The following is a 72,089-nucleotide window of genomic DNA, read 5'->3' on the forward strand; positions in this document are numbered from 1 at the left end:
AAAATTCGTAAATCATAATAATTTAATTTTAACTTGAAGAAAAATAGTTTTTTCTCTTTCTCTCCTTTCATTGTACTTTTTGTAAAATTTGGATTATATTATATGTATTTTTAATTAGATCCCTAGTTCTAGACACGGCCCTGTAATAGATTAAGTTTCACAATCGCGATTTTTGTCGATTTGTTTTTGATGAAATAGTCCACATGCGGCCTTCGATCGTCATGACAAAATATCTCGATTGTAAATGATAAACGGACATGGCCATAAATTTTTAGCAAAACTCTTGATACTGAATTTGAATTGCAGTTAATTCCGCACGTCAGTTCTTGATGACATAAAGCATATGACGCACTCATGACGAAAAAGACGTCATAATGCAGTGAATACGATGCGCCCACCATTAATTGCGTCACGATGACGTCATTATTCCGACCGCGAGACGAGGTAAGCGAATCGATACGAGCTCGAAAAACGACGTTCATTTCAAAGCTAAATGTCGGACCTGCTGACTCGTGGCGGTTATCACAAAATGAGCATGAGTCACCTTTCATTGATATAAAACAGAAAAAAATTAGTTTTCATATCAATTTCATTTATTATTTGTTACAATCTTGATTAATACTTTAATACCAATTCCTTATTTTTAATATTTTTTTATTTAATTTAACAAATTAGTTTTTTTTACTTATATATTTTAATATATAATTTTAATATTCGTGTAAAATTAACATATGTTTTAATATTTGTAACTATTTTTAATAATTTTTCTAATAATGAAATGTAGTTTCAATTCAATAATTACAAAACTCTGATGATTATTTGCTTTTTAATTTAAGAAACCTACAAATAATTTAAAAATAATATATGCAGATCTATAAAGTAACTTTTACCAGCTGGCACCTCAGCAGTTGGTCGATTGGTCAATGAGGTCATTTACTTTTGTGTATTCACGCATAAGTATACATATAAGTATAATTATACCTTTAAGAGGAGCTACGAGCAAAAATGTCGCCTTTGGCAAAATAACATCCGTTAACTTCGGCATTAGCGAGGCATTTATTTTTCTCTTCCTGTCTAGAAAGTGTCTTTCAATAGGAATTACTCCAAGTTGAAAGTTGAAAGAATTTTAAAACTCCAAGTCGGACGATTAACATATGTTTACAAATGGCCGCCGAAATTACTTTGCTTGATGACTAGGATACTACTATTGTCATATTTTACACTCTTAAAATGTAAAAAGTTAGTAAATTGTTTTGTTTTTAAAAAGTAAAGAATTGAAAAAAAGATTTTATAGCAATTCATTGCCCATATTAAAATTATAACTAAAAAATGAAAGTTATTTGAATATAACATTATTTTGATAACATATAATTTTAGTAATTCTAGTAGTCTTTTTATATATTTAATCAAAATAAATCAAATTTTTGAAAGATTCTCTGACTTTAAAGAAAAAGTTATTATAACTGCCATTTGAAATTACTACATAAATATTAGTAATTGAATCTAAAATTAATTCTCTTAAACAATACATGTAGATTCTGAGAATGCTCAAAAGATATCGCAAATACAGTTTATGTACATTTTCTTCATATATTTGAAACATGTTATGACATACAAAAAATATATTAGAAATGTTCGTATGTTCGTATTGAAGCTTTCTATTATCTGAAGAAATATGTTTATATTCAGTAAGTGTATGTAAAGTGTAATTGAAGATGTACATGATTCACTGATAACTTGATAATCTAAAATTGCTTGCAAATTGTTTATTACATGGAAAAATGTTTTGACATCAATCCATTTCATCAGTTTATGTATAAAAATATTATCAAAAATAAATACTTTACAAGTTTGTATTTTTTGTTAAAATATGAACAAAAATAAAGAACAAAATTATCTCGTAGACTTAAATTTTTTTATATTTATTTTTTCATTTTAATATTTTTATATTCAAAATAAATAGAAGAATTATATTATGTAAAAAAATTATTTTTATTTGATTATTTTTATTATATTAAAAAATTTTATTAAATTATTTTTATTTGATTTTTATAAATTAGTTTTATTTGAAAAAAATGATACTTATAAAAAAATATCAGTGCCACTGTCTGCGAATAAATCAATATTCATTTAATTCTCTAGAAAGCCTACATTTATTCTAAACATTTTTCTGTATAACAAATAATTTAAGAATTATCAGATGATCAGGTTAGGGATACCATCCTGTATATATTTTTCAGATATTATTTATTATTACATATTAAAATACATTCCTAATGCTTGCTAAGGAAACGAAAAACCTAGACTCAGTAGATTTTTTGCATAATATACTAAATTTCGAGTATGAGTAATAATAATAATAAAGTATATATATCTAATAAGCGTAGAATAACTAGAGCGTAAATAAAAGCGTGGTAGGAAATATTTCGGTGCAAAAAAACAAAAATCACTCATTCGGATTTAAAACATTAGATTCCGGAAACTCATCGTGTGTATATGCAGGTGTGTATACGCGATATTGTTATGTACGACATATTGTTATGTACGAGTGTATATCACTTAAATAGAGGTGGAGGAATTTTCTCCACTTTCACGCGGTAACGAGCGTCGTGAGCACGTGCTTTGCCAGCGGTGATCAACCTTTATATATTGTTATTATCGTGCTAATTCAGTTATACAGCTTTCATTGATAACAAAGATAAGAACTCGAGTATCAAAATCAATTTAATACAGCGAACATTAATGAGTATTAATATATTCCATGCCGTAGATCATCGGTGACCGGATTTTCCATTCAGGCCGTTTGATATATTATAAAAAAAAAAAAAAAAACAGAATTATGAATTCCTAATATCATTTCAACACTTACTTGTGAGGCATATTATAATTTTAATATCGTGAGTCATCGATGATTTTTCCCTTTATAATAATTTTTGGTGGTTAAAGAAGTATAGTAACATTTAAAAAAAAAATCAATTTTTCACATTTTTCAAAAAATTGATATTTTACTAATAATGCGCGCGCGCGCGCATATTTATATTTTCATCTACAAAAATTCTTAAAGTCTCAAAGTCTACTCGATAATACTAATTAATATTTTTTACAAGACATGATTATTAAAAAAAAAAAAAAAGATCCTACATATTTCATACATATTGGTCCAAAAGGAAAGGGGGTTTTTAGACCTTTATTGTAGCGTATCTTCTTAAATCATTATTATGCAACACAATTTATTTAAGAAATATAACGAACATATTGCATGGGTTAATGCGATTAAGCGACGTGGGTGACACAAATCACAAAATTGGCGCGGCAGAGAACGTGTTAAAGACCAAGGAGACCATGTGTGTGGCATACGAGCGAGTGACGAATGGTTATAATGCATGACTAGAATCTGTATCGGCTGTTACGGGACGGTCAAGATACTTTACGCTTATGCACGCTGATAAAATCCGTTCACAAATAAATCACTGTGTATAATTAAGCGCGTCCGCTCGAATGATTCGCCTGATTGGAGTCTGATTCGCGTCTAATTTCTCCCATTCGTCCCATTCAATTGGGAGCCGGCAGAAAAATCGCTTGATTAGCGAAAGCATAGAAACTCGCGAGAGAACGCGATTTTTCCCAGCGTTTTACTTTCGTCCGCGCCGCGCACAATGCGAGACGCACGCGCGAGACGATCGCCGCGATAATTGCAAATCCCGCGGGCGCAATTAAGCATCATCCAGCCGCGCGGCCGATCGCGGATGATGCTCACAATGTGATCGCGCGATTTACATAAGAAACCTACGTAGCCTCCGTTTTAGAAACGCGCGAGATTGCTGTCGCCGCGATCATTTTCAATGAGGGACCTTGAAGAGTTTTAGCATTTCGTGGGAGAGCGGTGACTCAGGATCACGCGTGTCCCACGCGTGCACATATTAGTCCAAAATTGCTTCTTTTCTTTTCATATGAAAACAAGACATATATGTTTTACATTCTTCGCAACTTACATTAAATAAAATTTATTCCATTTATTACCGCGTGAATTTTGTGTGTGTGTGTGTGTGTGTGTGTGTGTGTGTGTGTGTGTGTGTGTGTGTGTGTATTAAACAATTCATCTTACACTTTCCTCGAAGATAATTACGCGAATTACACAGATTGTGACATAATTAAATGTTTAATTTATTTATATATTTTTACCAGTTATGATTTGTTACATTCTTTGCAACATATCGAATTTGTCAGAAATGAAATATGGCCCGAGAATGAAGTACGCGCGAAGGTGAGAGAATAAAAAAAATCGAAATTAATAGCTAGGGGTTAAAGAGGCGTGTGGTTAGACGAAATGATGCCATCACTGGCAGGCTGTTTTTCACGAGTACCGCTGACGGAAGCGATATATTGAAGTCAAGGTTAAACTCGTCGAAAACAGTTAGTGATTTCAAGTCGGTCAAGTCTCGACGCCGCCTCTTAGGAGCTAAAGTTCAATCCGGATAAAGTCGGACGTGCCGCTAATCGACAGAAATCACGGTAGAAAAATCATCATTCTTTATGCAGAGAACTTCTATTTCATAACTGTTGTATGTGCCCACGATATGCATTCGTGATACATACAGATGATGCAAATGATCGATTACTGCAAGCTGTTTTGTTTACAATCTTGTAACTAACATTACTGCCATTTGCAACATTATTGCCATTTGCAATTCTTTAATTCTTCAAGCGTTAACTTAAGAAGACTGTATTATATTTTTATTCTTGAAATAAAGAAAAATATATTTTGCAGAAATTAATCAAGTTTCTTTCCAGATGTTTAAATAAAAACAAATATAAAAAAGAAATCACAGAATTATAATAATTAAATGTGGTAATTAAAAGTTTTAAACTTACATAAAGTAAGAATACTTAGAAGAATTGCTTACTTAAATACAATTAACTTTTATGTAGTTAGTTCTTTTTATAATTTTTTCTTTTATCGAGGATAAATATTTAAATAATTAGGATAGAAGTCTACTAAGTTTCCTTAAGTGCAATTAAAAAGTTCTATCTGTATCGTAAAAAAAAAAAAATAAAATTATCTTTTAAGTCTCTTTAATATGACTTATCTATATAAAAATTAATTATTTTTCAACGTCTTGCGCCTCGAAATTACTTTTCGTAGGACAATTTGATCAATTCTCTTTATTACACTTTGAAAATATTGCGTTCGAGATATATCTCGTTTCCATTCGTAGGTTGTAACTTCAAACAGAAGTACGTGTGTTGCATTGAAATAAGCGATCGGCAATATTGGCGGAATGTTGGCGAGAGCTGGCGACGATCAAACATTTGTATAAACGATCGATTCGTGTGTATTTAATAGTGATTCCAATTGACAAAAAAATCAATCACACTTCACAATGAAGTTCTTTGATTAGTTGCTCAAACGTTTAGCACATTGAATTAAGCCACTATGTACGACGTTTTTCGCAAATTTAAAAAAGAAATATCATTTTTATTGTAGAAATAAAATTAAATTTATTTCTTAAATTTTGCATGGTACATAATAAAATATATATTCTAAATATTTATATACGTATATATTTTCTGTACTCTACTTTAAATCATGACGCTGAATATCAATTTCCTAACATATAATCACCTACGTATAATTAACCGTGTAAAATTTATTTATTAAATTTACATGGCACATAATAATTATATATGTAATATATATTATATATATATACAATATATATTTTCTCTACTCTAATTTAAATCATGATGCTTAATATCAATTTCCTAGATATAATTGTTGCATATAAAAATTTCTTTTAAACAAATATAATAATTTGCAGTTTTATATTGCGGAACTGAAACGTCTGTTAAATTTTATATATATATATATATATATATATATATATAGAGAGAGAGCACAAATTTTTGTGAAACAAGCGGATATAAATATATATGATAAGAATATCGATGAAATAATCAGTTTAAATGGAGTAGCCTCCGACCGATCGGACAGATACAGTCGTGCGAATTTCAACGAGAGGCTTGAGTCATCGAATAATTGTCACGATCGAGGATCTCCTGGCCTTCTTCGAACGTGAAAAACGTGCTAATCGCTTTAAGTGGACCTAATACCCGGATCGAGGCTAAATTTTCTACCTCGGGAAACAGTCGTAAAGGCTATTCTCCTTTTAGCCCGTCCGGCCTGATCTCGCCGCGACAATTTCAGTTACCACAGTAACAACGCCGTGTCGGCGAGAAATTGAATTGTGCTTGAAATATAGATAGATCTACATGGGATAATATGATCGCTCCAATTTAAGATTACGATACGAAAGAGGCGTGCTGGAATTACGCGCACGTTCCAGTTACACTCGCTCGCACCGAGCTCTTCTCACGTCTCTCGCCGTGAGAAAGGCGGATTCTGAATTCTGAATTCACGATACGGAACGAGAGGAATCTCTTTTCCTTTCCGCGCAACTCGCACTCCCGCCAACTCGATTTTCGCACGTTGGAATTGCGAAAGTCCGCCGATATCGTGGCACGCGCGACCATCGCGCGGTTTCTCTCTGAAACTGTAACGCGCGCGATAGACAACCAAGTTCCATCCTGTTTCTAGAATGCTTTCGCCGTGCGAAATATTGAAATTTTTTTTTAATTACACAATTTTCGAGAGTAATTATTTACGCATATTGATGTCACAAAGATATTATATTTGTGACGACTCGTAATACGTAAATCGATATAGTTCACATTGGTAATTAAAATTTAGAGTTAAAGTTTAGATTAGAAATATATCTGACGTATGAGATTTCTAAAACTTGCGGTATTACAGATAAAGAGATAAAATCATGAGATTTTGACATAGTTTGATTACATTTAAGGCTCGATTTCAAAATTAATTAATGTCGTTATGTAACTAGAAAGTATGGCGTTCTTAATTAAGGTAATCAAGAATAATGATGTCGTATCTTCCTGTTGTTGTGTAAATATTTCTTCGGTGCAAGTTGAACGAGAGAAATTTGTCTCTCGATGGAGATCTTACACGACGGAAGACGATCGTTCGAAGAGGGACGATCAGATTCACAGGAAGAGCATTGAGCTCCTTCGAGTCGTCCATTTCGATCCGGCCTTAATTTTTCCCGCATTTCAGCGCGTTTTCCTTCGCCTCCGTCCGTACATTCCGCGACGCGCTTCGTTAGACTTGACACGTATTACTTTGCATTCCCCATAAAGCGTCTTATGCCTTTCGCGAGGCGCGAAACGCGGCTCGCCGAAGCGGATAAACCGGCTCGCGGATATTCCCAACTTGGGGAATTAACCGTGCTTTTCCAACCCGCCACCGCGAAGCCTTTCCAGGGAAAGCGTGGAAAGCGGCTTGTCCGCAGGCATACGAGGGTGATAATCCCCCCCCCCCCACAATAATCGCATTTCGACTACCGTGGAATACAAAGTTTGAGAGAATTTAGAATCTAGCTGAAATTCATTCAACATTAGAAATTCATTTAACATTCAGCAAAACTGTTTTTTCTCTACTGAAATACATTGTAAAACGTTATCTCTTCCATTCTCTACTTATTGTTGTATTTCCTTTCACATGGCCAGGTTAAATTCTTTAAATTTCAAGACCTGTAATCAAATTTTAAATATTAGGTCGCATTATCAGAGTGTTCTTAGACCTGATGAAATGAACTGTAATGTTCACAAAACTTTGGCATTTAACAATGTATGATAATACACAGATAATATTCGTAAATATATTGATCTTTTTGAAAAAAGTAAATGAAAGCCTTAACAATATTATTAAATCTTAAATACGTTTTGATTAAAAATATCCGATATAAAATCTGTTTTGTGTTTAAGCAAATTCCATTTTTAGAAAAAAGTTTATCTAGAAACATTAAAAGTGATATAAACTCGAATTATGAAAATAAATAGAAGAGTAAAAATATAATTTGACAGATTCTATAATTCAGATAAATCGTTCTAACTTATATAGTGTTGTAGTAAGCGCGCGTTGTTTGAAGTGATAAAATTCAGTTTTGATAGATTTTTCCGATTCAAGTTCCTCGTAAAGATTTCTCCATATCTAATCTCCAACATTTCTACATTTTTCTTTAGGTTAAAAAAAAAAACGCTCTATCTCCACAAGAAGTTGTGACGATAGTGCTTGAAGTGTCACATCCGACGACGAGAACAAACGATCGCGTTGATCCAGGAAGATCTATGGCGAACGGCGTTTCACGGACGTGCCGAAGACACTCCCTTCGTGATAATCGCCGATAACGTTCGTGGAACGGCGCGACGCGACGCCCGTGACGATTGTGACGGGCACGATATATCGACGCCATAATTTTCTGTCCACTAACGTGTCGAGCGTCGTTACGGAAGCAGACCGAAGGGGAAGTCAGCGCGTGCGACGGGCACTTCGCACGCGCGAGATCCTTGACATTTCCGCGGCGACGCGACTGCAACTTACGGGGACCGGGGGAGGGGGGAAGGGCAAGGGGGGCGAGGGGAGGAAGAGTGCGGCGCAGCGGTAATTTCAACTTCGAATTGCGCGAAAGTTTCTGAAACGTCGGGAATAGAGAAGTTCGCCAGGCACCAAGGACGGGTGCGCTCTGCCGCTTTACGCAAGCAGATGCAATAAAGACACAAGTCCGATCGGTGAAACGGTACTGTGTGGGTGTGTGTGTGTGTGTGTGTGTGTGTGTGTGTGTATGTGTGTGTATGTGTGTGTGTGTGCGCGCAAAAGCGACGACGGAAGTGAAGGTAGAAATCGATCGACAGAACGGCCGACTGTCAAGTTCTCGGTTCGATTAGGATTTAATCACAGCTGCGAAGAAATATCTATGGACTCTATTAGACTCACCGTACATTTTTCCATTGATTTCGCTTTTTCTGAGAAAATTATGCAAGGAATCTTTCATTCATTTTGCGTGGATTATTAATTTGGAGATCCCATTTTAGTATTTCATTCGATGACGATCCGACTGACGATACGTTAAAAATGTCCTATAGTATTTCTTGTTTTGCTCTAAGAATATTTCTAAAAGACGATTGAAGTGATAGAAATTCTAGGATGTCTTTTTTACATCTCGAGAACATTAGTTTTAAAACAACAGACTGTTGTTTTTCTCTTTATACAAAAAATTTTGAAATTTTAGACGATAATTTTAGACTTTCGATATTTTCAGATTTTTAGGAAAGCTACAAAGAACTCGGAATTATTATATGGTTATTTAAAGTTATTTACATTGTAATCAAATTCCTTATCGAAATAGTAATTATCAGTGGCACAAATGCGCCGAAATAAAAGAACAATGAAACAAATTTCGCCAAAGCTATGGTCTCTATCGATCGCGTCTTCAAGCGTCGTATCTCCGGACGCGAAAATGTACGATTCGTGACCGCGTTACGTCAGGAATGAGCTTTCAAATACACATTACAATACCATAATCCTTCCGCCCGATGGCGGAAAGAGAAAAAGAGAAGAAAGGAATGAGTGGCATGAGTTTGGAATACATTTTCTTATTTTTGTCAGCCACGTCCAGAAAATTGGATATACTGACATATATCTACAAATTGATTAAATCAGAAAAATTCTGGCCATGTATGACGTGAAAGGAAATACAACAATAAGTAGAGAATGGAATAGATAACGTTTTACAATGTGTTTCAGTACAGAAAAAACAGTTTTGCTGAAATCTAAAAATTTGACTAGATACAAATAAAAAAATGATATTATTACGCTATTAAAATAATTATATAATATGTTTAAGCAGCTAAATATTTTGGCAATATAAAGCATCACGTTTAAATGTCTTATACAATTATTTTGATGACCAAAAAAATTATTTTCAGATCTGTTTCCGATTAAATTTTTTTCAGTATTTCAGCAAAATCGTTCTTTCATATAAATTTTACAATTCATACGCGATAATCCTCAATGATGTTAAAAAAAAATGGGACCATGCTTCCAAGTTAATTATATCAGGAGAGGATGTAACACCAGAAAAAAACACCGCACCAAAGAAGAAGAGGAAGAGACCAAACGCCATCGTTCCTTTTAAATTATCCTTATGTAAATCTTCAAGCGGCACAGTGCGAAAGTGTAACTTGACACATAATTTGACGTACAAACTACGGGGCGGATGGAAAAATCGTTCGGCGCGTGTTCCTGCTAGAGAGAAGGCGGAAAACGCAGAAAGGAGGCGGCAAAAAAAAAAAGAGAAAGGCATGGTAATTACCAAGGATTCGTCCCCATTGTCAGCGCTCATAGCCCCCTGCTGACGCTAGAGGAACCCGAACTCGTCGTCGCTCGTCGTCGTCGTCTTCGTCGCCGGGCTGTTCGTCGCTCCTCTTCGCGGTTTCGCTTTCGACAACAGCAGCAACACGAGCCGACGACGCTCGTCATTCTGCGCCAAGGCCTACTCCCGAAATGGGACCGTTCCCGAGGGACTCTTCTTGCGACAGTCGTTCTGGGTCTAATCTGTCATCCAGCATCGCGCCGCACGACGCCGAAGGGCACGTTCTTCCCTTTTTTTTTAATTATCCACCTTTTCTGGGACAAAACGTCACTTTTCAGGGGAAAATATGAATTGACAAAGGCGAAAAGAGGAAGAAAAAAATTATAGGAAAAACCGTTATAACAATTGCAGTTGACTTAGGAATTTCTCAAAGAGAGAAAGAAAGAGAGAGAGAAAGAGAGAAAAAAAGAATATCAGGCGCGCGCAGAGAGGAATATGAGGATATATTTATATCGAGTGTTTACGTAATATATGATATAATCGTAATATTGTTACGACATAAGGATGACGAAGGAAGAAAAGGATAAAATGAAGAGAAGAAAAAAGATAACGAGAAGAGATAGATAAATAGAAGTATTTTGTCGTTTTAGAATTCTGCTCTATATGTACATAAGACTATTTAAATTTTTATATATATAAAATATGTACATCCCTTATAAAAATCCAATTTAATACTAGCCAATTTAATAATAAAAATTACTTATTTTGTGTATTAAAAGTACCGAATAACATTTTAATATTTAAAATAAATAACTAATCATTATCTTCCATTATTATTAATTCATTATTAAATTTCTATAAGGAATAAAAATATTTAAATTGATATATACTGATATATACTGATTGATATATACTTGATAAATTGAGATATATTAATAATGTGATTTGAGAAATAATACAAATATATGTATTCTTATTATAACCTTAATAAAAATGCAATATTTAGATAGGAGAATTTAGGAAAATTGTTTACACACTAATTTTTGTGACGAGAAATTTAATAATGATCTTAATATGATTTAATAATGGATCTTAATAACGGTTTAATAAGACAGATCCAAAGTATTAAAAATAATATAAAAAATACAATTAATATGATAAGTTAAGTTACCATTTATTTTATTCATTTTATTTAATTTCGACTTCATATCCTAAACTCTTAACTATGAGGGATGGTTATTAAAAGGATGATAATTGATTAGAGATTCAATCGTTTATAGTAATTCGATAGAGTTTTCGATAGTATAGGTCACATTTAAGGAAAAAGGATGTACTTTAAGAATGTTTTTTACAATATATATGAGATTATTGGATTATATTTGTCAAGATATTCATTAATTCTTAAAAAAGAGAAGAGAATAATTATATGAATAGAGCGCGGTACAATCTATAGGGATCTCTAGGGACATAGGATTATAGTGACCGGATAGGGATATCCTGTGCGTCACGTCAAGAAAGAGAAGGATAACAGCGGGGATCTGAATAACATAGTATCAATCACAGTTATTGGACTTGAGGAACAGAATATAAACTATATCTCTATTCGCGATATAGTCACTTTATATGCGTTTCGGAAGTACTTCAGATTCCCCTCAGGTCGCTCCCATCGCACGCACTCTCACGAAGGCCAGAACGAGGGAGAGAGAGAGAGAGAGAGAGAGAGAGAGACAGAGAGAGAGATGAAGAGCAATGCGGCAAGTGCGGGCGCGAGAGAGTCAGAGAGAGGACACTGACACACCAAACGTCAACGACACCTCCGAGCACATTGTCGCTCCTCTCTCTCCCTCTTTCTCTCGCAATCGAATCTTCCCTCGAAACTTCACTCACTTTCACAATTCGTCGTGTGATCCTGGAACTCCGGAATTGGCACTCCCGAGAGCTTCGAATGTCGCTATACCGAGACGAATCGCTCGTAAACGAACGAGCGGACGGATAGACGGGCGGCGACTTCTCTCTCTTTCGAGCGAGCGAGTGCCGCGAACGATACGATATGATACGGTACGGTACGGTACGGTACGGTACGGTACGGTACGGTACGGTACGGTACGGTACGGTACGGTACAGGGGAACCGAGAGATTACCGCACGGGGTCCCCGCTCTTCAGATTGCGAAAGGAAAAACCGAGGCGGGAAGACGGGGTACCGCGTGCGTGTGCGTGTGCGAGCCGCGACGCGGCTAGGAAAATTGCCAGCCGTTTGGCGTCCGAGCTTCCCTCGCGAGTCGGACCTCGGTGTGCGACTGTGTGGCAACCACTCCGTCACGCCGGAGATGTGTGCCGGTGTGCGACGGACTTTTTCCCACCATGACGAGATATACGGAGTGGGGAGCAGGTACTTACGGACGCGCGGTACCGCCATTTGTTGTAACGGAGGCGCTCTCCTCCGGCTTTGTTGAGAAGAGAGGGCACTCAGGGACGGATCGATGCACCTCAAAACTCAGGAGGAGTCAAAATGGCGCTTAGTTTTGAAGAGGTACTTAAAAGTAAACCTTTAATTAGGAGAAAAAAAATCCAAGTTTTTACGATGTGCAGACAGATATATTATATGCAGTTTGACGGATTTTTAATATCGAATTTTCATTATCGATATTTAAGATTTGCGTTTGTAAATTTAAGATTTAATTAGATAATTATAGTGGCAAGAATAATTAAAATCCTCTATAAAATACATAAAAAAAAGAAAGATTTAGAATTCTTCAAATTAGAAGAAAGTGAACTTACAAAACATGTCTGAGCTATCTGAATTTAATTTAATTTATCGTCAATATTAAACAATAATTACAATCTACTTTCGAATTTTTTATTTACTTTCTTAAATACGCAAACGAAATGACGATATTTGTAAAATTTTATAAATAGATTAGAATGAACCAAATTCTTAAACTTCACGAATTCAATTAAAAATAAAAATAAAAATTATATATAAAGTGAGCTTCTCCATTTTTATTCTAAAAAATTTTGTATATTTTTGCATTTTTGCATTTGTTATTGTAGCGTGATAGCAAAATCTTACCATTTCAAAATGTCTTATTCAAGGTTCTGCTTTCTTCAAAATCCCACGTTTTTATTCCATGTTCGACGTCCATGAAAAGAGATAGTTTTCACATGCCATGTTTAGAATCGCTATATCATTTTGCCATTTTTTTTGTTGCCTTCTGAAGAGAGTAGAATGACGACAGCCTCTCTTGGATCCGTTCATTGAAAAGTTAGTGATTTAAATGTGTTAGGAAATTGCGGGATACTGCTTTTTTATATATACTATATTTTTCTATTACTACTATTCATCTTAATTTTTTTTCATTATTCTCTATTTCTGTTTTTGTTAAATTTCATTCAGCCCGTATTTTATTCATTTATATGAAAATATTTTTTTTTCAAAATAGTAATAATTTAAATCAATGAATAATATAAAAAAAAATGTCGATTTTACTGCATTAACGATAGTTAAGATATTTTTTAAATTTAATGAAATCCAAGTTATTTAAATATAATTAAATAAAGAAAATAATATTACATTAACAATCGTGAACGTGATAGAATGAAGAAAACAAGGCAGGATCGATAACAAGGACAGACGATATCTTTCTTTTGAATGTTAGGGTTCTGTCAATGAAAGATATGGCGAGACACACAAGTGTTCTGGTTCACGCTCTGAGCGCTCTTAGTGGCTGTTCGATTTCCAAATTGAGTAATCAAATAATGAAGTATAAACAGAGTTTCTTATCTCATTAAATTTTTTCCGAAATTGCTTCGCAAAGATGATTATCTTCAGCCACTTTAAACACTAAATGCGCCCCAAGAACACGAAGACGTGAGACTTGGACAACATTTAAACGATGGACAGACAGCAGACAGATAAGAGACGTTTTTCACAACATTTAATAAAACGCTATCAACTATGTATGCCTCTTTTTTACTCAAATACTCTAAAAGTTACTTACATACGTGTATAATCTTTTATATGTTTATTCTTTTTTTTTTCTTCAATGCCACGCGCGGACGTGTCACATCCCTCTTGCGCTTTGGACACACCCTCCAATACATTCTTCGAAATACTTGGTCACCTTTTTGTCTCTCTTTCTCTCTCTCTCTCTCTCTCTCTCTCTCATCTTCTCTCTATCAATCAGCGATTTTTACCTTTCGCTTGTTTTGTTAGGCACCGATCATCAACGATGAACACAGTTAGGTACGCCAGCGTGATCACGGAGCGAAAAAAAATGGAAAAAAAAAAAAAAAGAGAACAAGGGTGCCTCGCAAATCCTTGGGAATTGACACGTCCGGCTTCGATTGCATATGTGTGTCCGTGTATACGTGTATCTCTCTCTCTGTGTGTGTGTGTGTGTGTGTACGCGCGCGCGCGCGCGCGTGTGTGCGTGTTTTTACACACGTATGCTGTGTATATAAATTTAATACTATCGTCGTACCGTTAACGCTTCGCTTATGTATAGTGCTTCGATTAATCGTGGACACAGCGATCAACGTCCCGGGATGCGCTAAAGAGAGGTCCGTTTCTCTTGAAATGTTTTCTACAGGGGGCGGGGAAGAGGGGAGACAGGAGAGGAGGGGGGGGTACGACCGATTGGTTTTTCGGTTTTTGGAGGATGAGACGGGTGTGCAAAAAGGTAGTCGGCGTGATGGCGGTGCGGTGTGTCCCTCGCGAGTAGTCTCACTCTCAGCCGTTCCTTTCATTCGCGGAGAGCCGAGCTTTTTTTTTTGGTCGCCTCAAGCGCGAATTTCCCTCTTCCCCCTTCTTGAGCTTCCTCCTCTACGTTCTCGTCGAATTTCTCGTCGTATAATCGTCTCCGTCAAATTTCACCACCTCCGCACCTCCGAAAGGGCTCCCCTCCTTTCGTTCAGAGCGGAGAAATAATTCGCGCGTGGCTAAAGTCATATACAATTACGTAGGCACCGTAATATCAGTTACAAATCTGTGTTATAACAATTTAAAATGGAGAACTTTAAATGTATCGAGCGCCAATTATAAAAGTACGGTTACTATATATAATCGCGCTGTGTATATGTATATATTTTTATATATATATATATATATATATATATATATATATATGTATAATTATAGAAATATAATTTGGGAGAAACACATGATATATATTGATAACGCATTTAAGATCGACTCCTTTCAGAATAATCAAATTAATTGTTTGACCATTCCGCGATTCATAATTGTGACGAGATGAAATAATGCTATTTACAAAAATAAAGAGATAACAATTGTATACATTCCTATAATTAAATACATTATATCCTTTTTAAAAGTATACTTATATAATTTTAAAATATATAATTTTACATGTAATTTTATATATATGTATATAATTCTTTTTATACATGTATAATTGTAAAGGATCGCGCGCGCGAGCAAAAGTGCATCTTTTCGAAAAAATATTCTCCTGGCGCTCGACACATTCGAGATTTTCGCCCGTTTTGTCGCGTTGTTAATTAAGTCACACATGGAATTCGCGAGAGAAGAAAATCGAAATCCGCGCTTCGTCGTCGATCGTCAACTGGAAACATTCGCAGCTTCTACATTTGACCGGCGTAAAAAAAAGTTCCATATAATTTATCTCTTAACCTACGAACTTGGCGCTGAACCGTTCTTCCACTTTTTCTTCCACGTTTTCTTCGTATGCACAAGTTCGTATCACAATCGTTCACGTTTCGCGCTCGTCTACGAATGTGTCATGTGTACGCATATGCTTTTTTTTACGTTTTATTATCCTTGTTGTTATTGTTGTCTTCGCTATTCAAGAACAGTTTCTATGAAACGCCGTGTTGCTTCATTCGCCTTGCACCTCAAAGTTCCGCTCTAGAGCGTGATTCGGCAGCTCTAACGATTCGAGAGATCCGAAGTTCTCACTCTGGAATTTCGTCTCCACGAGAAATGCAACGCATTTTGCAGAATCTTGATTTCCTTTTTTTTTTTTTTTTTTTTTTTCCCACAACGTTTCTTGAACGCTACTAGTCTGGACTTGAGAAACTGAGAATAATCAATTATTTAAACTTTAATCGAAGTTCTATTTAATAAATTTTGTTATAAAATGTCAAATAAATTGTACAAATTTCTATTAGATATATATAGTACTTATATGAGAAGTCATATAAATATTATATAAACTTTAATATAAAAATATTAAATACAGATTTGATATTTGTATATATATGTGTATATAAATTTCGCGATATACAATAAATGATATAAATTCTCAAAATTTAATTTTTTTTGTGTATATGTATATTGTGTTGTGTATGTGTATATTCCAGAACGATTCTCTCGAATTAGAGCGAGTGCAGATTCGCTCTAGATCGATACATTATTCGGACATAGCCTCTGACGTGAGGCCTGTCTAAAAGAACACGCGACCCATTCCTGGTCGATCGGCCCTATGCTTAAAGTTAGATATTATAAACTGCAATCTATAAGCTGATCCCATGTGTTATTTCTTGGTCACAACCTCGTTGAAATCTCTTTCCACCATAGCTCACGGATCGCTCTTGAAGATATCCGACGAGAATCTCAGAGCTCGAAAGGTTTTATTTCAAGACCTTCTAGACCGAGATCCTCGTCATCGTCTCGCACAACGTACATCGTCGACGACCTAAATCGAATAAGTCGTTCAACTTCGCGATTTGACATAATTTTTTATCTTCCATCGCAAACAAGAATCAATCGTTTATCGCAACGAAAAAGAATTGAGTGATCGCTCTTCTTAGATATTATAAACTGCAATCGTGAAGTTGTCGACATTGAATAACTAACATAACGATCCTGACGCTCCAGGAGGATGCCGACGATGACGTCGCGAGTCACTTCATCCCGGGCGGACGCACACGTCGTAGTCGTAAAATTTCCTAACGATCTCTATGCGAGATCTCTTGGACATCCGACGTTATTCTAGCCCCAGGAGATTTTCCGTCTCCTTCGGAGGGCACCATACGTTCACCCCTATTCGCAAATCGCGCGGGGGAATAAATCGTTAACAACTCCCGAAGTTCCTTCTAGTCCTTCATCTAGATTGTCCTCGAAGTCCTAATTTTAGAGATTATTTTGAACTTGAAGGAAGTTCCAAGGTTTTTAATTTTCCAGACATCAAAGGAGCCGAGACGTCAAGTGATGTAGATCGTCCATGGGGTGTATTGAGTCCAGGATGTATTCAATGAATCTCGCCATTCAAGCGATCCTAGACGAAAGACTCGAGAGAAACAAACTATCAAACGTTAAGGAGTTTCTCGATATCAAGCTTATCATGTATGTAGATAGAGAGAGGCTCCAGTCTTTCGATTTCAAAGAGACCGACAGAAAGAAATGCAGCTTTTTGGCGTGCACTGAGTATCCCCGGTACTCGTCCTGGACAATTCCATGCGAGGTAGACTTCCTCCGTTCTAGGCAGACACAGTTTCAACCATGGACTTCTTGATAATCTCGCCAAAGTTCTCGTCACAATCCTCAACTGTGCTATCGGCTTGTTGCTCGCCGGTGACTTGATCGGGCTCGATTATTTCCGCGATCTTGCCGGTAGTTCCGTGAGTACCGTATGTATTATGGTGCTGCTGCGGCTCGTGCATCTCGCCGTAATACGAGTATCTGCCGCTGAGCAGCTCCGAGAAAGGCTCGAGCTTACCCTGCATCTGCTGCACCACCGTCGCGTTCATTGGCTGCACCGAATTAGTGAGGTTCGTGTACTGTGTGGTACTCGTGGCATCATCCTGCGCGAACACTGTCGCATCGTAAGACGAATGCTGTTGCTGTTGCTGCTGCTGCTGCTGCTGCTGTTGCTGCTGTTGACTCTGCGATGTCGATGGCGGCGGCGGAGGCTGCGGCATTTGATGAACCTGGCCGGTGCAGCCTTGAAGTGCAGTACTCGCGGCATCTTGTGGTCCGCCGTAGGATCCGTAAGGCGCAAAAGCAGCCGGATTTGATGGCGATTGAAATTGCGACGGCGACGGTTGGAATTGGACTCGCGACGTAGATGGGAGTCCCGCGTATGGCGATCCATAATCCTGGTAAGAGGATTGCTGGAAGCTCATGCCACCGCCATTACTACTGCCACTACTGCCACCACCGCCATCACCGCCACCACCCCCCGCGCCGGCGGTGCCGCCGCTTTGGCCACCGGGCGAGAAGCTCTGGAAGGCCTGGCCAAATTCCGGATGCAATTTCCGCTGCACAACGCCTGACTGGCTGCTGTCCACCGTGTCTTCGCTCGCGTAACAGTCATCTCTGATGGCATATAAATCCAGGCTGTCCTCTCGCGTACCAGGCACCTCCGGTTGGCAGCCGCCCGCTACCACGCCAGCCCCGACACCCTCGTGACTTGTCTCGTAATGCAACGTCGTGAATCCGCCCCCTCCGCCTCCGGGTCCTGTACCCGGAATCGCGCACGCGTCACCGGCTACGGTTGTTTCCATGCCTAAAGAACCGATATCCCTCAAAGGACGAGCACTCCTGCCGCGCTGTCCCTGATTGTCCGTCTGGTCATGATCACCGCCACCGTCTTCCTCACGCTGCTTCTTCTCCAGTTCTAATCGCATCAGCGTGTGGATAAAATGCGTTCGTACTCTCACGGGGTTGAATTCGATCCTGCCTGTGCTGTTTGCGCAACCATCCCGCGTGCAGCCGCAAGGGAAACCTGGACGATCCACCTACAAATCGAATTCAATGAAAAATCATTTCACTCTTCTCTGAACGAATCATCTATCTTTTTCTGAACTTCAGAAAAATTTAACCTCGAGCCTCCAAGCTTAATTCATTTATCCATTAATCCATTTATCCTTCAGCACTAAAGAAAAAACTGATCAAACTGATTTGAACAGATTAGAACATGTTAATAAATTAGAATGGATTCAACCTAACAACGATTTTTTTAAATTTCAGCAGCATTAAATCTCAAACTACGTGCCACGTTGTTGATCTCAATATTCTATAGAAAATTAAATTTACACAAATTTTCTTAAGTGTTTAAGAAAGGAGATCAAAACTTCTTAACTTTTTCACTTTACATTCAACCAAAATCAAAGCTTTTTACATTTCAGATATCTAAAGAATTGTGCTCTTCTTTTAGATGTAAGTCTTTTAAAAATGGAAGTTGAATTATCGTTGAGCCTTGTAAATTAATTTACAAGATTAAAATATTAATTTCTTCACTTTGATTTCTCTTTCTTCCTTTCACTCTTTCTTCCTCGCACTCACCTGACACTTTACGTTGGCCCTGCTGCAAGGACAGCTCTCGGGATCGCAGTATCCCTTGCAGCCGCACCCGCAGTGCTCCCTGCTCGCGCGAATATCCCGGCACTCGTCCTTTTCGATGGCGTCTATCCTTCGTACACCGGCGGCCCTGAGAAGCGCCCGCCGCTGCCACGTGGGCACCGGCTGTAGAAAGTAGTAGCTATCGATGTCGAGCTCCTCGTTGTCGCTCGGCTCCTCGTCGGTGTCATCGCTCGGATCCTCCGAACTTGACGCCGTCTCGGTTACGCAGTTGGTCGCGCAGCTGCGCTCGGAGCGTAGCTGCGCGAGGCGAGCGCGATGAATCCGCCTTTGCTCGGCCGCGTGTTCCGACAGCGAGAACCTCTCCGCGTGTGTGTGCGTCGCGCTCATGCCCAGGGTGCTGCCGCCCTGAAATGAGAAGGATCTCTCTCTCTCTCTCTCTCTCTCTCTCTCTCTCTCTCTCTCTCTCTCTCTCTCTCTCTCTCTCTCTCTCTCTCTCTCTCTCTCTCTCTCTCTCTCTCTCTCTCTCTCTCGCTCTCTCTCTCTCTCTCTCTCTCGCTCTCTCGCGTGAATCAGCGCGAACACACCAACGTCGTCTGTTTACCTATTCATCAGCCACGATCGACCTTTCGATAACGACGAAAATAAAAATTGCAGGAGAACGGAACGCTAATAATATAATAGGATGAGTAGTAAAAGACTGATACTGGTGGAAATGATAGCAATAAAAAAAATACATAAAGAAGACTGAAATTAGCAATAGAATATACGAGAAATAATATTATATGCGGTGGAAAATTTGTTCATCTTTTTTATACGGCGATTATGGCATCCCTCAGGGTTGAAACCTTATGTGCAACCTTGTAAGGAACATTATATCATGATGCTATAGAATTATAATGATATACAAAAGAAAAGAAAATCGAGGGTGTCATACAAATTCGATAGCGAATATTATTATCATGATATTATTGAATGGTATTATAAATGATGTGAAAAATAGAGGGAGGAATTGAAAAAGGAATTGTCTTGCGTGAACGCGATTGAAAAGGGAAGGGATCGATCTTATATATAAATTTCGAAGGCTCGCGTACGCATCCTCGCGGGATGGATTTTACAAGTAATAGCAAGATTTGATGTCATAAACAACTTAGGGTAGGTGCTTATTATTCATCCCTGCGTTTCATATAAATAACATCATGGAAACAAAGAATATCTCTTGTTAATGTACTATTTAATATCTCTTGTCTCAATTATTTATATATTAGAAAAAAAAGCAACTCTCCGAAAGTAAATAAATGATAATACTAATGATAATACTAATAAATGATAATAGATAATATAATAAGAAGACAATTGGAGCAAAGCACGTGAATTATAAAGAGAACGATAACGAATGGACGGACAAATAAATTTTCCATATTCATTCGCTTCCGGAACAATAAAATGAAAATGTACAAAATCCAAATATCCAGTATTCAATGCGCCATTTACTGCGTAGTCCAGACACACACACACACACACACACACACACACACACCCACACACACACACACACACACACACACACACACACACACACACACACACACACACACACACACACACACACACACACACACACACACACACACACACACACACACCCTTCCTTCTCACGCGCGCGCGCGCGCGCGTATGAAGAAAGAGAAGACGTACCGCGAGGTGACACAAAGGTTGCTGAGAAGGGAAGATGAGAAAGACCAATTTTCAGACTTACTTGAGAAGGTACGCAGGTGAAGCCCTGCGCCCGAGGGAAGTAATAGACTGTCACTGCATCGAACTGGATGTTGCGCTTCTTTTTCACGGGCTCGTCGACGTTGCTCCGTGACTCGTCACCCTCCATGCAATCGGTCAGCCTGCGCTTCAGGTTGCTTTTGGCCGGAAGTGTTTGAAAGCTCGTCAGAGGTAGCTGACCCGGTGCACCAGACGCACCCGAGGACGGCGCATAGCTGTCCAATTGGTTTACGCCTGAAAAACGTGAACGTTCGCGTATCAGGAAAATACACTTCTTCTCGAATTTCGAAATGCACAGAAATCACGAAGATGTGATTCAAGACTTTTGCTTGTTGAAAAAGGGAGTGTTGCAAATTCTTTTTCTTCTCATGCAAAATTTTACAAACAACCTTTGTCAGCGAGAAATACATAGGGCAATGATGATTCTTTTCGATCAATGAAATAGATAATAAAATTTTTTATTCGTTCTTCGAAGTGGATTTTATTGCGATGTGATATTAATTTGAGGCTTAGTTATTGAAATAGAAATCGATTGGTTGACATTTTCGCCGAGGAAAGTTCACGCTGATTTTTATCGGCAACGCTGTGCATTTGCCTTCTGCTTGTTTTAAGACACCCGGTATATTGCGCGTTGACAATCGATGGGAGGCTTATCGAGTTGTGCTTTTCTCATTCGCTTACTGGACAGCTTCGATCAGCTAATGCTGGACTGGCAAAGAGAATCCTTGTAGATTCTAAAACTTTCGCGCTTTTATAAGGATAAAAGCTTTTCGAAGAAATCTTCAAGTCGGTTGTCTAATTTAGGATAATTATCCTTGGAATTTTACACTTAATAGCAATCTCTTTATTAAAGATTATTCTACTTTACTAAAAGCTTTTGTAAAGGATAAAGTAATAAGACAATCTTTGTACAAGTAATAATTTAAATATTGAATAATTAAAATATTAAATACTATATGTGATATATGATTATTTACAAACTAAATATAAAGAATACAATATCTCTAGTAATTGATGATGATAAAATAAAAAAAGTTCTTAAAAAAAAATAAAAAAATTAAAAACCAGAATAGTGATTCTTAATCACTATGTTTATGATAACAATAATAATCAAAGTTATAATAACCAGAGAGTTATTATTGTTATCATAAACAACATACACAACATGTGCTAAAAAAATTTATTAAAATCTATTTAAAGACGATTACGGGAAATAAGAATATTCTTTCTCTAATTTAAAGTCCATTTGAATAATTTGTAGTTAAATATAAATATTTCTTATAAATATACTGTAAATTTCAACAAACTGAAAATACAATCAAAACTGATAATTTAACACTTTTCCAATATCTTTATCGAAATCAAATAAAAAAAGACTCCAGATTAACAAGAGGTTGAAAAGAGGAAACGCTTCTTACCTTTCTCCTTGTCGGAGAGGATGTCGTCCGGCAATCTGTCGAGGAAGGATGTCTCCGAGTCGCTTTCCGGTGCGGGCGCTGGTCCAGAGTCACCGGGGATTTCATTCCCCAGACCGGAATCACTCCCGTCGGATCTGACCTCGTCCCTGGCGCCAGTCGCCAAGGCCAAACTCTCAGCAGAGTCCTCCGTATACGCTTCCGGCCGTTCGGCCTCCAATCTCGTCATAATCGGCGCCATCGCTTCCACACAGCACAGAGCGACTCCCTCAGAACAGGGTAGTTGATCGGGCGCCATGTCGACGTCGCGTAGCTCGTGACGAATGCTAGTGATGGGTGATACTTCCGAACTATCAGAGCCGGTTTCCGTTTCTGTCTCGGTATCGACGCCTTCAGCGACTTCTATCGATGCTTCTGGTGCTTCCTCTGGCGAGCTTGGCATCGTCTCCGATGAGTCCAGCTCGTTAGACGCGCGGCTATCTTCAGCCGTGAGCGACGAGCTCGCCAGTACCACCTCCTCATCCTCTTCCAGCTTGCCGATTATCGCTACAGGCGCAGACTCGTCATCTTTCTCAAACTCTCTTATGATTCCGTTTTCCTCGGCGTTCTCTCCTTGTGACGAATGTCCCAGGATTTCACCGATTCTCTCCAGCACCACCTTGCACTTCTTCAGGACCAATCCACTATCCGGACTGCAAGTTCCGTTCTCTGTCAGCTCGCATTTCCTTGACCTGGTTATTGGAGAGGAATCGCTTTGCCATCGTTGCTTCTTCGCGTTCTTCTCCTGGGCTTCTTCAGATTCACAAGATTCAACAACCGAATCACGCTCCTCCTCGACGAAATCTCTTCTTCTATTGGAAGGCAAACTCTCCTCAACGACATAGTCCCACATATTCTCAGTGATGTCTCTGTCCATTTGATCGTTCCTTTTCTTTATATCTTTCTCTTCGATACGATTCAGCACAACGGTTAAATTTCGACAAATAGGACTTGATGGTATCGTCGTATCAACAACACACTTTTTCGTCGGAGTGCAAAGCGCACTTTCAGCGTTTGTGATCACGTTTGTGACATCTCTGACATCGTCTTGACGCGACTCCGTTGTGCCGTCCAAATCGTCACCTTTCGACAATACAACAGAAGCTACGTCAAGTGTCGTAATCTCCTCCTCGTTGTCGCAATCCATTTTTTTACTCGCGCAATTCGACGTGTCTCCAACGTTGGCGCTGCTCGTGCACTCCAAAGAACTTACACCAATCCTGACGATCGTTTCTTTCTTCTCCTCGCCGATATCCTGCTTCTCACAGTTCCGATCAACATCATGAATCTTGGAATCATTCGTCACAAAAGATTCTGCCGGAACGTCGTTGCATCTTGAAATTATCCTACCGTCAACATCGTTCCCGAAGAGATAGGATTCCGAGGTCAGGGACACTTCGCCCAGGGTCCTCTCCCGCAGGCTCACTAACACCGGCGACAGCCTCCTAATATCGTTTTTCAGCTGATTCGCTTGCTCCTCCGAGATTTCAATGCCGATCCTCTTGGCCTCCGTACCAATCGGCAAAAAATCATCCGCGGCCGACCTCTTTCTGGAGACGTCCGATGATGTGGACGTCCCTATCTGGCTCTCTTGCACCCCCGAGAACTCTTCGATGTCGTGATTCTGAAACTCAGCTGTCTTCGGCGACTCTTCAAGTTTCTGAAGAGAATCTTCCATCAATTTCGCACCGAACTCGTCCTTCTCGTTTCTCTCGATCTCACTGATTTTCTTCCCCATCGTTAGACCCATTTTTGCCTTCTTCTCTTCCTCCTCTTCCTGTCTCTCCTGATCCTCCTTCTCCCCGATCTGACCCTTCTTCTCTTCGACTTGATTCTCCTCCAGTTTTGGGAGACAAGGATAATCACTCGATTGTCTTGCTTCGGATCCCTCGGCTTCGGATTTCTCATCCAATCTCTCGCACGTTACCGTCAAGTCCTTACGCGAATCTCGCAGGACGGATGGACGTGCCGCATAGTCATCGTCGTCGATAGTATCCGGTATTGCCGTTGTTGTCGTCATTGATGTCGTCCCGTCCGATGTTGACACGTCTTCCGTATCGGCCTCCACTGAGGTGGAATCCTCTTGGGCCTCAACGAAACAGTCCTGACGGGCCAAAGGCGATTCCATCTCGGGTGTTTCTGCCATCTGCAAGCACCAAGGTCAGTTCGGAGATTAAAAGGACAGTTCTACATTTTCCAAGCAACGATTGATTATGTGCTCTTTATGGTATAAGGACAACGATAAAATGTCGATAAATTACAATGATCCCTCTTTATCTCGCGCGTAAATAACAAAGGTTACTAAAATGAAAATATAAAGTCATCTAAATCTTTAGATAAAATGATAATAATGAGAATAATAACTGTGTTATATAATGCATATAATGTGTATAAATATAATATATGCTAATGTTATACATTCACGTATTTTTATATAAATGCTCGCGCATAAATACACATACATAAAAATAAAAAAAAAATATATATATATATATTATATAAATAAAAAGAGAACAAATTTTTTTTCTCCAGAGTATAAAAAAAAATTAAACAAGATATATATATATATATATATATATATATATATATATATATATACACTCAAAAATCTGCGAAAATGAAAACACTAAGATAAGGATTGACATATAGATCAGTGCGAAATTATACGATAATAGAGTAAAATTGAGCCACCGAAATAACCAACAGAATACAGATTAATTGGGTCGTTACGTTCACCGCGGGAACGATTCCTTTGCCCCCTTTCTCTCCAGACGGGCAGATGATTTCACCGGTCTTATAATCAGCGATCATTGCACTGTCCCTTTTTCACGAAAATAACATAAGCAAGTCAGAGAGAGAACGGGGAAATCAATAATCCGCGCACTGATATCGCGCGCACCGTTGCTGAACCCAGAAGAGAATGAGAGCGAGCGAGCGAGCGAGAGAGAGAGAGAGAGAGAGAGAGAGAGAGAGAGAGAGACAGGGAGAGAACATCGATGCGGAAAGGAAAATCAATTTCCCAGAACCTAGCGCAATCCCTCCCCGTTGTCCCGAAACCCCCCTTCGATACATTTTTCTTATCGTCTCTGAATTTAAGATATCGCGGTGGAGCCTACATATAATCTTGGCCGGAGATTATTGATTCAAAGCCGACCGGTATGATGGCAAAAGGGGGGACAAAGAGGGGCGGCAGGGGGCACCTCCGCGTCGGGGACGAGTGTCGTGCCCGTAAGTTACCCGGGGAGTTATCCGATGGCGGGACCCCCCCGTTGTAAGAGGGGGAAGCTCTTTTACCTTGAAGTCGCACGATCCTTCCTTCAGCTTGGTCCAACTTTGTGCCCTTCGATTATCCGCGTTCCGAGAACTCGCGATTCTCCGAATCCGAGCCCCGCGATTCGCTCACGCTTCCTGAGGGGAGGAAGTCGTCTTAGGTTGTCTCGCGACTCCGGCTACCACCGTCATCCCGTTCGCGAGGGCCCGCGAGATGCCGGCGATATGGTCCCATCGCAGGACCAGACGCGTCCTCGTGCGAGGGGGACGACGAGCGGCTCGGGCACAACATTCGCGAGGGGCAAAACAATTCGTGGACACGTCCAACCGTGATAGAAGAGAAGATCTACCGGCTCGCCGACTGTCTCATGGGAGACACGCACGAGATTCACCTCTGAAGAATCACCCGACCGCGTAGCCGGGGGTTTTTTCCGAGAGATGCTCGGGGATTCCGGAGAAGAAATCGACGGATCGTCGAAGAGCCGACGAGATCGATTCCAAAGGAGAAACCGAAGAGCGAACCAACGTGAATGCGGAAGAGGCGATCAGAGTTGACTTGCTTTGCGTGAGACCCCGGCTTGCGGCGCGGAGGAAGAACGTACGAAGAGCCCGAGGAGAGATAGGTAACTGACGAAGTAAACGTCGACGTTGATGATGGCGAAGAGGCGCGACAATGACGATGACGAGGAGTATATCAGAGGGAGAGAAACGATGGGGAACCGAGGTAGTGCCGAGTAGTGGAGAACGACAAGGTAGTGCGGCGCGTTCGACAGCTCGGAGCAGAGTGAGCGGAGGCGGCGTCGGCGTCGTCGCTCGGCGTCATCGACGATGCCGACGTCGACGTCGACGCCGACGCCGACGCCGACGCCGACGCCGACGCCGCGCTCTCGTATCCCCTCGGCTCGGCTCGACCCGGCTCGGATGGAAGACACGCCGAGGACGTGTGTGTTGGTGAATGCGTAATGGAGTGGTGCACACGGAACGCGCGCCGCGGAAGAACTCGCAGCGGTTCTCAAAACGCACACCCGTTAGAGAGGATTAGTCATTGGCGCTATGGGCCGATCATCTTTCTCGCTCTTTCCGTGATATTTTTAATTTCAGCGACGCGTATCTTTTTTCCTTTTCGCTTGGACAAAGCGCGTACTGTTTCAGTCTAATGAAACTTTGACTTTTGGAGGGACAAATCGCGAATAAGATTGTCGAATTAAAGACTGAGGCAGAAGTGACGTAATCGAGATGACGCAGCTGGCGATGGAACGCTTAAACAAAGATCATTCTTGAAAAAGAAGAAATGCGGAAAAATTCAAAAGCTTTTTTTTATTTCAAAGAAACATTTTTGTGATGTTCTGTGTGATATCTTCAATTAAATCTCCCATATTATATTAAATATGATGCCGAACCTTTATTTGAAACTATATTTGTTCTTCGATGTTTTATATATAAAAGTCCGAATTACAATTCTTTTCGATTACAGTGACTGTACAATGCGAATTGATGACAATTCTACAATGATGATGCATTCATTCGCCGTAGGTCTAATTGTGCCAGTGATGCGCGCGGCGCATCAGCATGGAGGAGAAGCAAAATTTACTCGCGGAGGCAGTGCAGCACCTCCGTACATGATCTACACTTTGCTAATTGCAAGAGAAAATAATTCTAATCACAAATCATAATTTGTCTATGTTAAATTAAATAAAGTCATCGGAGAACTTAAAATAAAAGAAATGGTAAACAATTCGATTATATATAAATAAAGTAATATACGTATAATATATAAGTATATTATATAAATAATAAGCGGAGAAAAGACACATTTTCTAAAAATTTTCTACGTTGCAGTTTTTGCAAAATCTTTCTAAAATGAAACTAACACTCATGCTTTTTTCACGTTGATTTTAAATAAAATAAACATTTCGGTAAAATATTTTTATAGAAGACAAGTAATCCAGCAAACGAAAAATCTAATGTGTAAACGATATATAAATGATAAATTAAAATGCATAATATCAATAGATAAATTTCGCAAATATTTTTTTATTAGTAGAGTTTACTGCCTTTGAATTTTGGGGTGTTTATCCGGATCCCCTCGGTGTCGTCTTCGGGGTGTCCTCTTTCGCATGGGGATGAAACGAGAGAAGACGGTCATAGGAAACAAAGACCAGAGCGAGACGCATACCAACACGCACGATAATGATACACAGTAATAACAAAATTGACTGACGTAAGCAAAGCACGTGATGACGTAAGCATACACGGTAAGCGTGACGCCGTTTCTTGCCAATGTCGTCGGCGAAGACTCGCCGGATCCCAAGATATTTCCACTCCAGACCCGAAGCTCCTCCATCCATGATCCTCTCGATCCTCCTTCGGCGAAGAACTTTCGTAGGACAAGCAAAGGACAGCAGGCGGTCAGCTCGATTCTTCGATCGCGATCGATTATCACGCTCTTCGGGGCAGCGACAGCGACCAAACTTTTCAGGGGGGATGACGCCAAGGGGAGAATGCGATAAACGTGATGTTTAAGGAAACGGGAAGCATTTTTCTCCGAGAGCTGAACATTCGCAAAAAAAAATCAACTCGCACTTAATAGAGCGATAACACCTCGCTCTGGATGCAGGTCGGTGGTACGCTCTGGTACTGCCACTTTTGCTACCACACACTTTGAAAATATACAGGATCGTGAATACATCCGGAATAACGTTGGTACCGGAATCGGCGATTGTTGCTTGTCTCTCGTTCTCCCTCGCTCTCTACCTTTCTCTGCCCTTCTCTCTCTCTCTAATCTATATACTTTTTTCTTTCTGTCCAACGCACAGAACCGCCGCACACGTACACATGCGCACACGCGTACGTTCACGTACACATTCGAGCGACTCTCACCAACGGTTCAACGAACGAGAGAACGCAGCGCTTGCGCGCGGCGGGCGCCGTAATTGTCGCGAAACTAGAAGGCGCTCCGCGAAACCAGGAGGCGAACGGAGTCTTCTCCGTGGAATTTTAGCGGCCGAAGAGTAAGTTCCTGCCCCGAAGGAGAGCACGGCGGCCCGATGGTCTCGCCCCTTTCGCGCGAGACGCCGAGATTTTCGAGGTGTAACGAGAGCTGCGCCAGTTTTGCAGAATTATTGATCGGCGTTCGTGCAAGTATTGATCCGCCTCCGGTTGGTGCAAAGTTACTCGGATGCTAAATGCGCGTGATCATCTAATGTTGGAATTTACTCGATTTATCGGGCGTTACGCAAATTTTGTTCAGAAATGGTTGAATCGGCGAGGGAAGCGTTTTTTTTTTCCTTAGGGAGGGAGACGATGAGAGCTGCGAAAGTAGAAGCGCGAGCGAAGGCTCATCTTGGAGTCTTAGCGGCGGGGGATGCAATCTTGAAAAACGCGGTCTTTGTGTGTGTGTGTGTGTGTGTGTGTGTGTGTGTGTGTCAAATTTTATTGATGTAACAAATAGCGGGGAATAATTTTTATACGGATCACAGATCATCGTTTTGCAATATATTTAAATCCAGATGTGTAATTCAAATCTGAATTCAATCGCCTGATGAAATATATTCGATTGAAAGGGGAATATACAGTTATGAAAGTATAGGACAAAACTATTTACTTTTATGTTTTTTTTTCTTTCTCAATGACTGGACATATTTTTTTTTTTTAATTCTTTTTAATATACATTTCGTTCAATATTTTTTTCTAAATATTTTCTGATTTTTTATTAAGATTGCAGAAAATTATTTTTTTTTGCATTTTTTGGTAAAATTAATTTTTTAAAACCACATGGTCAAATCACAATCCATTCACATTTCCGAAATTAAAAAAGACTATAAAATCTGTTCAGTACTTTTGCGAGAAAAAGATACGTAAAGGTCAAAAAAACGGGATTTTATAAGAGACATGATGTTTATAGATATGATAATTAGACTGCATATTTAAGTTCTTTTAAAATATTTAAAGATGTCTACAAATTATTTTAAACAACTTAAAATACGCTTTTAGGAAAAAATTTACTTTTTGTCAAATAAAAAATCGATATTCTTTTTATTATTTTCAACTTTCCAGGAGATGAAATTCAAATAGCAGTTACGGAATTAAAAGGTAAGGAGTATTTTCCGCTTCAGATCAGATATTTTCATTTTTATGAAAGTAACTAATTTAAATAATTAAATTTATATAATTTATATAATTATTAGTTAGTGTTCTCCTGTAAATATGATCTGCTATCGATATACAATCACTTTGTAATAATTTTGGACCTAAGTAATTATATATCTTGTGTATTTACAAGTTTGATCATTTCGAAAAATATAATAATTTAATACGAAGTATTAGAAATTGAATCTAACAATAAGATAAATCTAATATTTCGCAAATAGCGAAATAAAAAAAGCGAACTATATCATCTTCTCAAATTTTAAGTGGTTTTCTCGAGAGTAGATTACGTAAACCCAAAGAAGCACGAAATATTTGCGACGAGAAAAAAGCATAGCGGTACAGAAGAGCCATAAAGGCCGTTCCATCGGGACGTTTTGGAGAGTAATCTAGAGATAAATTCGTGAAAACGGGAGGATCAGTCCCTCGGTAATCCGACGCTCCGTCTAATTGAATTGGCAGAACGGACAGTCGCGATGGAACGCGCGATTCAGCTTCCGCCTCTGTTTGTCTACCTCGCCATCTTTATGCATCGCTTCCGCCAAGCTCGATATATTAATTGCTTTCTATTTAAAGACAATCGAGCGCGCGCGATTGCGATCTCTCTCTCTCTCTCTCTCTCTCTCTCTCTCTCTCTCTCTCTCTCTCTCGCTTTGGCGCATCGCGCGTCATCAATCTCGCGTGGAACCTCTCTCGCAAATCTCTCTCTATTCCTCTCTCTCTCAATTTTTCTCGTCGTCTGTCCGCTCGCTGCAAAGTCGTAGTTCGGCTTTGAATCCCTCGCAGCAACACAACACGTACAATGGATATACAATATATCAATGAGAATTCGCATAACGTGACGCGGATAATTTAATCGACATTAACCTGTTGCCAGATAGCAATATTATTAAATTAATTATATCAAAACGTTTGTTAATTACTTAGCGTAGCAATACGGTAACGCATTATATTATTAATAGTGCATTAATTAATGTATATTAATTAATTAGTTAATATGCGTTCATCAATCTATAATTAGTAGTAAAACATTAATAAAGTTTTATTTATTGACTTTAAATATCAACAAAATACACTCAAAAATTCAAAAAGAATCATTCTATAATTTAAAATGATAAAATAACAAAATTTAATTTGTAGTAAATTATTATATAATTTTACTGGCAAATAAGTTAATGACTATTTTGCTAATTTGCATTTTTGAGAGATAAGCACAGAGTAGCGTTGCCATTTAATTTTCCGAAATCAAATTATACATATTCATTGTTTAAAGTCTGCTAAAAATTAATTAAAGGAATATATTACAGCTCAAAAATATTTGCCTACTTTAATTTCTATTTCTCCTTTTTTTCTTCTTATTTCCGCCCTAATTCTGTCATATTCTCTTTATATGTGTAGAATGCAATTTTAATACATCAATTTATTAATTTTAATATCTAAAAGATCTAAAAAACAATTTGGAATTTTCCCCTTTTGTTTGATATGTTTTTTCTGGCCTTTACAATGTTTGTTTTTTTCGTTGAAAATAAAGTGTTATTCATTTTAGTATGCTACTACGAATTATTTTTTTCCTTATTTCTAAGCGCTATTCCATCATGTCAATAAAATATAATTAAAATAATTAGACATTAATATCCGCATGTTAATATTACAGAAAATTCTTGAAATTATATATTATTCAATTATTTAATAAAAAAAATACAGTAAACAAATATTTTTAAGCGATCTTTAAGCTTCTTCGCTCAAAATGAACAAAATGGACTTTTAATTTTCAAAAGGATTTGAAACTGGTATCTTCGAAACCCGTTCAACTAATCATAGACGTGTTCGATCACCATCTAATGATATACTAACGAGTTTACGTCGCCTGTATTCCCGAAATCGCTCGCCGGTGGAAGAGAAAGAGGAGAAGAGAAGAACGAGATGGAAACTAGTACCGAAGGGACGAAGGGATGCTGAAGACGCGGAGGGTGGTGCATTCCGCAGCTTCCAGGGAGACCGAGAGAACGGAGGTGACTGCCTATTATGTCCCGTTCCCTCACACTTATTATTCCGGAGCGACCCACGTGTGTCCGTATAAATGCGCGCATGTATTGTGTGCTGTGTGCCTCTCTCTCTCTCTGCGCGCGCTGTGTGTGTGTGTGTGTGTGTGTGTGTGTGTGTGTGACGCGCGCGCGCGTTTATTGGTGAGGCCCACATATCGCCGGCTGCTCGCTACTCTCCTTCATCGGGCAAACCGACTGGCTGACACGCGGCACACATGTCCCCATAGACGCGTTGGACTCGACTCTATAGGGTGTCCTGGAAAAAAAATCTGCCTAAATCCTGAGAATCCGCGAAATGAGATCTATCTAGCGGTCAAGAAAATCACGCTGCGAGGTAATAACCGTAAGCAATGATAAAACACCGCTCTTAACTCGTTCTCACATTTAATTTGAAAAATTAAAGAAATAAATAAACGGAAGAAGTATATATAAACAGAGCGAACAGAGACTAGAAGAAATCGTCGTCTCTCGTTATCCAACAAAATAAAGTTACAAAAATGTTAAGTTACAAAAATAATTAACAGGAGTAATAAAGAAAAAATGGAATTTCCCCTCACGTATCTTAAAAAAAGAAATATCGAATGTGTGAAATGTAACTTATGAGAAGCGAATTTAAAGAAATAAATATACAATTGTGAGTTTTTTAATTAAAAAAAAAATTACAATTTTAGATTTGAATGTTTTACCTCTTCATTTACAGTATCTCTGAGATTCTCGGCCGACAGTAATTTATATATAAGTTTTCTTTTATGAAAAAAATACGAGAACCTCGGATTATTTCTCGTACGCATCAACTACTTATGAAAGAAAATCACTTTTTAGAGAAGCATACAAAAGTTGAGACTGTCGAACTTTAAAATTCACAAATTCCGAAAAAAAATCCAAATGTACATGTGATGCATATGAAAGGGAAATACATTAAGAACGAAGAGAGGCGAAGAATAATTAGAACGAACGGGAGGAAAAGAGGGAAAAGGAAGAAGTTTAGGAGCTTTCCTGATACATGAAGTAATATCGCGCCGTCTGCCACTGTCGTAAAACCACTTTGATCTCTCTCTCTCTCTCTCTCTCTCTCTCTCTCTCTCTCTCTCTCTCTCTCTCTCTCTCTCTCTCTCTCTCTCTCTCCTTCCTTTCACGCTCACTCGAAGCATTTTTATCTCCTTCCCCCATGTTCGAACAGGGACACTACCTCTTCCTCCCTTTTCTCTACCACCCACTTTGCCACCCTCTGTTACCGCTCTTTTTTTTCTCGGCTTTGCAGAAACCAGCGAGACAGAGTCCGAAGCTGAGTGCCTCTCTCTTTCCCACGAAAATCCGTAGCTCCGATCAAACTGTCGCCTTTCTATCCCCTTTACCCCTCTCTCTTTCTCTCTTTCTCATGAAAGCCGAACGAAAGGGGCGAACGTTGCGAGGCAGCTTAATATCACCGCTGCACGTGGTCGGTGTTTTCTAAGCAGCCGCCACGATGTCGATGAATATGAAGCGCGGAAATGAACGTTGGAGCTGCGAAATAAAAGTTTACGCGCGTTAAATTACATGAATCTGCGAGTCCAAGTTTTTCCGGATATCCATAATAATAGTCTTTTAATTTTCAGCTTATTTGGAGTCAATTTTTTTTTCTCGTTGAGAAAAATAATATCGTGAATTTGAATAAATATTAAATTATGACTCGAGAAGTGTAGCAAATAAAATTGGAATCTAATTCTCTTAAAAGTCTATTTTTACAATGTAAATCGCTTTCTTAGAATTGTCTCCTACAATTCAATTTTAAACATACTTTCATGGCTATCTCGGAGAGTAATTTTTCTTCGTTAAACTTCAAGTGGGCTTTCCTTGACTCAAATTTTAATTTAAGAGTAAGTTACAAGGAGATATCGCGATAACGTTACAGAGCAATTAGTAATAGAACCTGGTTACCGAAGAAGCTGTCGGAACTTAATCTTAATTATTGACGCGTATCGATTGGGAGACTTATCGAACTTACGCCCAATCGCAATTATCCACTTCCGCATTGGCGATGCGGCATACGCGGAATATCGCATGGGGAGGATTCTATATCTAGTATAGTATATTTCACCCTTCGTAACTCTCTCTTGAACCTAGATCTTCAACCGCAGCTTAAGAGCGTTCGCGAATTCCCTTCGCAGTTGGATTGAAACCGAAACACTTGACATACTCTGCCGAAAGTCACGTATTCTCATTATCTTATCACGTGATTTCACGTTTTTACGTTTTGCATTAAGGATGTATATAAAAAATATAAATTAGATGACATGATTTTTAATATTTTCACGAAAGAATCTCTGTAACTAACATTTTTCTCAATTGATCATAAAAGCTTTTAATTATGTACAAATTATAAGATTTTGAATTATTATATCAAATAAAAATTAAACATATATAAAATATATCTACAAATATTTAATTACATAATATGTGTGTGTGTGTGTGTGTGTGTGTGTGTGTGTGTGTGTGTGTGTGTGTGTGTGTGTGTGTGTGTTTAAATTAATAATTTCAAAAAACACATTTACATATATCATAAAAATATATTACAGTATAATTTACACTGAAAAATAAACTTTTAGAAAAATTAGATTTTAATTTTATTTGCAGTATTTCTTGCAAGTTACATATTCATTTAATATTTATTCAAATTCACGATATTATTTTTCTTTAATTCCATCATTAGCGTTGTAATATGCAATTTCCTCTTAATACGAATTAATGAAAATTTAAAAATTAATTAATTTCTAAACTGTTCAATGACTGTTTATGCCAATAAGTTAATATATGAAGTGTCATCCTTAATAAGTTAGTCAATTATTAATATTAATGTATCATTTTGTTTTTGTTTACTTTCTTATTTGAATTGAATTTTTGTATTTCAATATGAGAATATGACTGATTTAATAATACAGCTACAGTAACTAATTGCGTGCATTTATCGCAAGCAGAAATCAATTCCGTTCTCCACTCAGGCACGTATCAAACGTTAAACAAATTTCTACGAACAGCTTTCATAAAAATTCGAATCGCATAATAAGCACTCTTGACAATCAGAAATTCCGCTGGTAGGTAGAAAATAAATCAGAAATTCCGCAGGTAAGGGTGACGAGAAATCTGCTTTTCTACCTCGCTAACAAGAAAGCAACACGACGAGCGGCGATGTTAAGGATTGGAGGAGAGCAAGATATGGAGGAAAAATGACGAGAGGAAAAAAGGAGAGCGAAAGAGGAAAAGAGAGAGAAAGAGGGAGAAAGAGATTACGAGATATTCGAGACAAACTGCGGACCCTATTTCACGGGGGGGAGGAGGGCGGGGAGGGGGAGAGGTGCGAGGGAGACGGACAAACGAACGGAGAACGCCGAGGGGGTGTATATTGAGGCTTGTAAATGGAGGTAGGCGGCCGGGGGGTGGTTCCGCCCACCTTCCGGCCGAATCGATCCCACCGCAGTGTAGCGCTATAGCAGCCCACGTGCATACATACCATGGGCACTCTGCTTCCATAATGCTATAGCGTTTCAGTGCCGTAACAACCGCTACAACATAATGCCAACCGCTATTTAGAAGACCGTTTAGCGCACCGTCCGTGAGAAGACTTTTCTAACGATCTCTTGGAAGAACTTTAATCGGATCGTTGATCCGTCTAAAGAATTGTGAGCTTTACAAATGTATAGAATTTTTTAACTTAAAATTTTTAAAGTCAAAAGTCTCAATTTCAAAATTTTACCTTATCTTTTTGGAAATAGTTTGTAAACTTATGAATTTTTTTAATTTAAAATACTTTTACAATTATTTTATTTCTTTGAGTTTCACAAACTTTAAATAAATATTCTGTCATTAAAAGTTTTGACATCTCAAGCTGTTCAGAATTTAAATTGAAAGAATTCTTGATTTCGTAATCTTTGAACTAAAAATTTTGAAAGCTGAATATAATTTCTAAGAATTAATATTTATAAATTTAGAATCTCAAATCCAATTCTTTAATTTATATTTTTGTATCTGCAATTTGTAATCTCAAATGTATTGAGATCTTCAAGATCGGCATTCATAATCCATTCTTATATTTAAGAATCATCTTAAATAAGCTTGTGCGACCATTTTATGGTTGTTGAAATGTGATCTTAGAATAACTTTAAATAGAAGAATTGATTCTGAATAGTCCTAAATTAAGATATCTTCAAGAAAGTTCCAAGTTTCTGAAAAATTTTAAAATTTGGGAAATATTAATTGATGCGTGAATGTACATAGATATTTGAAGGTACAAGATTATCACATCAAAGAACAGAGAAAATTCTAAGACTTTAGAGGAAAATCCTGAGGCACTTCAGCATACTTGGGGGTCTTATGAATATGAAAATATTACAATCTTCAAGTCCCTTTATTTTGGAATCCTGACATATTCGAAATCTTTCGTACTCATTCGAGATTCCCTGGTCTCTGGATTTCCGAACAGCCAGCTGGTCGTTGTAGGCTCAAACGACACGGTATCCTCGTGCACTGATTGCATATCCAATACGAGGACCACCGACGCGCTGATTCAATTCGCGGTCCACGGTTGCAGGCGCGGAATGCACCAATGACATCGGTCGTGCGCAGGGGATGACAGAGGGACGTGTAGTAAGCGTAGCCAGGGGGTGGCGCGGGAAGATAACGGACGAGGTGGTATTATAACGTGTGTCACGGGCTATACAATCAACTCACACACGCTCGCGAGTATAACATTCCTCTTCTGAATCCGATCGAGTTCCCGCTCTCTCTCTCTCTCCCCCCCCCCCCCGGAAATCTTTGGTCGGTCAGGGTTTCGGGATGTTTGAATTCGCGTATCCAGACAAAATATCGCAAATTCGAATGTAAATTTTAGATATCTAGATCCATCGATTTTCTCTTTCAATTTTTTTTTTTTTATATATTCATCAACAAATAAAAGATTTTTAGATTTATGTTAAACAATGTATATTAATTGTGACGTTTATGAGTCTTTATCTATATATTATCTTCCGAATTTATTATTTCGGAATTCGCGAATTTCGCGAAACTTTTCAGAATTTTAGAAAAAACTCAGATGAAATGGAATTTTTTGAGATTTGTAGATTTTTAGATGATTAAGTTTTATTCGATTCGTATTTTAAAATATTTCAGTTTCCGAAAGTTCTCAAGTATCCCCAAATCTACTTTTGAACGTCAAATTTGAAAGTTTTGAATGCAGAATTCTCAACTCTTTGAATATGTAACAGATAGAATTTTACGATTTTAAATTACGCAAACTTTAGAAAATTCAATTTCATAAAATTTAAGAACTCATGATCAGAGATTGAAGAAAAAAAGAGCTTTTGAAGAGCTTTTTGAAAATTTTTCAATCTTAAAATCCTGAGGTTTTCGAACCTTCCGTATTTCGAAATTTGGCAGAAGAAAATGACGTCTTTGAAATAGCTGTAAATTAAGAAAACTAAAGTTCTCGGGTTTGAATATCCATAATTTCTCAGATTTCGAGCAACTCTAGCAATTTGAGAATTAAGAGGCAAACAGAACCAGCCAAGAATCATCGGAACCTTTAATTTCTTAATTTAAACATTTTCCAAAAGCTGCGGTTATCAAGTTTCCAAATCCGAAGTAGTTCGAGCAGTCGCGGTCAGACATTGAGGAGAAAAGGAAAGCGGCTGGAACCTAGCGAGATAGAGGTAAGACACGAGACGAACTCCTGGTTAACGGGACCGTAATAGCAAGGTCAGATGAATCTCCTCGTTGCCTCGGTCACTGCCGTTCCTCGTCTTCTTCCGGTCCTCGCAACAACACAACCGACACACACTTGAGATGCGATGAACGGTCTTTCTGAATAATTATAATATAATAAGAAAATCTCTTTCCGGAAAATCATAATAAATATATTCATATCGAAATTTTACTTAAAATAATTATGACGTTTGTTATATCCTCGATTAAGAATGAATTATTCATTATCTCAATTCATTAGTCATAATCTTTTATTATAATCTGTTATTGTTATTTCTATCATATTCGATTTATTAATATATTTATTAATATGATTTATTAATTTATTATAGTTCTAATACATTTTAATATATTTAAAAATGATTTTTCATCTATATTTAAAACTATCAACCGATTCGCTGTTATATAATTAACAACTGCCGTTTGCTAGAAAAATTAAATTGCCGTTTTACTTTTATCGAAAGAGGTCAGATTTATACGAGATATTATTTTATACAGCACTGTTATATTTTAAATTTTAACATTAAATTTAAAAGATATATAGATTTAACATTCGAACAGTGAGATATTTAAATCGCATGTATTAGATGTTACTTTAAAATCTTAAATAAGATATTCCTCAATAATATCAGTTTAAAATGCCATGTTGTCTTGTTGCGCATCACACTCGCACATGTATTTGCAAATAATATGACGCGAGTACACAATTGTACTTACATATTGTTACGTCGACGAAAGATCGTCATCACGTTCGCGTCGTTATGAACGTCGCGTGAACGTCAGCAAAAAGATGGAAACAATCTTTGAACGTCTACTCCTAATTCTTTCGTTTGCCGCAGGAAAATTAAATAATTTATAAAAGCGTTCACCTCCGAATTTAATAAAAGATTTTTCCTAAATTTATCTCTCACTTAAATTACGTAAATAACCTTCTACACATTTAATATAAAATAAAAATGGTTGCCGACAAAATTATATTAATTTTTAATAAAAATAACTTAAAATTCTCACTTAGCTACATGTAATAATGATATTTAAAACACCTTGTTTTTCTTCATAAAAGTCTCTTTCTGAACTATTCTTACACTAAATTTTTTTACACATTATTCTATGATTAATATTTGTCCTTTCAATTTATGCGTTTCTTTTGGAGCGCTGTAATTAGTAAAATTTCTCGGAATAATTTTTGAATTATAAATCACTACTACGCGTTACCCGATATAAAGACGAGCGGTTTTGAGGAAGTGCCGGAATGTAGACGCGTCTAGTTCCTCCTTTCACGATCTTCCTCTTTTTCATCGCGCCTCCGTCCCCACCGTCGATTTTTCTCATATTGCGTTACGTTCAAAAGTGCGGAGATCTCGCCGAGAGCGCCGCACGAAATGTCTATTTATTCATGACGTACGAGACTCCCAAGGAGAACGAGGGCTGACCCACATTTGCCGCCGACCGAGCGACCTCCGTAGGTGGAGGTATAAACGGACACGCCGGCCGTATTATCCTTCGGCCGTGTGTCTCTTACAAGGATTTCTGAAATTCTGAATGAAAAATACCTCTTTATGTAGGACGTCGCGCGACATTGGAAAAAAATATCGATCTCGCTGTCGAATCACCGAACGTCAAAGGGTCAAAGGTCACACAGTTTTATTAACGGCAGTTTTAAATCATCTTGTTTTTTATTAGCGGGTAAACTATTTTTCAAATTTAATTTTCGCAAAGCTACTTTATCAAAAGAAATGCGATAAAATAATCCAATTAGTCTGATTCCAACGGCAAAAACATCAGAACTATTTTCCGTAATGCCAAGAGGTGAGATTCAGTCAAAGTTGCGACACGAGACTTGTCTTGTTTCGTATTTATTACGTTTCGAAATTCCTGCGAGTGAGCTAGTTCATTTTCCGCGAAAAGAAACCATGTAAAGTGGTAATTTCAATGACAAATAAATAGCCAGACCGAGGGATGACTTTTAGAATTTTTTTTTTTCTGTCGATCAACTCTTCGATCGCGAGCTGACCGTAGTGGCCGACGTTTTTTCTCGGATGTGAAAGTATGTAGCGTTTTTCAGGACACCGACCGGTAAGGTAAGAATGCAAGTAGAACGAATGAACCAACGAATGGACGAACGAACGAAGGAACGAGCGAACAAACGAACAGACTTATGCGGTAGTTGCAAAATCATCAGCCCGAGATCGTCGACTCGGCCCGGCTCGGCTCGGCTCAGCTCGGCCGTGCTGCTGTGCGCCATGCCGCGTTGCGTTGCGAAAGTTTCACAACACGGCCATTGTTAGGTGGAACGACGATGTCGAAACCGCATCAATTTTAGAGGGAACGAGGCCAGAGCGTAGAAGGAGCATCGCGGTACGCTCCGACCTTCGAAAACGTGCGGAGAGACCTCGAGTGCGGCGAGATCTCGAACTCGCAGAAAAATTCTGCGGTATCGCGGGGAAAATTTGCCCCGGAGCATACGAGCGAATCGTTTTCTTCTCGCGAAAATAAATTTATTGCGAACGCTCGGAAAATATGTGCTACACGCCCGGCTGAATCGTCAATAAAACTCCTCGCTTTTAAATTTAATCTATTCGATTTAATTAAAAGTACTGCTTTTCAATTCTATTTCATTTAAAGTCACCGCCTCTTTCTCCCGCTCGCCGTCGATGGACGTAATTATTTTTAAATATCACCATCCAAATGTAGTTCATTATATAAAAAAATATGTGAAAGACTTTAGTGATTTTTTTTCTACAGATAAATATTTTTACATTTAACGCGCGCATCAACTCGAAAGCTTTTTTCTATCGCTTGAAGAATATTATTGTTTCAGAAAGGAGACCTAAGAGTATTAAAAAATTTAATTAATTTAAGTAAGACGAGATTAAATTTAGAAAATTTTGAAATGCGAGGATATACTTAGATTTTAACTAACATAACTATTCCATAACTATTCTGAATTCGTATAATGCTTTTTTATCATTAATCACAATTCTTCTATTACATTATTATAGTAATTATAATATTTAAAAAATAACGTTTCTATAATCGAAGTATCAAAAGTCATCAGTTAAAACATAAATTACGTTATATTATTTCGTAAAACGAAATCTCTCAAAAAAATTTTCGATAAATTCTCGATAAAATCAAAAAAGGATTCTCTTGGTCTTCAGCTTTTGATTTTTTTCTTTCTTTTTTTTTTTTATAATTTTAAGTAATAATACAATAGTACTCAGCGTAGATGCGCTTCGCGTAAACGAGACTATCAGGAGGAAAGGGAAAACATAAGGAGAAATGGAGGATTAAACGTGTAGAGAGAGGGAGATCGGTTGAGCGCGGGGGTGGTTTCACGAGGAGTCCCGACGTCCCGCGTCAATAGCATGTCCCAAAGGCGGACGTCACCACGCGTGAAGCTGTCGGGGTAGTACGAGACGGGGATGGACTCGATTTCCCGTGTAACTGACCATTCCTAATTTCAAGTCCTCGCGAGGACGTTATATGCGTATCCGGATAAAGCGCCGTGTGGCAAAAAAAAAATCAGCAAAAGCTGTTTTTTGCATTGAAAAAGATTCCAAAAATGCGGCAATTATAAAATGGATATTGGATATTAATTATTATATAATATTGGTTATTATAATAAGATGGATTTTAGAGAAATATATTGTATTAAAATATATCAAAATACAAAAAATTATTACAAAACATATACATATATGTAAATTAATTATTAATAAAATAACTTTTAATGAGACTTTCGTAAATTTTTGGCGAAGAATACTAGAAAAAGATGTAATAAAAATTGTGTGACATTTCATATTAATCATACATGATACTAATTAACGTTAATTGAAAGATTATATTGATGTTATTATTGAGTGAAACTTATATGAGACTTGATGGAAAATTGCATTTGACTAGTAAATTATCTACCGAGAAAGTTTAATTAAATTGGAAATGCTAACAGTTTTGAGATTTTTATCGAGATCGAAAAATATTAATATTTAAATTAACAATTCTTATCTATCGTGATTTTTAATTATTTTTGTTTTCTTCATTAGTGTCTCCTCTCGATTTGTATATATCAAAAGTCAAAAGTTTCATATAAATTATGTAAACTTTTTATATTTATTATTATTTAAAATTATTTATTATAATATATATTATTTTTTAAAAATCTCGAATGTTGATAATATTAAAATATTTAAATAACTTTTAAAAGATTAATAAGTTATCATCAATAAATACTTAATAAAAAATACAAAATTTAATAAAATAAATTTTTCTTTTAATATGTTTAATTTTTATTGTTAAATATAAAATCCGAAAAAATATCAGGCTCTAATAATTTATGTACAATACTGACTGAAATAACAATAAATTTGCAACATCCCGATAAATTGTAAAGAAATAATCGATAATTTTTCTCTCTCTCTCTCTCTCTCTCTCCCTCTCTCTCACTCTCTCCTTTTCTCTCTTCCATTGCTCCCTTTGAAAGCTGACGACCCGTCTGTAATCTGTCGCAACCACGGAAGGATTGACCCGTGGCCGCGGGGTCAGCAGCGTTGGTCAACGACGTACGTACGTTCACACGCCCCCGCGGGACCGCCGAAATAAATGCCTGTAAACAAACATTCGCCCCCACACGTTCGCCCCCGCCGTCGCAGTGACGATCTCGGAATAACGTGCGCGACGTCCGTTCAAGAATTTGCGCGCAGATTTCGAAAACGAATCATGCGACGTACACTTAGAAGCCGCGAATTTTCTTCTTCCTCTTCGAGCAACAGCTATAATTCTTTTATTTGTAAATAGGCATTAAGATCTCACGCAAAATTAATATTAAGATTCAATAAAATGAGTAGTGTTGAAATCCATCAAAATAATCGATATTAAATTCGACGATTTAATATCAACTTAAACAAATTCTATTAGGAGTTATATAAATTTATTTGTTGAAATTAAAAAGAAAATCCTTCGTTCTTAATAATCTACTGAGCTGTGATATATATATATTATTCTTTTAATTTTCAACTGAGCAAAAGAAATGTGACACACAGATGTCCCTTGGTGCTTTGCGAGTAAGCACGCGAATAAGCACGTTCTTTTCAATGTTCTCCTTCTCCTCCTCTTTCATTCCGGCGGATAAATTTCGGTTAATTCAACGCGAACATATCAAGCGGAGGGAGAGATGGATGGATAACAATGACGAGCGAGATTTTAGACGAAGGGAATGACAACGTACCACCGATATGCAATCTGCAGCGGGCACCATTAGGAGCTTTCGAGGACTTACGAGATGCACCTTGGTAACTTTCGGGAAAATGAGAAAGAAGAAAATGCCAAAAGAAGAACGAGGGTGCGAGAGGTGAGGCGGAAGAAACGGGATCGGGGATGAGTTTTGTGACCTCTGAGTTCGCCTCAAATATTTACGCTACGCCCGCAACAATGGGAACAATATCGGTTGCTTGGCAACCGCTCTGTTCACGACCAGTTCTACCTTTAGCGAACCTCCTCCCTCCGCCTCTCTCATTCCCACCCCTACCTCATCCTCCCTACCCTGTCACCTCTACGCGCGTCTCGCTCTCCTCGATCCGTCTCGTTTTATCCAATCTTCCGCCCTCGCGCCTCATTGGCCGAGGGGCAGAGACGAGGAGTGATTGACACTGTTCTCTGTATAAAAGGGGAGGAAAAAAACTGGAAGATGGGAAAATGAAAAAAAAAGAAAGATGGCGAAACGAAATAAAGAATAGAGGAAGAAGGGGGAGTTCTCTCGACAGAGAAAATAAGACTACTAATTACTCTGCATTCGCAACTCTAGTAGATGTTATTTTAGGAAAACTATATAGGGCGAGTAATCATTGTATACGAGACATTGTATACGGATAAGATCGAGAAGCCTGCGGTAAGCAGCGAGTGAAATTGTAAAGAAAGGGATCAAGGCTTCGCCGTTAATTTATGACACCCTCGTGCCAGAGTGATTAATACGAAAATAATAAGTATATACACGTGGCCTTTGATATAGAAAATGGCGTGTCACGATTACAACGCGTTTTTGCAATATTTTCGGAAGGCACTTTCGCGCGCCGATGAACGATGAGTTGAGTCATTACGTAACTACGCTACGTACTTTAATCGACTTCTCAATAAAACTCTTTAGTCCTTTTACTCTAACTTTGCGCTTACCGACACACTCTTGACACGCTCTCGCTTAATCTAATTACATTTAAGAAACAAGATTCAAAAAGCAAAATATATTTACAGAGCTCTTTGAAAATCCCGAGAAAAGTGGCATTTATCAACCGAATACTCATACGTAAAGAGATCGTCCTCGGCGACTGTCAAGGTAAAACAAAAAAAAAAGCAAGAAAAAAGAAATGCAGACGAAAGAGAGGTGGCGCAAAGGTGGCGCGCATATAAAAACGCATAAATAAGGGATGAGCACATTGGAGATATGCTCGGTGTACCGCTGAATCTGAATATTCAAGTTCAGAGGATCAAGAATAAGAAGAGAAGGTGCCGCGCTGCCGAGGCACGGAGGCAGGAGAAGAATAAAGAGAGAACGCGAGAGAGTCGAGGACGAGCGAGAGGAATGATCGGCATTCGCATGTATAGTACACCGGGTGCGTGCGTATAACACTGGCTGCGTGAGCGTCTCTGTGTGCGTGTCTCTGAGTGCATTAGAGAATGAGAGGAGGGTGGGAGGGAGGGAGGGAGGGAGGGAGGGAGGGAGGGAGGGAGGGAGGGAGGGAGGGAGGGAGGGAGGGAGGGAGGGAGGGCGAGAGTGCGAGGGACGAAGGCGAGCAGCAATAACGGGCGAGCGGGCGGGCGAGAGGAGGAGGAGGGCAGCAGGCGGCGGTAGAACAAGAGGGGAAGGATCAATGCCGGTTGCCAGGACGACCAGGGCACCTGATCTTCCTTCCATCCATCCTGGGGCGCGAGTACATCTCGCTCAGTCCGACCCCGCGCACCATGACGGGCGTCAGAGGGGGTCGGAGGGGGGGCGGTGAACCGGGACCGAGGATCCGCGAGGAACTCGCGAGAAGACCGAGAGGACGTTCCGTGTACAAGAACGATCGCGATTTCGGTCCGTCGATCCTGAGAGCGCGACGAAAAAGACGGGAGGGGGGGGGGGGGAGGGGAACGCGGGACGTGTCGGATCCGACGCGGGATATTCAGTGCCTTGTTTGTTTTATAGATTTTTTTTAATTCCGGTGAATCTCCCCATGCGCGAGTCTTATCATTTGTCAGAATTCAACAAGCGATCGATCGGAAGTTGAGTGAAATTCGAAAGAAGCTTGGTGAACGTTGAGCAAAGATCCGAGGAATGGGGAACCAGCGGAAATTAGAAAGACTGACTACTCGCTTGATTGAAGCTTCGTAGCGAATATGTGAATATGAAAAATCGATAAAACTTGCTGGAAAATTGACGAAAATTATCAAGGGGGACGTCACGCGTATTTCGGCGAGTTTTCGATCGTCAAAATTAGATGAACCGCGAGCTAAAATGAAATTCCGAACGTAGGAAAATGTCGAACGGAAAAGCGAGATAGCGTTTCCGGGCCAACCGGGAAATTTTTCCCTCGGAAATTCAGCGCGTCCGATCGATTTTCGCTCGGGCAACGATCAATATGCGCGGGCGGCGCGGGGGTGGCGAGCGAACGGGGGTGGGAGCGGAGAGGGCGGGGTGGCAAAAGTATTCATTGTTTCGAGGAGACACGACGTGCGCGTGTTCCTGCGCATCGGCCGGCCAACGGCGCGAGTTTTGGCGGGTCGATGCGCCATTGTGCATTGCCTCGGCGGCTGCGTTCGCTTTGTTTTCGTCTCTCCTCCACACGCTATGCGTTTTGCTCATTTCGATGTGTTTCACTCAGTATTTCTGCAATTACGTATTTCACCGATCGCGAGTATATTCGCACAGAATTATACTGCGGAGGCCGCGACCGAATTATATTTTGCGACGCGTCATCTCAATGTAAATAATATCCGAATTCCAGCAAAGAACTAAAGGTAGAAGTAAAGGCACGCGTTCCACGACGATTTGCGTCTACGGACAAAATTGAGGAGGAAGAAAATCTGAAAAATTTGAAGAAATGATCGTGATTTGCATCCACGGTAAATTTGAAATAACGCGAATAGTACGGTTTACGAAATATAATTAAAATAGTAGAATTTTATCTTGTTTTCGATGTAATATATAAATAAAAAGAGGTACCAAACTGGCGAATTATACTATAATTAAGAGAAACCACGCGGGCAGATTATTCGCAATGCATCATTTCGATGTAAATCAAAAGAAGCGAAAAATATGTTATTCTCGTAAAAGTCTGAGAAATTCTTACCACTAAAATTTGTTTCGTAGAGGAAGTTCTAAAAGGAGAAAGCCCATAAAAGGACAACATGATTCTTTTTAGACCATAAAAATCTTGGCAGAGGATCAGAGATGCAACAATTGATGATGTAAATATTGATAAATATTGCAACTTTATAACAAATCGATTTTAAATGAAATTGTCATATTATTACGTTTTAAACCGGTCAAGAAACGATCTTAAATCTCCTCCTTTTCTCTCTATTCCTCCTCTCTTCCCTTTCCCTGTTTCTCTCGATCAGGAAAGCGATCTACGCAATAACGAGATAACGCGATGGTCGACCAGTAGCGACAGCTTCTTCGGCGAACCAGTTTCACCTCCCACGCTGGCGACCGATGTTGCACTCCGACATTTCTTTTTTTTTCCCCATTTATTTTCCGCACCCACGTATCACAATTCAAACGAATAAGAAGCAAATGATTTATTTACCGTGAAATTAGCATCCTTATAATATATCTCAACATTTAATACTCTTAAGTCCCAACCTTCCGGCTTCGCTGTTATTTTTTAACCCTCAGAAACTCACGTCAGAACATATCGACCCAGGGAAATTTTACATAAAAATATTTTGGAACATTTTATTATTGACATTTTTGATGGTGATAAAAAAAATGTCATTTGAGATTTAAAACTGTTTACTGTGTTTATTTTATTTGATTAAGAACTACTAAAACCCGAAAATTTTTAACATTTCAAATTTAGGTCATATTGATCCGAAGTGAATACGAGTATAACTAAAATTCAGAATAAGTTCTTGAGAATTTAATAAATCCTTCGATTGATTACATCTTGAAGAAAATCATTAGAAGACTCATTTAGAAGAAAAGAATAAATGATGACATGTATTCTTTAATTGATTTCAAGTAGATTTATTTTACAAATATTTTTAATTCAAAATTTTATAAAGAAGTTTATATTATAAAACAATTAATTGCAAAAAATCTATCATTAAGGAATAAAAATCGAATTACTCCGTACACAACACCTAGGATAAAATTAATAAACAAATTACATTTTGAAATTATTATTTATTAAAAGATATATAAATTTATATCCAACTTTGTTTTTTTTTTTTTTTCAAAAAAGTGACTCAATTTTAAATTCATTAAACAAATTCTTTTGAAATTAAATATATTTTTTAATTAATATTTTATTATTTACGAAATGTATATAACATTCAATTAATATTTTAATACAATGAAATACTATTACGTTTACGTTAACTAATAATTTGTTCTGAGAATTATTAATCTATATTATATTATTAATTCATTCCGCTTTTAAAATACTCTGATCTAATCTTTTTCCTCTCTGCGGAAAAGCTCAAGAATCGGACAATAAAGTTATAAACTCGCAATATCGATAGCAAAACAAGTTCTTATTCGCAGGCATCAATTCCACTGATAAGACAACGATGTACTGTAAATCTCCATTGAGTGTGCGTACGTCGCTATCGGATTCGAAAACTTCAATAAAACTGATCGTTTTTTTTCTCCTTTTTTTTTTTTATCTATTTACGAGACGGACAACGCATTCTTTATTCACGCTTTCCGATTGTCCGACGACCTTTGGTCATCGATTATTTCATCAATTGGCGCACCTTGACCCGTCTCGTAATGGTAATTTCGTTCGTGCTTTATGAGCGCGCCGGGATAGCCCCCCCGATTGCAAATTAACCAAAGGAAGATTCTCTTTCCGTCAAAACACGTCGAGATTCCACTTAGCGTAAAATTTAAATTCAAATCTAACTCGTTAATTAGGTCTAATTTATCTATGTTTAATTGAGGGAATCTAACAGTCAGATACTGTTTAAAAGAGAGTAACGTTGGAAAAATCGAATCAGTTGAGTTGACGGGAATAAAGCGAGGACATTAAAACTTCATCAATTTTTTTTTTTTCAGCGATTTGTGTACAAAAATATTACGAAAAGTATCGATTTTTTTTCGCGTCGCATCGATAGCAATTTTTGGAACAGCACAACATTCGCGATCGAATTTCTGAGCTGAAATAATTAATAATGTGGTGAAATTATACTCCGTTAGTTTTTGTTGTACATTCGATTTTTTTATATTTCTATCTTGATATTCCTGATTATTCTGATCTTTCTTGCCCCTAGTTTCCTTTCCAGAAAACTCATTGTTTGTTCATTCAGAGAAAGGAGAAATCAATAGAAATAATTTCCATTGTAAAGTTTATATCTAATATTATATTATATTAAAAATTATATTCGGGTTTAATTTTACTTTTATTATATTGAAGATATTTTTTTTATTTTCTTTTCTCACAATTCTAAATATAATTATTTAATTAAAAATAGTACTTAAATAAACTTTAATTTTTTGAATGTGAAAAGTTACGCCGCACATGAACGATGCGAAATACGATAGGATGCCTACTTCGCGTAGGCACGTTTCAATTACTGCGAGCCGATTTTGCGACATACATACATACGTCACGAACGCTACCTGCGAGATAAGCACGCCGGAAGTGCGTCAAAATCCGTTATATTTTGCACGTAAGGTCGCACAGCGTGCGATAAACCAGAAAATTTTCTCAGATGCTTGTTCGAGATAGGATGCCGAATAGAATGGATGAATGTCACAAATTTTTATGTGATGTAAATGACTGAAAAACAATTTCGCGATAATTTCAATTTTAACACTTTCCATTTGATTTTTCCTGTATGATTTATTTTTATTTTGGTATTGAATATTTTTATTATTTAATCCCGACTTATTTAATCTTACCGTCTTTTTATCACACCGATTACATTTCTAGTTTTAATTTTTGACGATGAAATCAATTTTGAGACTATTGTATATTTTCACATTGTTATGCATATTAATTTCTTGTACTTCAAAGTTTCAGTAGTACATCACCTTTGTGTATATTGTAAAATAATTATCTTTAAGTTATTCAAACAATATTTGTTAAGGATATAAGTAACTAATAATATCGAAGAAATTAATAACATCTTTAGTTTATCTTTTAATTTAATAACTAGTGGACAATCCTATCTTTCAATCACGAAAACTTAAAAATAGTTCATCCAATGCATACGAACTTGAAATTACAAATTTATGTAACATTCAACATTAATGGAAATCGCTGAAGAAGGCTTAAAACTAAGTCAAAACGTTCGCTTGTATTGCAAATTATTACATCATGTGAATTAAATATAATTTTCAAAGAAGATTTTAAACACACATTTGCACTCATTTCATCTTAAAAATAAGTTATTAAATAAAATAATTTATAAAATAATTTATTTTATTATAAACTTATTCATATATGAGAGTTAGATATTATTGTTATTTTCAAGTTAGCGCGCGCGCGCGCACACGCACACACATACACACAAAATTTATTTCAAAAAAACATCAAAAATATTAAACAAAGTATTATCAATTTAATAAGACGATATATTATATTTTTAGCTTTGGTATAGCGTTTTAAACTTGAATAATACTAGTGAATAAGCTTTTAATAGGGATCTTTAACGTAGAAAACATTTATTTTTTGTTGCTGATTACAAATATAATATAGATAAAAAAGTTTCAGCACGTTATATATTTTAGAAATTATTTAGTTTATAGAAACCAAATATTAACTGCAAAGAATGAATGTTCTTTCTTTAACGTGGTTGGTTTTTTTTTTATTTATGAACAAGTTTCCGTTCTTTTCAATTAAAATAGTAAACATATGTTCACTTTCATGGACTAGAGCAATGCCAATTTCAAAATTATTTTCAATAATAAATTTATTTGTTTTTTAAATATATTTTTTGTTATTAAACTGAACTGTTCCTTGTTTATTTCGGAAATGTTTTTTGAAAGTTTTAAGGTGAAGGATAAAACTGACATACTTAACGATACACGTAAAAAAAATTTCAATTTTTAAAATTAAATGGCATGTAATAAAAATGCAAATATTGCAAACTTATTAGCATTATTTTCATCAAATACTAATTAGTTAAAAACGTCCTATTTCATTTATGTTAAAATAAAAAAAATTTTAATCTTTCAACTGATGTAATCGATGCGTGACTCAAAAACATAAAAACAAAATGTTTAAAAGTCGCACAAATTATCATTAAGCATAAAATATCTCATCAAAAATATTAATATTTATTTATTCTTAGATAGATATTTCACGTTACACACGTATCGTTCACTATTTAATTGTTAAAGCGTTTTTTTAACGGGTATCCAGACCGATTTATTTGAATAAAATTAAGGTTATGATAAATAATTGACATTAAGTAATCTATAATGTTAAACTTTGAGAAACATTAAATTTCGGTGATATTTTTCTAGTTTTTAATGTTCTTTTTAAGAATTATGTTATCTTAATGTAACAGCGTGCGATAAATTCAACGTGCAGGCAGGGACAGCTTAACACGCTAAGCGAATTAGCATAGCATAGGAGTGTCAATTTTTTAGGGATATCTAATGCTGTAATCTTAAAATTCTGTCAATTTAACACTCTTCTATAATCAAACAACTTGAATTGATATCTTCTGTATAATAAAGATATAATAAATAACAAAAAACAAAAAAACAGAATACTATTAGATTATTCAGAATATAATAATCATTTTCTTGATATTAGCTTGAATTTCACAACACAAATTGTATTTTCTTCCATTGCCATTACTACTTCTAGATAAATAATATTTTTTTATCGACCCACTTTTAATTAAAAGTTTTCAACGTTATTATTAATCTCAAAAGTCGATTCAAATTGAAGGATTTGGCTAAATTTATGGCTAAAAAGATACACACATCATACACATATATATATATATATATATATATATATATATATATATATATAGGGCGCTGATTTAAATATTACATGGAAGCATAATCGAATAATCTAATGTCCTGCCTGCAAGAGAGAAGAATCAATTTCTATAGATGACGACAGGTCGGGCTGTATCGACCTTTCCGGCATCAATGCAACAATTTTATGCAACGATTTTATGCAACAAAGCGCAAAACCGGGCGCAAATCCACCCGCGATTACATTCATTATTTACAATCGCGGTGTGCACACATGCGTTACTATGCGCTTGTACTTTCCGCGGAGCACGTGTTTGCCTCGTATGCGACAAATATGCGACCGGCCACGTGCATCAACGTGACGGATGTAGCCGGGCCGGGTGGCAATGTGGAACACAGTGAGGCCGTCGGGCGCTCGCGGAAAGGTATATACAGGTTTTGTATATTGATTTTCGGACATTTCGCAATCGTCAACAATTGTTCGCCAATCGGAAACTTTCTTGCACGGTTCGCCGATAATTTTGACACTTGACAATTGACGTTACATGCAGAGTAGAACAGAGTCGTGAATCACTTATGCATATAGAGAATATTTTTTTTAACGTTTTTAACGTTTTTGTGACGGCGCGATAATTTCCAGTGTTAATTAAAATTATCATCCAAAAACTTTTCATATCTGTAAACACAGACGTTCAGCGTTTTTTTTTTTTTTTTTTTTTTTTTTGAAAACACAATTTCTTCCGCGACATATACACGTAAATTCAGGCATAAAAGAAGGTATCGCATAATAATGGTTGGTGGTATCATCACTTAACAGCTGCGATAGAAATAAAGAAAAGAAAATCCTCGATGTTATAAAAATTCAACGTGATATTGATCGAGAATTATTTCCAGCGGGTAGCGCGGAGTTATTTCACAGAAGTGAAACAGATGTATCGCAGGCTCGAAACATGAGGGGACTATTTGGGTCTCGTGCCGGTGGAACTCAGGTATTATATACTGGAAACTACAACAGCAGCCTCGTCTTTCGTCCAATCGAGAGGCAAAGTTAGCTTTCTCACTCACCGCGGAAAGTATCACTTTCGAAGTTTCTACTTATAATAGTAGCAATAGCAACGCCGACGTAAACAATTCGCCACAATTTTATTATTTAAGGTCATTAAAAAGGCATAAGACAATTTTATAATTTAAGACCATTAAAAAGATATAAGATAAGTATTAAGAGAACAATGTAAAGGAAAGAGCTATGGAAGAGCAATATTTACATATTAATTTTTCTACTTCAGTATTTCTCCGATGTATGCTCATAATAATAAGAATATATAATAATTTTCAAGAGTTTTCCTAAAAAATTTTTTTTCCATTATATTAATAAATAAGCAAATCATTGAAACCAAAAGATACGGAAGGATCGACAGAATCGTTTAGCATATCGCGTCACGCCTGTCGCCATCCTTTTCCCTTTCCTTTCGTTTTCTCTAGCTACTTATAGTTTACTTTCTAATTGCAGGTAATACTACGTGCTACAGTGTTTTGCTTCGTATTCTCATTCAAGTATTCAGCAATGACGCTTGTGCCATTGTACTCGATATTGCTGAGTAAACATGTAACTTCGTTTATTTACACACATAGTTGCGTGATAGATAGAAGCAAAATGAGTCAGCTTTTTCAAAAAATTACGATTAAAAATTTTATAAATCAATAATTAAATCAGAAAACTTCTTTGGATCAGACGAGACAGAATTGAGGTTTCTCAAAACTTCTCAACGTCTAAATAAAAGAGAATTTGCACTCAAGTGACATCAGTTTTCGCAATCAATCCTTGTGAAACTCAATAAGCTTATATAAATCTCTTTAATACAATTTAGATCCGTTTTCTCTCTAAAAAAAATATAAAAAGATAAATATGAAGAGATACGTAGAAATGATTTGCGCTACTGAATCAGTTGACGCATTTACTTCGTTCTGGTTTTATTGCACATTCATTCGGTTCAACTGCTAAAACACTTTCATACACTCACTTGTGTTACTTATCAAATCAAATTCATTCGTTATAAACTTAGAATAATACTCGAAACGCCAAGCTGAGCGCATTTCCCAATTCTCAAAGAGTCAGAATGAAGAAATTTTTACTCCAAGATATTTCCTTACCCTGAGATCATCAGCGAGAGATCTCGTTCCTCAATGTTTTCCTCAATGTTTTGCTGTTCCGAAAATACGACAATAAGAAATCCTTACCCAATGGAGAAGCGAGATAGTGTGATATATATAACTATTCAACGATTATTATTGCACACGCTCTTATCCCTATACACTCTTTTTTTTTTTTTCCTGTTACTTATCTTACCGAACAATCGAGGAACTGTTGCCAACCGAGTTTTACCCGCACCTGCAGGATTGTGATCTTTTTCACAAAGTGGCGCAGACAGAAACGACCTCGATCATTCTACGTTGGAAATAGCAACATCAAGATGGTTAATATCGTATCTTTAATATTTCTTTTTTCTCTCTCTCTCTCTCACCTCTCTCTTTCTCCCACTCTGTGAAATCGCTCTCTCTCTCTCTCTCTCTCTCTCTCTCTCTCTCTCTCTCTCTCTCACTCGTCACAGCAACTACGCCATCATGGGATTCCGATTCGAAATGAGCCTTCCTAATTTAAATCCCTCGGGATAAAGCGGTCAGGTCGCGAGATCGGGAATGCGAAGAAACTCACCGGTTCGCCGACAAGCGTCACATCTCCGCGCCACTGAGGAAGTTGCCGACTACCACCTTCTTCCTCCTCGTCGTCGTCGTGATCGTGGTGTGTGTCGTCGTGCTGGCGGTCCTCTTCACCTTCCTTCAGCTTACTCAAGAGTAATCCAATTTGGATTGGATCTGGCCGATACTTTGCTATATGCGATATCACTGCGGCGCCGCGGCGGACAAAGCCATCTTGAGCAGGGCACGCACGCACGAACGGCACATCGGCCTGCCTCCGATCACGACGGTCAGGTCCTCTTGCCAGGACGGGAGGCGGCAGAATGAGTACACAACGGTAGAGAAGCATATCAAGATGGCGCCACATGACGACTCTCGCTTCCGCCATTGCTTCCTTTAACGCCGTCGCCGTCGCCGTCTCCGCCGCCTCCGCCTACAGCTGTCATTTGTTTTCTTCAGATCGCTTACGGTTAGGAACAATAGTTAAGAACAATAAGAGAAGAGTATGACAAAATTTGACAAAATTTTTCAACGAACTTTTTTTGGTCATTCTGATATTGGTGGCAATGACGTATATTTGGGCTTTAGGAGATATTTTTAAAATAGTGATGATGAGGATTGGTACCTTGAAAAAGATTCCTCTTTTAGACGGCACGTGGCGCTACTCTTAAAGCGGTAATTTTGAAGTGGCAAGTGTATCGTAATCTTGGAAAGATCTATCCTTTGAAATGATGAAGAGATGAAAGAACTTACGACTTATAAAATCTCATAGAACAGTACTTGTAGAGTTCCTTGTTATTGTCTTTCTAAAGCACGCAAATTTTGTTTAATGAGCAATCTAAAAATCAAAGTGATTCTTCAAGAAAAGAAACGATGACAAGTGTGGAAAAAAATTCCCGTTTGAACGACAAAGTTGAAGAATAATATGTCATTATGATGAAAATTAGAAATCTAATAAAAAAATATTTTATTGAAGTAAAATAAAATAAACCTAAGTGCAACATAAAAGAAAATGATAAATAAAATGAAGTAAGATAAATTCAAATACCATGTAAAATTCCGCCATAATCGCATCATTCGACATGTACGTCGGACATCGAGATGCGATTTTCTTAAATAGATTTTATTCGAGAGCACTAAACAATTATTATCTACGCTCTACAACAAATATTGTTCTTTTCGCCTTCGTTGAAATGCTATTTCATTCTTGCTTTCTCCCTCCTTACTTTCCGGCAGAAGAGTGATGTCGCGGAAAAAAAAAATCGCACGATATTTCTTATAAATAGCACAATAAATAATTCTTTTTTTTTTCCATTCCCATGTTTCTTTCTCGCTTCTCACATCGCACTCTCTCATTCGCTTCTCAAAGCGGATAGATTCTTATTGGCACATTGTATAATAGATTCTTAAGTATATAAATAAGTCGTAAATCGATGCCTCGTTTAGATTATTTTATATATATATATATATATATATATATATATATATATATATATATATATATATATTATATATGTGTATATGAATATTCAATATCTTTCTATTGTATATACGACTAGACTCTTTGACATACGTATCACATACTAATATTGACTATCGTGTTTCGGGACGAGACTCGAAAGCTCTTTGCGTTCCAAGTCTTGATGACGTTTTCGTTCTTCCGGCCTCTGATTCGAAAATAAAGAATCCTCAAACATAATTCCTTTCAAATTCTTTGGACTTCGTTATTTTGAATGTCAGGCGAAGACCTCTTAATCATCGATTTGACGTTTTTCATATTAAAGCAATTACGCGATCAAATCTGACAAGTTTTGGAAAGAACTTGTGCTTTTCTAGAAAGGTGTCATACTTAATAAAGAATTATTGAACGATTGAATCACCGTTTCTTCGAGAATCGACCGTCGGATGAACGAAAACAGCGTTGTCGTCTTATTGCTGTATTATTGACTGTAAGATCGTGACAGTTAATCGCTTTTTAATCACTTAATCGTTAGTACTTTCGCAATATATCCATCCAAACTTAATCTAGATTCTAAAATCTGCTTAATTAACCCATCGGAGGGAACAGGTGCTACTTAAAACCGCCGTACATTTTATTTTTTTTCGTGGAGAAATTATTTTCTTAGATTCTAAGCAAATTTGTTCTTGTTTCAATATCTCTATTCACTAATCTTTAATTATTTAAGTAAATTTTTTTTATTGCTATGTTTTAATCCAATCTTATCATTAGTACAGAAAAAATAAAATTGTACGGTTCGTTCTTTCGCTTTTTGATTGGATAAATAAGATACTTAATATTAAGCGACTAATTTATCGCTTTCTTTTTTTTCTCTCTCTCTCTTGAGGAATTAATTAGCACTTCAATAATATTCTAATAATTAATACTTTCATGGCCAAAGGCGTTTTCGTTTCCTCAAATTCCCAGCTTTAAAAATCTTGATCGCGATATCTTATATTAATTATCGATCGTCAATCTTAGTTTCTAATATTTGAATCATACTTGTTGCTTTCTCGATTCCCGCTTACATTAATTTCGTGATTTGCACTCGATTTATATCTTTCGCGAGAAAAACAGAGACGAGATGGAATCGCAGAGCAAAAGAAAAAAACCAAATCGATCTTTTAATTCGATTCGCCGCTGGCGACCGTGCCATCAGTTGGTGGGCCGGTCACTATCTGAGGTTCGCTTGCTGGTAATCCCTGCATTTCTTGCACTCCTTGGAACAACTTGCCGGGAAATCCCTGCAGGAGGTCGTAAGAGACCGGCGTAGGCGGCAAAGCAGTAGTGTGGGCGTGCGGCGATTGCAGGACAGCGATCACTCTTCGGAGCTCCTCTAAAGCGTTTCCTGCGTGAAGAATATTCTTATTAATCGATCAAGTAAAATTCGATAACGAAATCTCACCTGGAACGAGATCGCTACCTTGCATAAGGATGTAATTTTTCGCCAGCAGAAGAGTGGCTATTTTGGACAGCTTCCTCACCGAAGGGCTATGAGCGTAAGGGATGACAGAGCGAAGCTCATCTAAAGCGTCGTTTAAATCGTGCATTCTCCTGCGTTCTCGCGCATTAATGTTCAACCTTACACTCTTCCCTTGACGAGTCGTCTTTGATTTTGGAGGGCAATTCAATCGCGAACCTGCGGGTCTAAAAAGAATTGTGAAACTGTCTATTAATATTATTAATATAATTACCTACGTCAATATTATTAATTAAGCATGCTTAAATAAAAATTTTTAAATATTTTTTATCTTTAAATATATTTTATCGAATATGCGTTTGATTAATTAATTATATACTTATTTATTAATATATTTATTTTCTTTGAGAATATTTAAAATATAAATTTTTCAAAGAGTTCCATTTCAAGAGTTCCTGTCATTATATTTCCTATTATTATTTTTTTCTTCCAATTATTTCATTTTGATATCTTTTCAAAAATATCTATTTAAGTTGATATTCATTCGTATCAAAAATGTACCTTTCGTCCGGTCGATTTTCATCGGACAACGCACTCGACGAGGCGTGAGGTTGCGGTTGCTGTTGAAAGTAAAAACCACCGAGACCTACGGTACCCAACGGAGTCCTTCGTCCTGGTGCACTCTGGGTGTGTTCCGACGAGTATGCTGTCGGAGGGCCTGAGACACCTGGGTGTGAAGCTCCAGGTGTCGAATACACAGATTCGAGGGCTGCCGCGGATTGTGGAGGCAGTGGATGCTAGAAAAAACAATTTTGTTTCATACAGCAAATATTATCTTATTTCACATTAGATTTTTTAATGGAGAATGTATTAATACTTTTTTTATCGTGTTATCATATTATATTAATTATATAAGAATATATATTAATAAATATATATTAAAGAACATATAGTTGAAGAAGCAAGTGTGTTTAATAACAATTTTGTAATTTTCATAACTTGTTTTACATAATTTATATTTCAGATATTTGTCTACAAATTCTAAAATTAAATTTTCTCTCTTTATTCCACCTTTTAATTTATTATACTTTATCTCGTAAAAGAATATCATAATTCTGTTTCCTCCATTACTAAATTTCAATTACTTTCTAAAATTATCCATTCGAGATCATCAACGACATTTAAAGATACATTTTTTTATGTCTTGCGGTCTTTACTTACAGCATTACGATGCTCCCAAGCCCAGGTAGGATGTGACGCAGTGCGTTGCCAAGATCCTTGCTGCAAATGTGCCTCTGGTAGGCCTTCTCTACGATCGTCATCCTCTGTCGAGCTGCTTTCACCGTCGTAAGATCTCATCTCTCGCAAGAACACACTTTTCTAAATTATTCAGCAGATTTCTTCTTACTCTTCTCTCCCTGATTTTTATAAATTTTAATTTCAGCTTTTATTATAAAATTTTTTGTTATAAAAAGATCTCATTTCAATTAATTTTATCAATGAAAAAAGTCAAAATTGAAAAAATGAAAGATAAAAATTTTGCATTTTTTGAAAATAAATTTTATATATACAGTTTTAATTTTTTTTTTTTTTTCATCTGATACGATTTCTTGATTCTCAAGTTTTTATATTTTTTGTAAATAAATTCTTTGATTTTTATGAAATGTTATTAGCACAGTTTATTCAACTTTTAAAGTTTCTGCATTTTTCACTAACAATTTCTAAAAATTCTTTTATTATCGCATTTATTTTTGAAATTTCACATTTTTCCAGAATAAATTTTCGCTTGATTTTATTAATACAATAATTTTTATAATTTTTACGTATTTCTCAATAATTCCAAATTTTGTTTCCGCGTTCTCTATCTCAAAGAGAAAGATCTATTTTCATTTTATTGTTAAAGAGAATACCGCCGCCATTCGTAGATGGGGAAGCGTCACCGGTCGTTCTAACGCAATCAATAGCAAGTGGAACACTTACCGACGACAATTTTCTTTCTCCACTCCCCCGTCCGTCTATCGCGGGGTGCAAAATCCGGCAATCAGCAAAGTTTCTTGCGCACTAGCGCGCAACGCCGTGTCATCCCTCCGTTCTTCTTTTTTCGCGCTTTCTCAACAATCGTCTCTCACCGATTCGAATCCTTGAAATTCTCGATACTGCATAGGCCGCTCTTTCTATTGTTCTGCCATCGAAATCATCCTGAGCCGACTCGACCAATCACAGCCATTTTAATTTGTATGTGCCGTTCTCGAACGTAAGCGAAAAGAGATGCCGCGAGTTCTTCGGGAATTTCTTCTGTTGCAAGAACGTTTTTATTCTTGAATTTATTTGAATATTTCTAATAAAATCATCCTTGACGAAATTATCGCGCTCGAACGTGACACATTTCGGACGTCAAGAGACACGACACGCGTTTCTCCCCGTTATTTGCAGATTCTGTTCGCCGAGATGATGCAACCCCCAAATTAATTCGACTATTGTATGCCAGGGTGCGCCCTGGTTACAAACGAGAGATGCTGCACTGGACCATCGACTGGCGTACCCTGGTGGGTAGAAACAAAAATCATTCTCGAAAGTATCTTGTTACCATCGGAAAAGGAAAATCATGTCCAAGAAAAGCAAGAGAAGTCGCTAGTTACCGGATACATATTTTACTTAAAAATGCCGTGCATTTTTTAATCGTTATCAAGAGTTCTTTAAGAGACATGGAAAATCCCTATGTAAGAAGCGATTCAAGACTAACTTAAAAATTAAAAAGACGTGATTTGAAGATTAACAATTAAAAAAAGATGAATTATCAAATAAAATTTTTATTAAAAAAGAATTTTCGATGAAAAAATTTTACTTTCCATGTAACGTTTAATAAGAAAATTTTTCTTGAAAGAAATATTCTACGGAATCTTTCATTAATTATTATTTATATTAATTATTATATTCTCTATTTATATTCTCAAAATCTGTTAAGTGATAGATAAAGAAATATCTTATAGATATAAAGTATTTTAATAAATGTATTTATTAGTAAAGAGCAATACATATTGCAACATCAATAAATATTAAAATATTTATTATTATCATTATATTTTATATATCACCTTGTGCTCTACTTGTGAGCTATGTTGTTTCATCTTCAAAAAATTCTGCTTATTATTAAATTATATATTTACTTTATATTTTTACTGTCAATGTGCAAGATTCCTCTCCCCAGAGAATCCTTCGTTTTTACAAAAAAAAAAAAAATAAATAAATAAATAAATAAAATAAACATCCATTTGAATTTTACTTCTAAATTTCTTTTTTTCACCCTCTTCTTCAATCAATCTACCGTGTGTCGCGTTTATAATTCACCGTTATAATCATCGTTATACGAATACGATTAACAGACCCACGTTAGCGCGCAGAAAACATCGCGAGCATCGTCGGAGATGCCGAGACAATTCGGCGACAACTTTCTCCCCCTCTGCGTTTGAATCATCCCTTCCGAGTCTTTCGTCCATGTCGCGAATGAACGTACGACATCGGTTAGTTTTACTCTTGGATCGAGTGTGTGCGTGTTGTGCATGTGCCCGTGTGTTTACGTGCGTTTACCATAAACACAACGCGACGTAATAATATTCCGAGCTGCCGGAAAACCGAGGTGGAGAGAAGCCCGCGACTTCGACATCGCATAAATTAATCGAAGGGTTTAAGCGGGGTTGTTGTTTACGCGCGTACTTTATTTCGCGGCCGGGGATGGTAATTAATGCCGGCGCGCGAGTATTCGGAGATGACTGCTAGATGCAAAATATTATTAATTCCCGGAAATAAATTTTCGCGTGTTGTTAAGATAAAGAAGGAGTTTCTTTTTGGATACTTACAGTTTATGTTATTTCTTTGAAAACGGAAAGCGGAAGCTTATTAGGATTTATGGAAAAGATTATTTTTTTTTAAAGTAGCAAAAAGCTATCGGATTTATTATAATAAAGTATTAATTATAAGTAATATTTTAATATATTTTATTTATCTTATTTTTAATAAACACGAAATTCAAAATATGCTATGTTTTATTTGTACAACTTTTTCTCATCAATGTTAATTTTTATCTGTCTGTTTATCAAACGATCTGTCAAAGAAGTCTATCAAAATATAGTAGCTTGCAAACATGGTCCTACGTTGGAAATTATAATTATTCCAAGTTTTTTGTATGCAATAGGAAAGAAAAAATATATATTTGTAACAAAAAAGAACATAAAAGTAACTATAATGAAAACGACATCAATGTTTTTAGTGAAAAATTTGTAGCAATTAGATTTTGCATTATTCATGTTTATTTATAAAATATATAATAAAAGAAATTACACTTTTTGTTATTATTTAACAGAAACTCAAGCTATTGATTAAATATATATTAAAAATATATTCAAAACGAGTCTAAAATTTGAAATTACAAATTCTTTTTAAGTAAGCGATTTTCATAAATGTACATACATATATTATTATACACATATATTAATTATCTGTATATAAAATGTATATAAAATATAAAATGTATTAGAAATATTTTCATATTAATTGTACAATTTCTTTTCTTATTACATTACCGACTCCAATATATATTCAATAAACATTAAACGGTATTTAAAGAAATGAATGATGAAAAAATGAAGGATAGATAGTCGAAGAAACACAATGATTTAGAACAAATTTGAAAATAAATAAACAGCTTCAGAATACTTTTCTCTATTTATAAATGACTGGGGAATTGAGAGGGAATTGAATTATTATACGTCGATATGCCCATGACTTCGCTTACTCGCGAGATACGCGCGAAATCTTTCTGGATTTCGAGCGGCGACCATAGCGCCTGAAGATTTATCGCTTCCTTCGCACCGCGCGAGAAGTATCATCCCGAGATCTTGAAAATAATTGCGTGCGCGTCCGCTTCCGTGTACTACGCAAAATTAATCATACTGGCAAATCTAAATTCATTATTAGGGAAATATAAAGTACTATCATTAATTCACTGAGTATACCCATAATTGTTTATTTATTATTTAAAAAAATTTTTTTAGTAATCATCTAAAATTACAATATAATGTAAATTATATATTTCACGTCTCTAAATCCTTTTCATGACAATATTCTTTTAATAAAGTCTTTAATTTCATTTTAGATCCTTCTCACGAAAGGTTTTAAACGACTTAGAAATATTGTCTCTTATGTAGAAAATTTCACAGATTATAAATAAATTATTATTAATTATTATATATTTATTTATTTGATCATGTTATTACAGAATAGGATTGCCGTACCGCATAATTGTTTTATTATATATATTTTCTATTAAAATTATATATATATATATATATATATATATATATATCATTTTTCCATTTGATTTTTTAAATATTTTATAAAAAATGATCTCGAACTGGTCAATACTATTGGTTAGTATCACTCTTCTCTCTATAGTATAAAATATAGTATAAAATAAAACCTGTCCCGTATTAATATTATTAACATTTGTAGATCCTTTATATAAATTTGGAGTAACTCCAAAAATTAAACTGTATATTTAAACACTAGCGTCATTATTTTTGTTAATGCTATCAGGAAATCTGGTCTATCTTCCGATTATTTCTCCTCATTAATATTACATCGTCCCTTGGTACTATACAGGTATTTATCCCATAAATCTCAAACAGGTCGGAAGGATCTGCTCCGAAAGGATTAAATGTGGACGTCATCATCTTCGATAACGTTATCGGAAACAGGTCCTGTCCCAATTATTTCCGAGAGGAAAGGCGTGCGTCGAGAAGCGACCGGAAGACAGACCGAAGGAGGAGGAAGGGAAAAAGGATCCTGTACGTATGCACGCGTGCACCGGGCGTACCTATCGGGCGTACCGTTCGATACGTATAGATCGCAAGACCGGTGATAGAGAAGGAAAGAGAGAGGGAGAGAGGGAGGAAGGGAGGGAAAGACAGTACGTGCGCGCGCGCGCGCGCGCGCGCGTGTGTGTGTGTGTGTGTGTATGCGTGTGTATGTGAGAAAGAGAGAGATGAAGAGGATGGTGGTTGGCACTCGGGGGTGGTTTTCGGGCCGACGGGCGGCCGAACTCCTGAGGGATGAGGGACGACGCGGGTTGCCAAGGCAACCCTCCGTGCCAGCCAGCCTCGGCTTACTTTAGCCCGCTCGTTCTCGCGATCAATACAGCATCCCCCGGTGAGCTCCCGGACCAAACGCACCCCCTCCCCTCTCTCCCTTCTACCTCCGTTCGTCGCGTCGCACCGCGCTTCACCGTACTTCCTCCGAACCCTTCCTCCGTGCCTCCTTCTCCTTACGTGCCTCTCCACGTGCGCATTACCGTCGACCGTCACAAACCAACCCGCTCGCGCCACCCTTCGCCCCACTTCGCCCCGTCATCTCGCGATTCCCTTCTCCGTTTATCTTCGGGTGTGTTTTCCTCTATTGCTCTCTATCCTTACCATCTTCCCTTCCCGCCCGCAGCCCCGATGACTTTGTCTCGAAAATCCCGTTTTATGCAACGTTGTGTACCATACTTGAGACACTTCTGAATTTGTTTATTTACGAATTATCGCTCGTCAAGCGTTCAACGTTCGTTTCGATGGGCGTTTCGAGAGTCCAGCTATACACAAAGCTGCATCCAACGAAGTTGAAAGTTCAACTACTCGATATTACGTTTATTTAAAAAATAATAATGCTGGACATGACATAAAAAAAGTGTAGCGTAAATATAATACTGATATTTTTGTTGTTTTGTATTGTACATCTAGAAACAAAATATGAAATTAGAGAATAATAAATGACGGAATATTTTTTATCCATATAACAATTATAACAATTATAACAATTATAACAATTATCAAATTTTTCATCCGCACGGCACATTCAGTAGCGGCAATGTGCGAAATCATTTTTTTAAATTTTTGATAGGAGAAAAATTTGCAATCAGAATTCGAACTCGGCAGTGCTTTCAACTCCCGTTGCAACTTCAACCCTATCGTCAAAATTAACCCTTCCGATAAATGATCGCTTATCGAGCAAGCGGAAAGGCAAAGGAGAGAGGGAGAAAGTTAAATAATTAATCTACCGATTCGATTAACGTAAGCCCGCGCGATATTCTCGCGATCCTCGCTGAAGGACAATCTAGGGCGCAATTAATTTTAATCAGACCGCGTCGCGACTTTTATTTAGAGAAGGAGAAAAAAAGACTGAGGGGGAAAAAAGAAAGAGAGAGAAAGTAAATAAAATTTCGAGTTCTTTTTTGCACTACTCCCCCTTCTCTTTTTCTCTCCCGTTGCTTTGCATTTTAATTGCATTTCGGTATGCGACCCGTTTTGCATGTTAAAGCCGACCGCGAGCTCACTTATTGCGAGGGTACGCGTCATGAAGGGGGAGAGGGGGATCGACGGGTGGCTCGTTACATGCCGTTGATGCATAGGGGCGTCGTCGTCGTCTCGTCGTCGTCGTCGCGTCGTCGTCGTCGTCGTCGTCGTCGTCGTCGTCGTCGTCGTCGTCGTCGTCGTCGTCGTCGTCGTCGTCGTCGTCGTCGTCGTCGTCGTCGTCGTCGTCGTCGTCGTCGTCGTCGTCGTCGTCGTCGTCGTCGTCGTCGTCGTCGTCGTCGTCGTCGTCGTCGTCGTCGTCGTCGTCGTCGTCGTCGTCGTCGTCGTCGTCGTCGTCGTCGTCGTCGTCGTCGTCGTCGTCGTCGTCGTCGTCGTCGTCGTCGTCGTCGTCGTCGTCGTCGTCGTCGTCGTCGTCGTCGTCGTCGTCGTCGTCGTCGTCGTCGTCGTCGTCGTCGTCGTCGTCGTCGTCGTCGTCGTCGTCGTCGTCGTCGTCGTCGTCGTCGTCGTCGTCGTCGTCGTCGTCGTCGTCGTCGTCGTCGTCGTCGTCGTCGTCGTCGTCGTCGTCGTCGTCGTCGTCGTCGTCCCTAGCGTAGTATGAATTTGGTCTGCGGATCATCTCGCGAACGAGCGGCAGCTGCCTGCGTTCGCTATCGACAGTTTTCCCAATCGTATCCGTTCCGGAGAATATTCCCCCGTCCATCCCTCCCCACCTCTTCTTCTTTCCATCGTTCCTTTCTACCCCTCATCCGCTGCCGACGTTGGGTGTCGTCGTGAATGCTGCGATGCAACCGTGTGCTCCCATCGTTGCGTGCGATGCAAAAATCATTACATCATGATGAGTATCGGTCATCCTGACAGGCGAAGATTATTCATATAGGAATATCCTTTCTTTTTTTTACAATACGATACGATTGAAGTGCATAATAAATCTATTTAAATTAAATTAGCCGTCATAGAACGAGCCAACAAAAATAATTTGAACAAAATTAAATTAATTTTAATAATATCTCTGCACATACATATTTTGCAATGTTGCAAAAGCGTAGAACGGAGAAAGTAGAAAACAATAAAGGCGCCAAGACTGATCGGCTGCAAAGTGAATTATCCCGAGAAGACCGAGATCCTTTCTTGCCGAGGACGCAAAAATCGTGCGCGACATCATAAACATAAATCAAACAATAATGTTTATATACTTCAACGATGATTTTTCTGTCGCGAGAGAAAAGAGACGTCCGCCTTCTTCTTCCTCTCTCGTCTTCTTTTTCCTTTTATCGCAATATATATCGTGGGAGGATCCAATGAAAAATGAAAGGATCGCTGCGTCGCGTCGAGTCAGCGGTATTATTCTCGCCGCGGAAAACCAGTCGAGCGACGTCAAATTAAAGTAACGCTCCGAATTGGCATACGGAGGCATTGAGAAACGCGACACGAGGGTGCGGAACGAGGAAAGATCATTTCCAACATCCGGGTTTAATTGATGATGCCGGGCCGCTGAAAGTGGCCATGCGCCGCCGATTCACAGGCTAACTTTCCCACAGGACCGGATGGTTATCCTGGACTACATAAAACGCAATTATGTGATAATTATGTAACTAATCGCACCGTGATCTATGAGCTGTGAAAAATTTTCTCTTCTCGTCAGCGTTATGCGAGACTAAAGTTTACGTAAAAAAAAAAGTAATAAAAAACCGAATAATAAAAAACCGAGTTAAATAAAAAATGTAGAACGTTACGGATAATAACGCGGAATAATACAAATAATAATTTCTACGTAACTGTATATCTAGGATTTATGTGAATATATATATATATATATATATATATATATGTGTGTGTGTGTATATGTAGAATAAATGTAGGAAATATGTTATTATTACAGAAGTATTTTAGAGGAAAACATACATAGTTGTTTGCGGAGTATTTTTTATATAAACATCGTTTTTTTCTTCTTTATTTTTCCCTTCTCTTATTGTTTCTTTTCTTTTATTTCTAAAAAAGCGAATAATCTCAAATATAGAAAAGCAATTTTTAGGAAAGGGGAAAAGGGATATTTGTTAAAATTTTTCTTTTTTTATATATTCAACGCAAATTACTGTTTTTATCCTTCTCGAATAAAAATTGTAAAGCAAGATTAAAACGACTGCAACGTTATTTTCGTAAGAAAGAGGCGTGATGCAGGCAGAAGAGAAACTTTCAATAGATAGCATCCTGCGAGTCCTTTGAAAATCCTCGCGCCGAGGAAACACAAGCAGATACCCGCTTCGTCATTTTCCTCGTAAATTCAACGACGCGCAAGAGAAGATTCGCGAGAAGAGCTGGAGAGGGAGGGGGGAAGGAGGAATAGAAGAAAAAAGCTTCTTGCCAGAAGATTAACGAAGAAGAGGGACGAGGAAGAGGGGGACAGAGGATGAGCTTCGTCCTTACTTCGTTTCTCGTCGAGTTTCGCTGTTGGGGAAAATAGGGACGTAGAATTGAAATCCTGAGGAACGCTAATAAGGTTCTTCGCCATTCTGTCAGACGGCGTGCGACGAATCTTCTTTCTCATCCCCTGCGCCCCTCATCGCCGGGGAGGGACATTATTTTTGAATCTGAAAACGCAAGTTTTTTGAATCTGAAAAGTGGCGAAGATATCGCTAGGAGAACAAATTTGCTTGTACTCTTCTGTTCTTTCAAGGATACGAAAACAAGACCGTGTCCCGAATACTTTCGGACGAGGTATTAGCGTGAAGGCATAATAGATCCTGAGTATATTATTGGATGGTGTATATCGGAGCGGCGAAGGCACCATTGATCGTGGCATATTTTAGTTTCGTCAGATCCAGTTTAACGCATAATTTTAGACGGAGGGATATAAGGTTCATGAATTTACGAATAAGTTTATATTGAATCCACAGACATGTATTGCATCTATCTGGAAATAAACTGGAAATCTGACATTATTAATAAATTATTTCATAACAAATATAATTAAATTTAGCCAGATTCATGAAAAATATACAATCTGTGTCGAGTGTTACATTCCTATGTTCCAGCGTCCCACGAATAAATATGGAAATGAGGAAAATATTTTGATGGGTGAAACTCGCTCGCGATGCTCGTCAGGCAGTCTTCGATTTTCTACGAGAAAGCAAGGGAGCTATAAAATACAACAATGGAAGGAGAGGGAAGGAGTAACGACTGGCCCAAAGAAGCCAACAACCCCCCGTGGTGTCTCCCTGTTTACCTCAAGCGGGAGATATATCGCTTGAATTCAAATCGCAAAATACTACATATTTCTTTTAATTCATCCGTCATCCGTTTCTGTCGCGCATCACGCGCGATATCAGATCCCATTCCGCTGGGAGAAAACGCTCGGCCGTCAAAAAAAACTCTAGCAACGAATTTTCCAGTCACGCATCTTTTCGCGGTACATTTTCTCCCACGAGTTCTCTCGTCATGAGCTTTCTCGCTGCATATTTTTTCCTCGTCGTGAATTATCTCGCGTCGCGAATTTCTCGTTCTTTTTCCTTCCTTCTCTTCCTCTCTCTCTCTCTCTCTCTCTCTCTCTCTCTCTCTCTCTCTCTCTCTCTCTTTCTTTCTCTTGAAACGTAAATGCTTTCTTTGTCGTACATTTTCACATCGCAAATTCTCTCTCGTCATGCATTTTTCCATCTTACTTATCTCTCGACGCATTTTTCCTCGAACACGTTTTTTATCGCGGATTTTCTCGTTATGCGTCCGTTTATTTTCCATGTTTTCTCGCCCGGTTTCTTCACGTGTCATGCCTTTTTTTATCGCCTCTCCATCGCAGCTTTTCTCGCTGCCCACTTTTCACTTCGCAAATTTTTCTTATTTCTTTGTTGCATTATTTTTCCTTAAAGCCATTTCCGTTAATCTCCTTCTCGTAAATCCATCTGCTCGTTCCTCACGGCTTTCCTTTGCTGATCTTGAGTTTATTTTTAGTGTCTTTTTCTTTGTCACTTATTTCTTCCCCAGGATTCCCTCGTCACATATTTACAACTGCACGTTGTCTCGTCTCGAATTTTCGTCTTATCTTCCCACTGTATTATCTTCCCACGCCACTTATTCTCCCATGACGTAATTTTCATCGCGGTCTTCTTGTCGTACGCTTCATTGCCGGTTTTTCCATCCGCGTTGTTACCTCGTCAGGTGCTGCGGGCTTCCGCAGCATTAGGTCTAGAAACGGGAAAGGTGAACGAGTATAACGAGAAAGAAGAAGAAAAATGGAAGAGCAAAGTGAGAATGGCGCAAATGAAATTTAATAAAATTTCAAGCTCGTTGGTCTCTCGCACTCGGACATAGTAGTTACGATATATATTATCGTGAAGAGGACGGCCGGGTCCGTTGGCGGTCACCATGGCGACGCAGCATCCCGCGCCCCGTGACGTCACCGCTCCATCGATCCACGCAGCCCTCTATGGTTATCACTACCACCCCACTAGCCATCGTAGCCCGCAGCCACCACCGCCACCACCGTCGCCAGCATCATCTCCCTCTCTCACTGCCGGTGTCTAACATCCCTTTTCTATCCCACGTTTGCTGTTTTTCTTTCTCTCTCTTTTACTCTGTCGACTCTCCCCGCTACTCTCTTTCTTTCTCTAACCCGTTACTTTTAACTAATTATGGTTTCTTACGTATTTTATTTCTATCGCCCGCTTTATTCCGGGAAATCCCGGCCGAGATTAAAAGGACTTCTTCTTTGAAAGGAGTGCTCCATCTCCTTTTCCCCTTCTCGTTGCGTTTCAATCCTTAACTAACATCCAACTTCAATCAGTTCAACATGATTTCAATTCGTTTTATACGCACGTCCATTTCATGTATATTTACGTAAACTATATATAGTTTATATATTTATTTATAAAAAATATTATATATCTAAAATTGCTTTTTTATTGGGTATATTATGTGGATGTGAAATTATTTTTAATTCATTCTGGATCATGCATTTGTTACCTTTATTACATGCCTGTTCATATAGATTTTATCCCTTTTTCTCGTATCGTTTATTATTATACTTATGCTTTACCTTTCGTGCTACATTTACAATATTTTATCATTTCTTTTTTTCTCATTTTAATTTTTTTGTTTACCATATGTTTCGTGTTTTACATTTCTACCGTCGAATCATTTTATGCGAATGCGTTTTCTCATAATAAGACCGTTCTACAAACCTATCCTATCATTAATGTGTACCGACATTTTCACTCGCCTCGTTTCTCTCGTCCACTTTTCTTTCCTTTTTCCTCGTCATGTATTTTATATACATTTTGCATTCCCAGTTGCGTTCTCCGTATGTTTACACGAACGTCGCGGCCATTTTTATCCCCACTGCAATTAATCCCCCGGCCACGCGCGCGCTCTTTGTGCGTCTCGAAGCGAACATATGCTCTCGTGGCATCATCCACGATCCCGTAAATATAAATAAATGCATTTCCTCCCTCCAGCTCTACGTACTCTCTCTCTTTCTCTCTCTCTCTCTCTCTCTCTCTCTCTCTCTCTCTTCCCCTTCTCTCTTCTCTTTCTTTCTTACGCTCGTGGCAATCCATTACTCTTCCCTCTTCCGGTGCAGGAACGCGCGTGCATTCATGCGTGCGTTCACGCGCGCATGTACTCACGCGAATGGCTAGTACGCACGCACGCACGCACGCACGCTTGCACGCATGCACACGGGGAAAATGAGTAACCTTGTTGATGGCCGGCCGGTCGGCCGGCCGGTGGATGCTGGATGCTGGCACCTCCGAGTCTATCTTCTCTCCGGAGCGGTGACGGCAGAGGTGGTAGTGAGGGAGAGGGCCAGGGAGGGATCGATCGATACTCAAGGTATGCGTACTTTTTCTCTGAGGGTATCAATACTATTCGATATTCAATGGTCGATCGTATCTTGGAAGCAGCGAAACTGCAAGCGTGATTTCATATACACACGCGCATAGTGAGATATAATGTCAAAGTATGAGTATACTAGCGAATAATAGAAAACAAAGAGCAGATATATATATATATATATATATATATATATATATATATATAGAGAGAGAGAGAGAGAGAGAGAGAGACGGAAGGAAAGCGACATTTGTAAATAAAATATATTATTAATATAAAATCCGAAACATGAAAAAATAAATCCAGAAATAATAAGAATAGGAATATTAAATAAATATAAAAATAGTAGATTTAAAATAAATTTATTACAAAATAGTTATATATTGTAATAGAATAAAAATGTAGTAAACATACTATACAACATATAAACACAATAAACAGTACAAAGACATAATTAACATTAATAACATGACTATTTTGCGTAGATGCCGACATTTTCACGTTATCAGTGGATCGACAGAATCGCCGTATTGATATTCGATTCCCCGAGTTTCAAAGTATCGGTTATGTCTCCACATCGGCGGTGGGGTATCGGGGAGATGAACGAAGGAGGACAAAGTTGGTACGCTGGACCAGAAACGGCAGCAGCCCTTATTTCTGTGACTCGTCGCGTCCGGTGCACCCTTCGGGCGGCGGATTGCATTATCGATCGATGGATGGTTGGAGTAGGAAAGAGGAAAAGGGCTCGTCCAGCATCCGCGCCCCCTTGTCCCGCGTTCCCTTTCTCTCTTTCTCCCTCTTCACATCTTCATCCTTTTCCAGCTCTTCTCCTCTCTCTCTCTCTCTTTCTCTCGTTGCTCCCGCTAACTACCCCTCTCCCACTTTCGTACTACCTGCGCCTCCGCACCCCTTGGTTTTCGTTATTTAATTAAATCCTCTTACGATGAAAAGGGCGAGGATCCTACCAGAAGCGAGAGAACTCGGGGAACTCCTTCATTTCTTTTTACGGGCCATCGAAGCCATGCTCGCGCGAGAGAAACTGGGGAATGATAATGAGGCGCAGGTGAAAGCCGTGATGGGAGGAGATGGGAAGGTACCTTTCGAGCGTGCGAACCAAAGCTTTTATGTAGCAATGCAATTGCTGATATTTCTTTTTAGATAGCGCCGCGTGTCTTATAAACTTGGGAGAATCCGATACAATCGGGAAAAGAAAGAATGATTTAAGAAGCAAATAAACAGTTACACGGATTAATAACAAGAGAAAATAGTTTCTGTGCACAATTATGCCGCATATCACATAATCGTGTAATCGCGTCCTATCAGACAAGTCTGATGAAGCGAAGAGCACGTCGAGACACGAAAGATTCATCTCTTAAAAGGAGAGTGCGCAGTTCACGTTACCGCGGTAGCGTCGCGAGGAGCGTGACTTGAACGTTATTTTCTGCCGGAAGATTTCCTGTCCCTTTAGAGGCGATAGAGGCAATGACACCGATCTTTCTCTCTCCTCTTACTCCATTCGGTCGTCCGATAGGGATGCGCATAGGGTTGCTGGCCTCCGGCGAGTCCCAGCTGATCCCGAATTTTATCTCTCCCTTGGACCAATCGAGGGCAGTCGCCGTCCCGATGGAACTAGACGGTGTGACGCCGTGCAGTCTCGGGGTGGATTTTCACCCTCGGAACAACATACCCGAAGGTTGCACACCACTGTCAATCCTCCGGACCGCGTGTCTCGTTCTATACCGACAGCGAGCGACTCGACGATCGAACATCGATCGCGATGCAAACAAGACGGGACCAAACCGAACGAATAATCTCAAAACGCATATGTTGTATGAAAAGAAAGAGAATTTTGTAATATAAAACATAATATTTTAAAAAGAAAAATATATATTTATTTTATATACATATATATATATATATATATATATATATATATATATATATATTGTGTGTGTGTGTAAAATAAAAGTATACGTATATATGTATATATATATGTATGTATATATATATATATATACGTATACTTTTATTTTTATATATCAAGATTTTATTTTATATGGATAATATAATTGTATATTATGTCCGATTTAAAAATTATTTTATACATTTCGACAATTTATTACAAAAAATTTATGACTCAGTAAGTGTTGACATGACATTTATTGTGTAACTATATTTTGAGTGTTTTAAAACTAAGATAAAAGACTTTATACCGCAATCGGTCGTCCGATCATGGTAG

General features: G+C 37.8%; 3 protein-coding genes across 8 annotated transcripts in view; all 3 read right to left on the reverse strand.

Annotated features, from left to right (window-relative positions):
* Window positions 1-10,896, reverse strand: part of Rgl (Ral guanine nucleotide dissociation stimulator-like) — a 33,469-nt gene extending 22,573 nt beyond the window's left edge. For both annotated transcript variants that reach the window (XM_011634100.3, XM_011634099.3), the window contains exon 1: window positions 10,227-10,896. In XM_011634100.3, the coding sequence (XP_011632402.2) occupies window positions 10,227-10,256 (30 nt within the window). In that variant the 5' untranslated portion in view covers window positions 10,257-10,896. The remainder of the gene's footprint in view (window positions 1-10,226) is intronic.
* Window positions 10,897-16,212: 5,316 nt separating this feature from the next.
* Axud1 (AXIN1 up-regulated 1) lies at window positions 16,213-54,731 on the reverse strand. 4 transcript variants are annotated; one of them, XM_089083705.1, is made up of 5 exons: window positions 53,783-54,731; window positions 22,702-24,883; window positions 21,267-21,517; window positions 19,493-19,915; window positions 16,213-18,945 (listed from the first exon to the last, which is right to left on the reverse strand). In XM_089083705.1, the coding sequence occupies exons 1-5, from the start codon at window positions 54,152-54,154 to the stop codon at window positions 17,686-17,688; spliced, it is 4,488 nt and encodes a 1,495-aa protein (XP_088939831.1). In that variant the 5' UTR covers window positions 54,155-54,731; the 3' UTR covers window positions 16,213-17,685. The 4 variants fall into 4 exon arrangements, with proteins under 4 accessions (XP_088939831.1, XP_088939834.1, XP_088939833.1 ...); XM_089083708.1 differs by lacking the exon at window positions 53,783-54,731 and adding an exon at window positions 28,062-29,514; XM_089083707.1 differs by lacking the exon at window positions 53,783-54,731 and adding an exon at window positions 26,032-27,063.
* Window positions 54,732-55,247: 516 nt separating this feature from the next.
* On the reverse strand, window positions 55,248-59,134 carry Oli (basic helix-loop-helix family member olig). 2 transcript variants are annotated; one of them, XM_011634097.3, is made up of 5 exons: window positions 58,665-59,134; window positions 57,906-58,064; window positions 57,246-57,481; window positions 56,688-56,911; window positions 55,248-56,612 (listed from the first exon to the last, which is right to left on the reverse strand). In XM_011634097.3, the coding sequence occupies exons 2-5, from the start codon at window positions 58,041-58,043 to the stop codon at window positions 56,389-56,391; spliced, it is 822 nt and encodes a 273-aa protein (XP_011632399.1). In that variant the 5' UTR covers window positions 58,044-58,064; window positions 58,665-59,134; the 3' UTR covers window positions 55,248-56,388. The 2 variants fall into 2 exon arrangements, with proteins under 2 accessions (XP_011632399.1, XP_011632398.1); XM_011634096.3 differs by having other exon boundaries at window positions 57,906-58,102; window positions 58,665-59,132.
* Between the last annotated feature and the right edge of the window lie 12,955 nt (window positions 59,135-72,089).

The sequence above is a fragment of the Pogonomyrmex barbatus genome, unplaced genomic scaffold (assembly GCF_055798465.1).
Source record: "Pogonomyrmex barbatus isolate J1 unplaced genomic scaffold, ASM5579846v1 scaffold8, whole genome shotgun sequence".
Taxonomy (NCBI): domain Eukaryota; kingdom Metazoa; phylum Arthropoda; class Insecta; order Hymenoptera; family Formicidae; genus Pogonomyrmex; species Pogonomyrmex barbatus.

Coding starts and splice junctions, on each gene's coding strand:
- Axud1 (XM_089083705.1), bottom strand. CDS start 54,154: ATGGCGGAAGCGAGAGTCGTCATGTGGCGCCATCTTGATATGCTTCTC. Junction 24,884..53,782: donor TGACGCTTGTCGGCGAACCG/GTGAGTTTCTTC, acceptor TGGTGCTTGCAG/ATGGCAGAAACACCCGAGAT. Junction 19,916..21,266: donor TCACCTGCGTACCTTCTCAA/GTAAGTCTGAAA, acceptor TTCTCATTTCAG/GGCGGCAGCACCCTGGGCAT.
- Oli (XM_011634097.3), bottom strand. CDS start 58,043: ATGAGATCTTACGACGGTGAAAGCAGCTCGACAGAGGATGACGATCGT. Junction 57,482..57,905: donor CTTGGGAGCATCGTAATGCT/GTAAGTAAAGAC, acceptor TGTTTTTTCTAG/CATCCACTGCCTCCACAATC. Junction 56,613..56,687: donor AAATTACATCCTTATGCAAG/GTAGCGATCTCG, acceptor TTCTTCACGCAG/GAAACGCTTTAGAGGAGCTC.